Genomic DNA, 72089 nt, shown 5'->3' with positions numbered 1-72089 from the left:
TGTGGATGCACCCTCACCCCCCAATAGGAAAGAAGGGGGCCAGACTTGCCACAGCCTTTTTGGGCAATGGCAGCCCTTCAGCCTGCATGGATTGGACTACTGGATGCCTATGAATCCACCCCCACCCCCAATAGGACAGGAGGGGTCTGGTGTCTCCAAAGTCTCTCTGGACAATAGTGGGCACTTTCAGTCAACAGTGACTGAACTATCAGGTGCCTGTGGATCCAACCCCAAGCCTGTAGAAGGTAGAAGGGGGCTGGTGTTTCCTTAACCTCTCCAGGCAATGGCAGGTATTCTTGGCCTAAAGGGAATGAACTGTTGAAAAACCATAGTACCACCCCTACCACCCAATAAGATATGAGGGGGCTGATGCTTCCTCAGCCTCTCTGGGCAACGGTGGGCACTTTCAGCCCACAGGACTGAACTGTTGAGCATTTGTGGTTCTGTTCTCACCTCCTAAAGGGCAGAAGGGACAGTACTCCCTAAGCCTCTCAGGGCAACTGCAGGCATATTTGACCCACAGTGATTAGATTGTTAGGCACTCCAGAGGGTCCATTCCCACTCCCAACAAGGAGAGGGTCTGGTGAGACATCAGAATATCTGAACAACTGTGGTCCTTTTGGACCCACACAGCATAGATTGCTGACCAAAACTATCACTCCATCCCTACCTATGGTAGGGGAGGAAGGGGTGTGAAGCTTCATCAGTGTCTCTGGGTGACTACAGACAGTCTTGTGCCCAACTGGGATTATTATACATGACTACAGCTCTGTCCCTACCCCTGATAGAGAAGAAAGATGGGAGAAGCTTCATCACTTCCTGGGGCAGCTTCAGCCTCCATAGCTGACAGTACCAACTACATCCTTGGCTCCTACTACACAACCAACAAGGGAGAAAAGATAAGAAATCCGTAAACTAAAGGGAGAAACTGCACCCAGAATAAATACATCTAGCAAGCCAGATGCAGAAACACCAAAAAAAATTTACAAACTATACCAAGAAACAGGAAGAGATGGCCCAATTAAAGGAACAAGATAAGACTGCAGACATAAAGGAGTTGAGACAACTAATCTTAGATGTTCAAGCAAATCTCCTTAATAAATTCAATGAGATGGCTAATGAGATTAAGGATATTAAGGAGACATTGGATGAGCACAAAGAAGAATTTGAAAGCATATGTAGAAAAATAGCAGACCTTATGGAAATGAAAGGTGCAATAAATGAAATTAAAAATACACTAGAGGCATATAACAGCAGATGTGAGGAAGCAGAAGAAATGATGGGTGAGCCCAAAGACATGGCCTCTGAAAGTGAACAAACAAAAGAAGAGATGGAGAAAAGAATGGAAAAAATTGAACAGGGTCTTAGGGAACTAAATGACAGCAAGAGATATGCAAACATACATGTCATGGGTGTCCCAGAAGGAGAAGAGAAGGGAAAATGGGCAAAAGGAATATTTAAAGAAATAATGGTAGGAAATTTCCCCACCCTATTGAAGGACATAGATATCCCTGTCCAAGAAGCACAATGTACTCCCATCTGAAAAAATCCAAATAGACCAACTCCAAGAGTCATCAGAATATCAAAGGCCAAAGACAAAGAGAGAATTCTGAGAGCAGTAAGAGAAAAGCATGGATAACACATAGGGGATACCCAATAAGATTAAGTGACAATTTCTCATCAGAAACTTTGGAGGCAAGAAGGTAGTGTATGATATATTTAAGATACTGTAGGAGAAAAACTGCCAGTCAATGATTTTATACCCAGCAAGATTATCTTTTAAAAATGAGGGTAGATTAGAATATTTACAGATAATCAGAAACTGAGAGAGTTTATAACAAAAAGACCAGCTTTGTAGGAAATACTACAGGGAGTGTTACAGCCTTAAAAGTAAAGACAGGAGAGAGAGGCCTGGAAGAGAGTCTAGAAATGACAACTGTATCAGTAACAGGAACTAAAAGTGTCAAATATAAAATGACAGACAAAACACAAAGATCAAAATGGATGAAATAAAAACTGCCTTTATAGTAATAACATTGAATATTAATAGATTAAACCCTTCAAACAAAAAACACAGACTGGCAGAATGGAAAAAAATATATAAGCCATCTATATGTTGGTTGCAAGAGACTAACCTTAGACCCAGGGATACAAATAAATTGAAAGTGAAAGGTTGGAAAAAGATATTCCACACATGCAGTAACCAAAAAAACAAAAAACAAAAAACAAAAAAAAAAACTAGGGTTGCTATACTTATATCAGATGATACAGACTTTAAAAGAAAAACTGTTATTAGAGACAAGAAGGACATTACATATTAATAAAAGGAATGATTCACCAGGAAGAAATAACAATCATAAATATATGTGCACCTAGCCATGATGGCCCAAGATACATCAGGCAAACACTGGCAAAACTTAAGGGAGAAATAGACATCTCTACAAAAATAGTTGGACACTTCAGTGCATAACTCTCAGCATTGGATAGGACATTTGGGCAGAAGATCAATAAAGAAACAGAGAGCTTAAATAATATGATAAATGGACTAAACCTAATAGACATGTACGGAACATTTCACCCCAAAACAGCAGGATATACAGTCTTTTCAAGTGCACATGGATCTTTCTCCAGGACAGACCATATATTGGGACACAAGGCTGATCTCAATAAATTCAACAAAATTGAAATTATACAAAGGATTTTCTCTGATCATAATGGAGTAAAGCTGGTAATCAACAAGTGGCAAATAAAAGGAAAATTCACACATATATGGAGATTAAACAACACACTCTTACATAATCAGTGGGTCAAGACTTAAATATTCATTGGGTCAGAGAAGAAATTTCAAGAGAAATCAATAAATATCTCCAGATGAATCACAATGAGAATACAACATATCAGAACCTAAGGGATGCTGCAAAGGCAGTGTTGAGAGGAAACTTTATAGCCCTCAATGTTTACATTAAAAAAGAAGAGCTAAAACCAATGACCTAACTACACAGCTGAATGAACTAGAAAAAGAGCAGCAAGCTAATCCTAAAGCAACAGAAGGAATGAAATAACAAAGATCAGGGCAGAAATAAATGAAATTGAGAACAAAAAAACAATAGAGAAAATTAGCAAAACCAAAAGTTGGTTCTTCGAGAAGATTAACAAAATTGACAAACCCTTAGCTAGACTAACTAAGAAAAAAAGAGAGAAGATGCAAATAAATGAAATAAAAAATGAAAAAAGGAACCTTACTACTGACCCCACAGAAATAAGGGAGATTATAAGATGATATTTTGAACAACTTTATGCTAAAAAACTAGACAATGTAGATGAAATGGAAAAATTCCTAGGAATGTACAAACAACCTACACTGACAATAGAAAACCTCAACAAACCAATCACAAGTAAAGAGATTGAAACATTCATCTATAACTCTCCAAAATGAAAAGCCCAGGGCCAGTTTCACAGATGAGTTCTACAAACCATTCAAAGAAGATTTAAGACCAATCTTACTCAAGTTCTTCCAAAAAATTCAACAAGAAGGAATGCTACAAACACATTCTATGAAGCCAAGATCACCCTAATACCAAAGCTAGATAAAGATATTACAAAAAAGAAAAAATTACATACCCATCTCTCTAATGAATACAGATGAAAAAATCCTCAATAAAATACTTGCTAATTGAATCCAACAGCACATTAAAAGAATTATCCATCATGATAAAGTGGGTTTTATACTAGGCATGTAAGGCTGGTTCAACACAAGAAAATCAGTCAGCATAATACACCACATTAATAAATCAAAGAAGAAAAATCACACGATCTTATTAATTGATCAGAAAAGGCATTTGACAAAATACAGCATCCTTTCTTGATAAAAAATAGGAATTGAAGGAAATTTTCTCAACATGATAAAGGCCATATATGAAAAACTCACAAGAGAATCAGCAAGATGGCAGCAGAGAAAGGAGCTCCTAGAGTCAGCTCCTGCTGCAGGGCAGTTAGCAAAAATCCAGAGCTCTCTGGAGCTAGCTGAAGCACCTGTCTGGGGCTTCCAGGAGGCCAGAAGAGCATCCTGCCACATCCTTGAAGGAGTGGAAGGAGGAGACTGCCTGTCCGCAGAGAGGACTTGTAAGTAGAGCCCTCCACGCCACAGAGGCTGCTTTCCTCCACTGGAGGCAAAAGCCGCCTCGAGAGCTATTCCGTGGCTGAAATTGAAAGCTCCACTTCCCCACAAAGGGCGGGGAGGGGGGGGGGGAGAAACGGTTGGGCACCAATTTCAGCTATGATGAGGAAATTCAGTGGGCTACAGTATGATCCTGAGAACAGCTAAGGTTGGAGTCTGTCCACGTTAGAAAGAGGCTGGGAGCTGCCATCTTAACTCCGCACCTGGCACGAGGGGAAGGGGGCAGGCTGAAAATCCCAGTGCTGGTGGGGACCGGCTTCTTCCCATCCAGATCATATTGCAGGTATAGCCTAGGCCCCAGTGCCACCTCCAGCAGGGGGGAAGCCGCAGGGACCTGCACCAGCCTCTCTGGGAAATCACTGGCCAAGCCGTGGAGGCTGGTGATTGTCCTACTCTGGCAGCTCGAGCTGCCACAGGAGCTGTTCTGTGATGGGAATTGGAGGCTCCATTTTCCAGAAACAGGGGAGGAGGAGATGGTTGGCTGCCGATTTCAGCTACAGACTGGGATACTTGGCTGGCTAAGCGATAACTCTGGGAATGGCTGGGGTGAGAACCAGCCCAAGACAGAGAGAGGCCAGTAACCACCATTCTGACTCCACCCCCAGCCTGAGGGGAAGTCGGGCTGACTGAAACTCTCAGAGTTGGCAGGAACCAGTTTCTTTCATGAAGATCAGCCTGTAGCCCTAGCCTAGGCTTCAGTCCCACCTCTGGCAGGGAGGAGGCTGAGGAGCCCTGCACCAGCCTATACAGATAACTGCAGAGAACTTTGGCTGGCATTGACTGAAAATCAGAAGACTACCAGGGCAACTGTGGTCATCTTGGACCCGCACTGCATAGATTGCTGCCCACCCCTGCAACTCCATTCCTGCCCCAGGCAGGGGAGAAAGGGATGTGAAACTTCATCAGTCTCTCTGGGCAACTATAGTCTAGGCCTGCACGTAGATTATTCCACATAGCTGTTACTTTGTCCCTGCCCCTGACAGAGGAGAAAGTTGGAAGAAGCATCATTGGTCCCTAGAGCAATGAGGGCAGCTTGAGACTCCACAGTTTACAACACCAACTACATGCTTGGCTCCTACTGCACAACCAGCAAGGGAGAAACAACAGGAAGCCCTAAACTAAAGAAAAAACTGCACCCAGAATAAATACTAGAGTAAGCCAGATGCAAAAACACCAACAAAAAATTACAATCCACACCACGAAACAGGAAGCTATGGCCCAGTTAAAAGAACAAGATAAAGCCCCCAAATGACATAAAGGAGTTGAGACAACTAATCTTAGATGTTCAAGCAAATCTCCTTAATAAATTCAATGAGATGGCTAAAGAGATTAAGGATATTAAGAAGACATTAGATGAGCACAAAGAAGAATTTGAAAGCACACATAGAAAAATAGCAGATCTTATGGAAATGAAAGGTGCAATAAGGGAAATTTTAAAAACATTGGAATCATATAATAGCAGATTTGAAGAGGCAGAAGAAAGGATTGGTGAGCTTGAAGAAATGGCCTCTGAAAGTGAACATACAAAAGAAGAGATGAAGAAAAGAATGGAAAAAATTGAACAAGGTCTCAGGGAACTAAATGACAGCAAAAAGCATGCAAACATACATGTCATGGGTGTCCCAGAAGGAGAAGAGAAGGGAAAAGGGACTGAAGAAATATTTAAAGAAATAATGGTAGAAAATTTCCCAACCCTATTGAAGGACATAGACATCCCTGTCCAAAAAGCACAATGTACTCCCATCTGAAAAAATCCAAGTACACCAACTCCAAGACTCATCAGAATGTCAAAGGCCAAAGACAAAGAGAATTCTGAGAGCAGCAAGAGAAAAGCAATGCATAACATATAGGGGATACCCACTAAGATTAAGTGCCGATTTCCCATCAGAAACCATGGAGGCAAGAAGACAGTGGTCTGATATATTTAAGATACTCCAAGAGAAAAACTTCCAGCCAAGAATCTTATATACAGCAAGACTGTCTTTTAAAAGGAAGGTGAAATTAGAATATTCACAGATAACCAGAAACTGAGAGATTTCTAAGCAAGAGACCAGAATTTCAGAAAATAATAAAGGGTGTGCTAGAGCCTGAAAAGAAAAGGTAGGAGAGAGAGGCCAGGAAGAGAGTCTAGAAATGAAGATTATATCAATAAAAGTAATTAAAAGTGTCAAAAGAGTGGTGAAAATAAAATATGACAGATAAAACTTAAATAGAAATAAACTTAACCTATGATGTAAAGCACTTGTATTCAGAAAGCTGCAACTCAATGTTAAAACAAATGAAAAAAAGGCCTAAATAACTGGAAGAACATTCTATGCTCATGGATTGGAAGACTAAATATTATTAAGATGTCAATTCTACTCAAATTGATATACAGATTTAATGCAATCCTGATAAAAATTCCACCAGCATTAAAGAAAAAATTGAAAACACGATCATTAAATTTATTTGGAAGGATAAGGAGTCCTGAATAACCAGAACCATCATAACAAGGAAAAGTCAACCCTCATCTCCAGGCTTTAAATCATAATACCTACCTATAGTGGTAAAAACAGCATGGTACTGGCCTAAGGACAGACACAATAGACCAAAGGAACCAAATTTATGGTTCAGAAACAGACCCTCACAGGTATGGTCAAGTGATTTTTGACTAGCCTGTCAAACTCACACAGCTCGGGGAGAACAATCTATTAAACAAATGGTGCTGAAAGAATTGGACATCCACAGCTGAAAGAAGGAAAGAGGACCCCTATGTCACACCTTATCCAAAAATTAACTCAAAATGGATCAAAAACCTAAAACTAAAAGCAAGAACCATAAAGCTTCTAGAAGAAATTATTGGAAAATATCTTCAAGGCCTGGTCACAGGTGGTGGATTCTTAAAGGAGATAAGAGAAGGACTGAGTGGACTACTGATGTTTAATGTATGTAGAAGTTTTAATTAGCTTTATTGTAAAATTGTGGAAATGTATAGAGTGGATGGTAACACATAGTGAATAACAGCTAGTTTATAAATGGGGATGTGACTGAAAATGGTGATCTGGTTATGCAGATGCCAATTGACAGAATGGTTTAGAATAATTTAGGAATTGGATAGCACAGTAGACCAGGAGGTGGGTGAGAGTTGTGGTTTATGGTGCAGATGCAAGAGTGTCCTTTGTGAGCTGGAGCAGATGTGTATTACTACTGCAGGGTGTTGGGAGTATGGAGAAGCATGGGAAAAATACAGCTGGAGAGACTTATGGACTGTGGTTAGTAGTAATAATGTAATATTCTTGCATCCGTGCAAAAGATGTACTGTGTTGATACTGAGGCAGTATGGAAAAAGTGAGCGAAATGTACACTATGGACATGGCAATAATCAAATGATATTATTTTATCTGTAGCAAATGACACACCACATTATGGTTTGTTGATAGAGGGGTGTTGTTTGGGAATTCTGCACATGTGCATGATTGTTTTATAAGTTTACAACTTCTGTCATAAAAATATATTTAAAAAATAATAGGGTGGGTTGGGGGAAAAACACTAAATGTAAGATAAGAGCTATGATTAGTAGTAAGATTTTGACAGTGTTCTTTCATAGTTTGTAACAAACGTCTCATGACAATGCAAGGTCTTGGTGGAGGGTTGATGTATGTGACCCCTGTATGATGTTATGCATGTTTGCTTTGTGAGTTCACAACTTTTACTATACACTTAATTGTTTATGTATGTTCATATATAAATGATATAAAGATAATAATAATTGTATTGGTTAGGGGAAAACTACTTTTTTTAGCAGTAATATTTTGACAATGTTCTTTAACCATTAGTTAAAAAAGTTTAAAAACAATGCAAATTATTGGTGGTAGGGTGAGATGTTATATGTTTGTTTGAGGTTATATGTTTGTTTTGCAAGTTCACAACTATTATACATTTATTGTTTATGTATGTTTATGTATGAGTGATATATTTCAATAAAAAAAGTTAAAAAACAAAAAACAAACAAAAAAACCCCTCACAGCTAACATTGTACTCAATGGTGAAAAACTAAAAGTTTTCCCATTGAGATCAGGGACAAGACAAGGATGTCCACTGTCAACACTGTTGTTCAATATGGTGCTAGCAGTTCTAACTGGAGCAATTAGGCAAGAAAAAGAAATAAAAGGCATCCAAATTGGAAAGGAAGAATTAAAACTTTCACTATTCACAGATGATATGATTGTATATTTAGAAAAGCCTGAAAAATCTATAACAAGGTTGCTAGAGCTAATAAATGATTTCAGTAGTGTCAGGATACCAGATCAATATGCAAAACCAGTGGTGTTTCTATACAGTAATAATGCACAATCTGAGGAGGAAGTCAGGGAATAAATTCCATTTACAATAGCAACTAAAAGAATGAAATATTTAGGAATAAACTTAACCAAGGATACAAAGCACTTGTATTCAGAAAACTATAATGCATTGCTAAAAGAAATTTAAAAAGACCTAAATAATTGGAAGAACATTCCATGCTCATGGATTGGAAAACTAAATATCATTAAGATGTCAATTCTATCCAAATTGATATACAGATTCAATGCAATCTCAATAAAAATTCCACCAGCATTTTTTAAGAAAATGGAAAACACAATTCTCAAATTTATCTGGAAGGGCAAGAGGCCCCAAATTGCCAGAAACATCTTAAAAAGTAAAAGTGAAGCTAGAGGACTCTCACTTCCAGACTTTAAATCATATTACCTAGCTACAGTGGTAAAAACAGCATGGTATTGTCATGAAGATAGACACATAGACCAATGGAACCAAATTGATGGTTCAGAAACACTCTCACATCTATGGCCAAGTGATTTTTGACCAGCCTATCAAGCCCTCCCAGTTAGGGCAAAACAGTTTATTCAACAAATGGTGTTGGGAGAACTGAATATCCATAACCAAAAGTAAGAAAGAAGACCGCTACCTTACACCTTATACAAAAATTAACTCAAAATGGATCAAAGACCTAAATATAAAAGGAAGTACAATAAAACTCCTAGGGAAACATCAAGACCTGGTGGTAGGTGGTGTATTCTTAAACCTTACACCAAAAGCATGAGCAACAAAAGAAAACATGGATAAATGGGACCTCCTCAAACTTAAACATTTTTCTGATTCAAAGGACTTCATCAAGAAGGTGAAAAGGCAGCCCAGCCAATGGGAGAAAATATTTGGAAACCACTTATCTGATAATGGTTTGATTTCCATTCTTTATAAATAGATCATACAACTCAACAATAAAAGATCAAGAAATCCAATTAAAAAATGGGCAAAAGATTTAAACAGACATTTCTCCAAAGAGGAAATACAAATGACCAAAAAGCACATGAAAAAATGTTCCATATCACTAGCTATTAGGGAAATGCAAATTAAAGCAACAATGAGATATCATCTAACACCACATAGAATGGCCATTATTAGAAAAACAGACAACAATAAGTGCTGGAGAGGATGTGGAGAAATAGGAACACTCCTTCACTGTTGATGGGAGTGTAAAATGGTGCATCTTCTGTGGAAGACAGTTTGGTGGTTCTTCAAGAAGCTAAATATAGAACTGCCATATGATCCAACAATTCCTCTACTAGGAATATATCCAGAAGAACTAAAAACAATGACATGAACAGACATCTGCACATCAATGTTCATAGTGGTGTTGCTCACAATTGCTAAAAGTTGGAAACAACCCAAGTGTCCTTCCACCAATGAATGGCTAAACAAAATGTGGTATATACATATGATGGAATACTATGCTGCAATAAGAAGAAATGAAATTGGGATATATGTGATAACATGAATGAGTCTTGAAGACATTATACTAAGCGAAGTAAGCCAGGCACAAAAGGACAAATAGTGCATGGTCTCATTAATATGAACTAAATACAAATAGTAAACACATGGAATTAAAACCTAGAGTATAGGTTATAAGGAGATAAGAGGAGGGTTGAAAAGAACTATGGTTGCTTAATGTTTGTAGAAGTTTTAATTAAGTTGACTATAGAAGTGTGGAGATGGATAGAGTTGATAGTAACACATTATAGTGAGTAGCAACTGGTTTATAAATGGGATTGTGACTGAAAAATGTAGTCTCGGGAAGTAAACATAAATAGAAAGAAAGCTAAAGAATAATCTAGGAACTGAATAACAGTGAACCCAGAGGCTGTTGAGAGTTGTGGTTAAGGGTACAAGTGCAAGAGAGTTCTTCTGTGAGCTAGAGCAGATGTACATCACTGTTGCAGGGTGATGGAAATATCGAGAAACTTGGGAAATCTACCATTGGTGTGACCTATAGAGTGTGGTTAACAGCAATACATAATATTCTTGCATCAATGCCAAGCTGTACTGTGTTGATAAAGAGGATGTATGGAAAAAGTGTGCCAAATGTATGGTATGGACCATGATTGGTGGTAATAGTCTGATGATATTGTCTCATAATCTGTAAAAAATGTTCCACCAGGGTGTGGAGTTGTATGGGAAATCTACACATCTGTATGATTGTTTTGCAAGTTCACAATATCTGCAACAACAAAAAATATATATATAAATAGTATGGTTTGGGGGAAAAATGCACCAAATGTAAGATAAGAGCTAAAGTTGATAGTAATATTTTGATGATGCTCTTGCATAGTTTGTAACAAATGTTTCACAGCAATGCAAAGAGTTGGTGGAGGGGTGATGCAGGAGACCCCTGTGTGATGTTATGTATGCATGTTTTGTAAGTTCACAATCTTTACTATATACTTATTGTTTATGTGTGTTCATGTATGAATGATATACTTCAATAAAAAAATAAATTGAATTTCTGTGTATCAGAAACAAATGAACAGAAAATGAATAATTAAAAATGGATGTAGAGTGAAAACAAGACAGCCTTAAGGCACAATTACAAAATAGAGGAATAGAAAATTGTACAGATTACTCTCTTCACCAAAAACAATGAATAAGGAGGAAAAAGAGATTAAGATTATCTAGTTTATGACTCTGGAACTTGATTGAACACTTAAAACAACAGTAGTGACAAAGGAGGGGAGAGGCTACTGAACTTTCAAGTTTTTGTAAGTAAGGGCATCCAACAAGTCAGCAACCATGACCCCATTCCTCAGCTCCATGGTGGCAGTTGCAAAAAAAGAAGTCTCAATTTTGGTGGGGTCAGGTCCAGCAGAGAAAACTTTGTCTTCCAAAAAGCTGGGGTTGCATGTCAAAGTTAGCCAGCCAGATCCCACTCCTGATGATTTAGTTGAAAAGGGAGAGTGCCTTGAGACCATTTTTGTCATTCCAGTGGCTATGTCTGTGCTTCCCTCCTGAAGCCTCCAAGTGGGCTTTCTAGGTTTATTCTTAGGAACTGGCACAATGCTGATTCTTTTTTTTTTTTTTTTTTAAAGATTTATTTATTTATTTATCTCCCTCCCCCCCCCGCCCCAGTTTTCTGTTCTTTGTGTCTGTTTGCTGCATGTTCTTCTTTGTCCGCTTCCGTTGTTGTCAGCGGCACAGGAATCTGTGTTTCTTTTTGTTGTGTCATCTTGTGTCAGCTCTCTGTGTGTGCAGTGCCATTCCTGGGCAGGCTGCACTTTTTTCACACTGGGCGACTATCCTTACAGGGCACACTCCTTGCGCGTGGGGCTCCCCTACGTGGACACCCCTGCGTGGTGCGGCACTCTTTGCGCACATCAGCACTGCGCATGGGCCAGCTTCACATGGGTCAAGGAGGCCCGGGGTTTGAACCGCGGACCTCCCATGTGGTAGACGGACGCCCTAACCACTGGGCCAAGTCTGCTTCCCTGATTCTTGATTCATAGGAAATTATGCTTTCAATGTGGCTGTAGATGGTATTTGCAATTTGTAATTTTCTCATGTAGCCACCGCTCAGCCACCTTTTGCTCCAGGGTATTGCAGAGGGACTGCAGACAAGAGAGAAGAGCCGGTGGGCAGCTGCCACCTGACACCTAGTTCTTCCAGTCCTACATTCGCCCCAGTCTGGCCAGGATGGGGAGCCAGAGTCATGGAGTGCCAACGCAGATACCATAAAGAGGCAGGCGCTCTGCATTCTGTGCCCTGGAGGCTGTTCCAGCACAGCTTTGGCTTTGGCCAGGCTGGATCTTCCCTCTCTCCTACTGCCCTTGGCCTGGGCCACCAGACCCTCCCTCTGTCCCTCCACCAGGAGACCCCTTCTTCAATTTCTTTTAGCAATGCATTGTAGCTTTCAGAATACAAGTACTTTTAATCCTTGGTTAATTTTATTCCTAAATATTTGATTCTTTTAGTCACTATGGTAAATGGAACTTTTTCCTGACTTCCTCTTCGGATTGTGCATTACTAGTGTAAAGAAACAATATTGGATTTTGCTTATTAATCTTGTATTTTGCCACTCTGATGAAATTGTTTATTAGCTCTAGCATCTTTATTGTAGATTTTTTGAGACTTTCTAGGTATGGGATCATATAACCTGCAAACACAAAAGTTTTATTTCTTCCTGTCCAATTTGGATGCCTTTGTTTGCCTAACTGCTCTAGTTAGAACTTCTAACACTATATTAAAGAACAGTGGTGACAGTGGGCAAATTTGTCTTATTCCTGATCTCAACAGGAAAGTGTTCAGTCTTTCAACATTGAGTGCAAATGTTGGCTGTGGGATTTTCATATATGGTGTTTATCTGGTTGAGGAAGTTCCTTCAATTCCTATCTTTTGTAGTATTTTTATCAAGAAAGGATGCTGTATTTTGTCAAATGCCTATTTTGCATCAGTTGATAGGATCATGAGGCTTTTCTTCTTTTATTTATTAATGTGGCATATTATGCAGATTGAGTTTCTTGTGTTGAATCACTCTTGCATCCCTGGTATAAAATCCACCTGATCATGATGAATAATTCTTTTAATGTGTTGTTGGATTCTTATAGCAAGTATTTTGTTGAGGATTTTGCATCTGTATTCATTAGGGAAATGGGTCTGTAATTTTCTTTTTTCATAATATCTTTATCTGGCTTTGGTATTAGGGTATTGGCTTCATAGAATGAGTTTGGTAGTGTTCCTTCTTGCTTAATTTTTTGGAAGCATTTGAGTAAGATTGGTCTTAAATCTTTGAATGCTTGGTGGAACTCACCTATGAAACTGGTCCTGGGCTTTTCATTTTGGAGAGTTGTTAGATGACTGTTTCAATCTCTTTACTTGTGATTGGTTTGTTGAGGTCTTCTATTTCTTCTACGGTCAGTGTAGGTTGTTCTTAGGTTCCTAGGAATTTTTCCATTTCACCTACATTGTCTAATTTTTGGTGTACAGTTGTTCATAGTATCCACTTATGATCCCTTATTTCTGTGGGGTCAGTAGTAATGTCCCTATTTTCATTTTTTATTATATTTATTTGTGCTTTCTCCTGTTTATTCTTTTTCAGTCTAGGGTTTGTTGAGTTTGTTCAGCTTCTCAAAGAACCAACTTAGGTTTTGTTAATTCCATTGTTTTTTTGTTGTTCTCAATTTCATTTATTTCTGCTCTGATCTTTGTTATTTAATTCCTTCTGCTTGTTTTGGGAATAGTTCACTGTTCTGTTTTTAGTTCCCCCAGGTGTGGAGTTAGGTCATTGATTTTAGCTCTTTCTTCTTTTTTGATGTAAGATTTGAAGGCTATACAATTTTCCTCTCCACATTGCCTTCATTGCATCCCATAGGTTCTGATATTTTGTGTTCTCATTTTCATTCACCTATTTTATTATTTATTAATTAGTATTTATTGAGTTCTCTGGTAATTTCATCTTTGACCCACTGATTATAAGGGTGTGTTGTTTAATCTCCATATATTTGTGAATTTTCCCTTTTCCTGCCTGTTGTTGATTTCCAGCTTTATTCCATTATGATCAGAAAAAGTGCTTTGTATAATTTCAATCATGTTGAATCTATTGGAATCTGTTTTGTTATCCAACACATGGTCTATCCTGGAGAAAGATCCATGAGCACATGAGAAGTATGTATAATCTTTTTTTTTAAAGATTTATTTAAAAAATTTATTTCTCTCCCCTTCCCCCTACCCCAGGTATCTGTTCTCTGTGTCCATTTGCTGTGTGTTCTGTGTCTGCTTCTATTCTTGTCAGCAGCACCAGGAATCTGTGTCTCTTTTTGTTGCATCATCTTGCTGCATCAGCTCTCCATGTGTGTAGTGCCACTCCTGGGCAGGCTGAACTTTCTTTTGCACTGGGCAGCTCTCCTTACGGGGCGCACTCCTTGCACGTGGGGCTCCCCTATGTGGCAGACACCCTGCATGGCACAGCACTCCTTGTGTGCATCAGCACTCCTTGTGTGCATCAGCACTGCATGTGCACCAGTTCCAAATGGGTCAAGGAGGCCCTGGGTTTGAATCACAGACCTCGCATGTGGTAGGCGGATGCTCTAACCATTGAGCCAAGTCTGCTTCCTGTAATCTTCTGTTTTGGGATGCAGTGTTCTGTATATGTCTATTAGATTTAGTCCATTTATCATATTATTCAATCTGTTTCTTTATTGATCCTCTGCCCAGATGTTCTATGCAATGCTGAGAATGGTGTATTGAAGTCTCCAACTATTATTGTAGTGACATCTATATCTCCCTTCAGTTTTGCCAGTGTTTGCCTCATGTAATTTGCGGCACCTTGACTAGGTTCATATACATTTTTAAAAATATTTATTTTATTTAATTTATTCCCTCCCCTTGCCACCTGCACGCACTGTCTGCTCTCTTGTCTATTTGCTGTGCATTCTACTGTGTCTGTTTGTCTTCTCTTCTTATCTTCCCTTTGGGAGGCACCAGCAACTGATCCTGGGACCTCCAATATTGGAGAGAGGCATTCAATCACTTGAGCCACCTCAGCTCCCTGGTTTGTTGTGTCTCTCATTGTCTTTCCTCTTTGTCTCTTTTTTGTTGCATCATCTTGTTGTGTCAGCTAACCTTTACCAGGAGGCCCTGGGAACCAAACCTGGGAATCCCCATATGTTAGACAGGAGCCCAATCTCTTGAGCCACATCCATTTCCCCATATATATTTAAGATTGTTATTTCTTCTGGTGAACTGTCCCTTTTACTAATATATAATGTCCTCCCTTGTCTCTAAGAACAGTTTTGTTTTAAAGTCTATTTCATTCAAGCTTTTTCTTTTTCTTTTTTTTTTTTTGTTACTGCATGCCTGGAATATTTTTTTCTAGCCTTTCACTTTCAGTCTATTGGTATTCTTAGGTCTAATGTGAGTCTCTTGTAGACAGCATATAGATGGCTCATGTTTTCTTATCTATTCCTCCAGTCTATGTCTTTTGATTGGGGAGTTTAATCTTTTTTTTTGAAGAAAAGATGGAATTTAATCATTATTTACAGGACACACTGTAAGATATGAACTTCCACATAGAAATAAGAAACACATTGAAGAGAGGCTTCATACAGTATATACAGTTTGGAACTGTTCAAGTATAGTATTGTTGTAAAAAGTGCTACATAAAAAATCACATTTAAAAAAGAGCAATTAGTAGAGAAACAGCAAGACAAACTTATACCAAACATAGTACATAAACAACTTTATACCTCAGCCGTACAATCTAAAAGTTAAACGTCCCAGGAGTACCATCCTTAACTTGGAAGGTATAGCTTTCAGAGGTAGTTTCTGGCACAACATTTTGGTCATCTTCTTCCTTTACAGAGAAATACTTCTCAATCAAGCTTAATGAAGCCTTGTAAACAGACTCATTTTCATGGTTTTGTAGAGCTTCAATTTTGTCCAAGCCTCCACGTTCTTCAATCATTATACTAAGTTTCTCAGTTTCACCTAGTTTCTCAGCAGCCTGAAAGATATTTGAAATGGCATCCAGAATAACCAGAATAATTTTGGATCCTTTGCAGTTAAAAGGTTCATCAATGGTTCTATTATGCCACAATGGGCAAGGTATACAATCTGTTCAACCACTTGTTCCACCACTTGTTCCACCACTTGTATAGTTGGTCACAGCCCATACAGCTTCCTTTTGTGTCTTAAACTCTGCCAGAGAAAGAACGCTAACAAGGAAAGGGACCAATCCATGATTCACTACTTGCTGTATCTGGTCCTGATGGCCACCTGTGATGTTTGACATTGTCCAGGTAGCTTTCTTCTGAATATTACTTTTGGAGTTAGTTAGCAGGCTGGGAAATACAGTAAGTGCTCCTGCATCTATTACAACCTGAGTCTGTTCATCTGTCCCAGTGACAATATTCCCTATGGCTCTTAGTGCAGAAGTCATAATTGGCAATTGAGTAGCCCTGAGGAGCTTCAAAAGCCGAGGCACAACTCCAGTTTTCACAACCATTTCAATCCATTCACTTGGATCATCAGTAAGATAGGAAATGGCCCAGCATATATCTGTTAATACGTCTGGATCATCATGATGCAGGAGATGAACTAGAGTAGGAAGAATTTGCTCAACAGCATTTAAAGGGGGTGCAGGATTCTTGTTTCAACAAAGGCTTGAAAGTGTCCAGGTAAGATTATATACCTCCAGTGTATTTTTAAATTACATTTATATGCTAAAGATGACATATCAGGAACTGCAAGCAGAGCCAACAGAGGATCAACTGCACCATATTTGATAACCAAGTCTCAGAAAGATGAGCCATCACCTGCAATGTTTCCTAGAGCCCAGACAGCTTGTTCACTGATGTGAGCATGGGGAGATGCTGGGATAGCACCTCCTTCTACCACAGCTTTGGTCTGTTCTGATGTCCCAGAAGCAATGTTAGTGAGTGCCCAAGAAGATTCAAACCCAATGGGAGTACAATCAGTTCTGCCCTAGAAGGACACAAATTTTGGAATCAAATCAGCCTGGATTATGTTATCTATAGGGAGCTGTTTCTCCCTAGAAAGCAGTTTCCTAGCAGCTTGAGTAGCTTGGAGCTGGCTTTCCAAATTGTTGCTATTTATGCCTTTGACAATGTCATCAACAGACCAATTTACAGTGCCCTGGTTGTTATGGTTTTCCTGCAATGGAGAATTATCATCATCAGGAAAAGAGCTGACATTTCTCCTTTTCAGCATCTGGTCATCCTTCTTAGCTTTCTGCAGCTCCACATTAACTTCTATACACCACCGCCTCATTTCTGTACTGTCTTTCCCCTTTTTCTTGAATCTGTTAAGGCAGGCAGCTGGTGAATTAGCATTCTCATTGGTGGACATGGTTGTGAGACAAAGGGAGAAAGCTGTAGAGTGGGGTCAGGCTTCCACAAGAGGTGGTGCAGGGCTCACAGGCTGTGGATCAACTGCCCTGAAAATTGTCCACCATGGCTCAGGCCGAAGACTGTGTGTCGGGGAGTTTAATCATTAAAGTTCAATATTATTACTGTGAAGGCAGTACTTAATGTCATCCATTTTGCTCTTTGGGTTTTATCTGTCATATTTTATTTTCACCACTCTTTTTACACTTTAAGTTACTTTGCCGATAGAATCTTCATTTCTAGACTCTGCTCCAAGCTTCTTTCTCCTGTCTTTTCTTTTCAGGCTGTAGCACTCCCTTTAGTATTTACTGCAAAGCTGGTCTCTTGGTTATGAACTCTCTCAGTTTCTGTTTAACTGTGAATATTTTAAGTTCACTTTCATTTTTGAAAGACAGTCTTGGCAGATATAAGATTCTTGGCTGGCAGTTTTTCTCTAACAGCATCTTATATTATCATATCACTGCCTTCTTGACTCCATGGATTCTGATGAGAATTCATTGCCAGATATTATTGACTATAACTTTTATGTGATGCATCACTTTTCTCTTGCTGCTCTCAGGATTCTCTCTTTGTCTTTGGCATTTGACATTTTGATTAGTATGTGTCTCAGAGTAGGTCTATTTGTATTTATTTGGATGGGAGTGTTGGGCTTCTTGGACAGATATATCTATGTCCTTCAATAGTGAAATTGGGATATTTTCTACCATTATTTCTTCAGATTTTTCTTCTGCCCTTTTCCTCTTTTCTCCTTCTGGGACACCCATGACACACATATTACATGGTTCTTCCTGTCATTTAGTTCCTTGAGACCCTGTTCAATTTTTTTTTCCATTCTTTTCTTTATCTGTTCTTTTGTTTGTTTACTTTCAGGGGTCATTTCTTCATGCTTACTGATCCTTTCATATTCCTCTTCAAATCAGTTGTTATATACCTCCAGTGTATTTTTAAATTACATTTATTGTGACTTTCATCCCCATAAGATCTGCTGTTTTTCCATGTATGCTTTCAAATTCTTCTTTGTGCTCACCTAGTGTCTTCTTGACATATTTAATCTCTTTAGCCATCTCATTAAATTTATTAAGGAGATTTGTTTGAACATCTGTGATTAGTTGTCACAACTCCTTCCTGTCATTTGGAGGCTTGCCTTGTTCCTTTGACTGGGCCATATTTTCCTTTTTTTTTTTGGAATTTTTTTGTTGGTGCTTTACCATATGGCTTACTAGACATATTTATTCTGGGTGCACTTTCTCTCTTTAGTTTAGGGCTGTCTTTCCCTTTCTCCCTTGCTCATTGTATAATAGGAACCAAGGATGTAGTTGGTACTGTAATCTGTGGAGGCTGACATTGCCTGAATTACCCTAGGAACTGCTGAAGCTTCCCCCACCCTTCTCCTCTGGCAGGGATAGGGACAGAGCCACAGCCATGTGCAGTAATCCAAGCCATACAGGCCAAGACCTTCTGTAATTGCCTGGAAAGACTGATGAAGTTTCATGCCACTTCTCCTGCCTCGCTTGGGGATGGAGCTGCAGATGTGGGCAGCAAGCTAAGCTGTGTGGATCAGAACTGACCTCAGTTGCTCAAGTAGACTGATGTAACTCCAGTCCTCCCACTCCTGCCAGAGGTGGGGATAGACACTCCAGAGTCCCGATATCTAGTCTGTGAAAGCACCTGTAGTTGCTGTGATAGGCTGATTGAATACTATCCCTTCTTCCCTTTAAGGGATAGGAATGGAACCACAGGCACCAAACCAACCAGTCTGTGTAGACCAAAAGCATCTGTAGTTGCCCAGAGAGGCTGAGGAAACACAGTTCCCTTCCTAACCTATTGGGGAATGTGGATGGAGCCACAGGCGCCCAACAGTCCAGTCCATGCAAGCTAAAAGTGCCTGCAGTTGTCCAGAGAGCCTAAGGAAACACCAGCCCCTTCCTATCTTATTGGGGGACAGCGATGGAACCCCAGGTGTCTGACTATCCAGTCTGTGCTAGCTGAAAGTGCCTGCAGTTGCCTGGAAAGGCTGGTGCAGGTCTCTTCAGTTTCTTCCCTGCTGGAGGTGGGGTTGGAACCTAGGCTAGGCTATAATCCAATCTGGGGAGAAAGAAACTGCTTCCTGTTATCACTGTGAATTTCAATGAGTCCTGCTTCCCCTCATGCTAGAGGTGGAGTTAAAATTGTGGCTATGGCCTGTTTCTGAATTGGACAGGTTCAGACTTCAGCTGTTCTTAGAATTATACCTTAGCCAGCCGAATTTACTAATCAGTAGCTGAAGTCAGTGCCCAACCATCTCTTCTTCCCCCATTTTTGGGAAACAGAGCTCCAACTCCAGTTACAGAATAGCTCCTGAGGCAGCTTGCACCACCAGTGGAGGATGGGTACTGGCCTCTATGGCTTAGAGTGCTCTATTTATGAATCTTCATTGCAGATGGGCAGTTGTCTCCTTCTACTTTTTCAAGGATGTTGAAGGATGCTCTTTTGGTTTCCTTGGCCTCCCAAACAGGTTCTTTAGATAGCTCTAGTAATTACTAACTACTCTGTAGGATGATTCAACTCTTGGAGCTCCTTACTCTATTGCCATCTTGCCCATCTTTCTAATAATTTTTAAAAAAAGAGTGTTTGATGAAGGGAGTAAGATGGTCTGATTCACACTTTAGATAATTCTTATAGGAAAAGAAAATGAGATGTAGATCAACTTATTTGAATCAGGTACTGTAAAAGATGATGGAAACCCCAAAGTGGGCAGTAAAAGTAGTTAAGAAGAGACTTCAGGAGAAGAACCGCTCATATAGAAATGAGAGTTTTTGATTAGGGATTGATTGGATTGGGAAATTCAACATAATTTATTCAACAAATACTTTTAACATCCATTTTGTATCAGATTCTATGCACAAAAATTGGGGTACAAAGATGAAAACCTTTCATCACTGATTTCAAGGAAACATGCGCACTAATAAATCCAAGAAATAAAAAATAAATATTAGTATGGAAATATATCATAGGGCAATTAAATCATAAAGAAGAAACTTTTAAATATGTCTAGGTGAATAAAGATATGCATCATGAGGAGGTATTTGACTTGACACTGAAGGAATTAACAAAGGGTTGTTTGGGAATGAAAGCAGAGCATTCATTGTCCAGGATCATGTCTTATTCATCTTAATTTTCCCAGAGTCCATCATGGTGTCCAGAACCTAGAAAGTCCAGAAAGGCAGGTGGCCTAGCAGGAGATGGCTATAAAAGGAGGTGAAAGTAAGGTGATGAAGCAATGAAGAAAAGGAAGGAAATGATGATGGCTCAGTGGTCAAACATAAAGACTACTTTTATGTCTTCAACATTCTGAATGGTGCTGTACTAGCTTGAAAGAGTTGATTCTGCCTTTAAAATCTGCAAACCTGCAATTAAGAGAGTTTAACCATCAGGAGAATCTGACTTAATAAACAGAATTACAAATTTCTATTCTGATTACATTCAGAAACTTTGAAAGATTTGGTTATATTTTGGTCTCTAAGGGACATGCCACAGGATTTAAAGGAGTCAGAAGTCTTGATATTTTCTGGAATCTCTTTGCTCATCTTTAATTGAAGGGATATTTACTTTTAAACTTAGTTTTCAGGTCAACTCAATTTTGCTCCTCTGTGACACATAGTCTCATTTCATCTTGGCAGATTGGTTTCATTAGAAATAGTCCATGGGGGGTTGGAGTGGGTAATGTTAACAAAATACTGCTTCTAAATTAGGCAAAGTTTGATGAAAGATTTGGATGTACTTGGTGGGTTGCTGTTCCAATTTCAGACATTTTGCTGGCATTCCTGGAGAGCCTGCCAAATGCAGGGGATGACAGCTAAATGGGCTTTTCATACTCTGAATGTGCAAGTAGAGTTTTAGCCTTGTGACTCTTAAAAGCTTTTAAGAGACCTAATGATGGAGTGGCCTTGAACTACTCTGAGAAATGTTATTTCAAATGAGTAACTGCCAATTCTAAATTCGTTGGTTAAAATGTGAGAGATGAACTAATTCAATTTAATCCAATTTTCTATGCAATATTACATGTATTATCTCATTTTATCTCCATAGAAATCCTGAGATGTAGTCAAGAATGGCATTGCTTTTTCCATTTTTCAGATGAAGACTAGGTTTAAGGACAGTAATTTGATTGTCTATAGTTGGGCAGATAATTAAATATTTTATGAGGTCTGGGAATCCAGTTGGTATACTCCTTGCAATTTAGTGCTTATTATACTTAACCATGAGGTCTTACTTGGTAAAAAAAAAAATTACTTATGATCATTGAATGAATGACAATTCAGTCTATGGAGCAGATAATGTCCATATCACAGATTTAGAGAAACAGACATAATGAAGCTAGAAAATGTGTTAAAGACAATGGCTTTGTCCTTTAAGGCATGAACTTTGGCACACCTTCCTGTCAAATCAATGGTAGCCTTACTGATTCAATAGTGCAAATATGTGCCATCTGAGCATACCTATACAAAGAATTCCTCCCAAGATGTACAGAGGGCTCCATAAAGAACAAGGGGTCACTGTAATGATAACTTTTATGGTTTGAAGGTCTATGTAACTAATATGATCTGACTTGTCAGCCTAATGGTACAAATAAAGCACCATCATTACTTTTCATGATAGTCAAATTAATTGCAATCCCAAGCTGCTTGAGGAGACTGTCACTGTTGGTCCAGCATACTGCTTATGTCATGGCGATTCTTCAAGAGAGGGTGACCTCACTCCCTTATTGTTAAATGGGGCCAAAGGTGGTCCATGGGTGACTTTCCAGTGTTATTAGCTCTCTGGTCCATTCTTATATGCAAATACATTATTCCTAAAGCGTCCACAAGTGCCAGGAGGAACTTCAACATCAGCCACAGTCTCTGCTGGAATCAGTTCTCCTCCCATGAGCAGTAGACCTTGGCTTTGAATCCAGGTTTTCTGTCCAGGCTCTTTCTTTTTTCATTGTTGAGTCCCACTTTGAAGGCCTTTGGTAACTTTAGTTGTAATCACTTTAATCCATTAAGGAGGGTATAATAAAGAATATCAGAATGGAAGCTGTTGAAGCCTCTATATTGTAGAGCTCTAAAAGTTCCTTAACCTCTATGCAAACTTTCTCATCTAATCACAGCAACTTCTTTAGCACAATAAAGAGTATCAAGAGGGGAAGCTTTTGGCAAATGATGGCAATTAATTTCCATTTGCCTTTCCTTTACACATCTAAGAGAGGAAGTATAAATAATTCTTCCTGGAATCAAGAAGTCAAGAAGATTGTCCTCAACATCTTTTACATAACAAAACCAAGAAAGATTAGTGAGTTGCCTTTCAGACAACTTGCTGTACCAAGTGTTCTAAAGTACTAAAAAAGTTGAAACCCTTAATGTGACAAAAATGTTTGGATAAGCCTTCTATATGGAACATATGTTTGTCCGGGCATTTCAATACTGAATATAAATACATCTCTGACAGACCTGGAGCAGTTGAAGCCTGCTGCTAATGTTTCCACTATACGAGAAAAAGAAGGTCCTCATGCTTTCTGTTTGTCTGGTTATGGTAGCCAAGATTGAATGGGGGAGTACAGGAAATTCTAAAAATGGGGAAGGGGACATAATCTTTTCAACTCTCAAATAAACCTAAAAACAGCAAAAACAAAACAAAACAAACACCAAAAAACCAACAACAAAACTGAATGTAAATAAAGAAGATGTCTAAAAATTTATATAGTAAAAATGGATTTTTCAGCATCAACTGTAATTTGATGTATTGTCATAGAAAGGGCACAGGGCATAAGGAAAGTGACGGAGTTCTGAATCCAAGAAGGATAAGATGCTTTGTCTTTCTCCAACTAATCTCTTGCTAGTACAACCCTTACCTGGACCCAACCTGAAGCTAGTAGATTAAGATTCACCTAGTTAATGTGTACATGTAGGTCAGCCTTCTAGGGTCAAGAGCACGTTAGAATAGAATGAAGTGTAGATTAAGATGGGCAAATGCAGATGATCCAGCACAGGGTAGTTACTTCTAATGGCGCTAGATAACTTAAAAATGATTGACTAACTCAAATTCCCAACATTCTTGGCTCAAGGAACAACCTGAAATAATAGGCATTCTAAGGCTATGAAAAAAGATTATCTTATCTCTTTGAACCTTAGGGATTCTGTGATTTGCCAAATTAAAATGTCAGTTGAATTCAAAGTCTCAGGACACTTCCCCTGATGTTGAGACCACATGGATTGGAATGGAAATACATCTAACCTGACAACCCCACTGATTCCTTTTTTTAAAAAATTTATTCTGCCCCCCGTTGTCTGTTCTTGGTGTTCATTTGCTGTGTGTTCTTCTGTGACCTCTTCTGTCCTTATCAGCGGCATCAGAAATCTGTGTTTCTTTTTGTTGTGTCATCTTGTTGCTCTCTGTGTGTGCGGCACCATTCCTGGGCAGGCTGAACTTTCTTTCATGTTGGGCGGCTCTCCTTATGGGGCACACTCCTTGCACGTGGGGCTCCCCTACATGGGGGACACCCCTGCTTGGCACGGCACTCCCTCTGCACATCAGCACTGTGCATGGCCAGCTCCACATAGGTCAAGGAGGCCTGGGGTTTGAACTGCGAACCTCCCATGTCGTAGACGGATGCCCTATCCACTGGGCCAAGTCCGTTCCCAACCCCCCCCACCCCCGCCCCTGATTCCTGATATCCACCTGAAACAGCTCCTTCTCCCTTATCTAATAACTAGTTGCAACTTTGCTGGAAGATCCTGTAACTCCCTTGTCTGAGAGAATTATTCTACAAGACAGAGACAATTCATCCTTTGTCCCACTCCCAACAGCTTCATTGACCTAGTTCTAAGTTTGTACCTGAAATGCCTGAGAGGGGGCATTTAAAAAATTAAATCTGAAGGAAGAAACCTTATACCCCCAAAATATTACAAGACTTTACCAATTCATGGACAAAAATCAAAGGAATACATGCAGGAATAGATTTTGGGGGTATTGGATTAAGGATGGAAGAGCTAAATTGATTTCAAATTGAATTCATTGATGTAGGTCCATTTTTTAATGTTCAATGTACAAAGTTTAACAGTTGGGAGTGGCTTTAATTGTTGGTTTGCTTGGTTGACTGAAATTTAGGCCTACATGAAAAAGATGCCAGATTCTTTAGTAAAATGAAGGAATCCAAATACTTTCAGAGATAGAAACATTGAAGTGGATTAATCATGTGTGACTCACCTACCCATTGCCTTACCACATTCTCCAAAAGGGCTCAGAAGACATTTCCCTAAGGCCTTGAGAAATATATTAACAAGAAGAGTGCCAGTATCTTTAAAAACTTGCTCTTCACTCATTTGGAATATACACCTAAAAAAGGCAGTGATTTCATGTTCACCAATGATTTTCCAGTGTCATGTATGCAGTGAGTGCTAAATAAATATATTTGTTGACTGGATAAGTGACTCAGAAGCTCCAATAGGACTCAAAGTGTATGAGACAAGTTGAGATATTCTATGTAGTCTGTGATATCATAGACATTGATATAGTGGAGGCTATAGGATTTTGAAACGAGAGTATGCCCTCTCCAGCAACTGTTGAGAAAAGCCCTTGGTTTGTCTATAAGCTTTAGTAGGAGATACCAGGTGACAAGTAATCTGAGCTGGTTGTTGTCTGATACATTAAACTATAAATTTGGGAGTAAACAAGAGTAAATCAGGGAAGTGGACTTGGCCCAGTGGTTAGGGCGTCCGTCTACCACATGGGAAGTTCGTGGTTCAAACCCCGGGCTTCCTTGACCCATGTGGAACTGGCCCATGCGCAGTGCTGATGTGTGCAAGGAGTGCTGTGCCAAGCAGGGGTGTCCCCTGCATAGGGGAGCCCCACGCACAAGGAGTACGCTACATAAGGAGAGCTGACCAGCACGAAGGAAAGTGCAGCCTCTTAAGGAAAGCCGCCCAGCATGAAGGAAAGTGCAGCCTGCCTAAGAATGGTGCCGAACACACGGAGAGCTGACACAACAAGATGACACAACAAAAAGAAACACAGATTCCCATGCCGCTGACAACAACAGAAGCAGACAAAGAAGAAGATGCAGCAAATAGACACAGAGAACAGACAACTGGGGCTGGGGGCGCGGGGGAGATAAGTAAATAAATAAATCTTTAAAAAAAAACAAGAGTAAATCACTCTCGAATAAGATTGCATATAAGACCAGATCCATGTAGGTCCTGAAGACACAAGAAATTGCATGAGAAGATTGCTAATGCTTTAGTGTTATACCTTTCCTAAACTAACACTTATGGTTACTCAGGGAGTTATCCACGAGGAGGAAATATTGAGCCTGGAGCATTCTGAATGATAGCATGATAGACTGTCACCATTCCACTATAGAGAACTAATGATAAGCAGACACTGGCTGTGTTACAGTTTCAATCAGTGTGGCCCTGAAGGACTGTGGGAAAGGGAAATCCTCTAAGAGAACAGATCAGTGTATCTCATTATCTGCTACCAAGGTTACCTCACTAATTCACAATTTATGACTAATGATTTGGCCACATGGCCAGGGGCTTGGAAATGGTAGGATTGGATGATTGGTGACAATTGTAATAAAAGTTAATCATGCTAAGCCATTACTATTTTCCAGAAATGTTCTAGGCACTTGACATATTCTGGATTTCCTTAATATTAAGGACACAGTTTTTCACAATTAAACATCTCTGGAAATCACAATACACTTAAAACTAATGCAATTGATGGCATATCAGAGTTTAATTGGAAACTTGTTTTCTTTCTTAAGGGAACATCAGAGTGATGTTGCCAGGGTGTGGATATAGCTCAAGTGATTGAGGACTTGCTTCCCATACACAAGGCCCCAGGTTCAATCCTGGTACCTCCTAACAACAAAATGAACAAACAAACAAATGAAAATATCAACTCAGGGAAGCCAGTGTAGCTCAGTGGTTGAGAACTGGTTTTCCACATAGAGGTCCCAGGTTCAATCTCCAGCCCCAGTTCCTCAAAAAAAAAAGTGATGTTGCCCCTTATAATTGTAGGTAATATTATTATTCTCATTTTACAGATAAGCAAACTGAGGCACAGAAAATTAAGTAACTTGTCCAAAAGTCACATTGCTAGTATATGATAGAGCAAGGAGTCAAACCAGGCAGTTTGGCTTCAAAGGGAAAATTTAGGAAAGAAATACATTACCCCTGTCTCAAAATTGATATAATATATCTAGTAAGAGTTGAATGTCTTCTTTCTATGGATATGGCTTTTGAAAATTCAGGATTTAAGATATTAGAGAGCCTCCGTCCTAATCCATCCTGATGTTTATTGACACATGAGGCTATGATGCCAGGAATGGATGCCACACAGGGCCTTTACAATGCGATCTGTCATTGAGCTGACCACCACTACTAATTATCAAATTTGCCAGCATCTGTGATCATCTTGAGCCTTTGATGACAGGTTGATTAATTTGGACTTTTTTCGTAAGAAAGCATGTCTTATTCTCACTGGATTGTGCCACAGTTACCATTTGTGAACCTACTGAATGCTTTACATGATGTCATGATATATTCAACAATATTGCTTCTGATCAAGAAATCCAATTTATCATGATTAATGTGAGGGAATGGACTGATATCCAAAGTGATTCATGAGCTATCTTACCTCCTGGAATTAGCAGTCCTTGTAGAAGTCTGTAGAAGGGAAAAAATACACTCTGAGTTTGGGCTTAGCATCTTGGGAAAAAAAAAGGTTTGATTCATCTCATTTGATAAGTATCCCAATCAGCTGAAATGTTTGTTGACGGCAAAGGTAATATAGAATGGAGCGACAAAGAAGAAGATCTTAAATACTAGCTCTGATGGACACTGTGAAGCACCATCCAGATTACCCTTTATTGAGGCAGTTATTGGCCCAGCTGATGGGAGACTATCTCAGCTTTCTACCCTTATAGATTGGCTCACCTGCAGAGAGCTATCTTACCAAACTTCATGACCTTTTAGGGGTAGTCATATCATTCCAACTTGGGATGACTTCGAATATTCATTTTAGCTCTCAAGGTCCCCAATGGACTGAGCAAATCTGTTAGGCCTGTATTGCAGCTTGACTCCTCCCATTTTCTACTCCTGCTTCCTTTCCCATTCTTCTACAGGTGTTAATCCTAAATAAATAAATACCCTACAAGATAAATTGTCTTTCAGAATCTGCTTCTCAGGGAATCTAACCTGTCACATCAGCAATTTCTCTTATCTCAGTTATAAAAATGAGTAATATCATTAATTCTTATTATAATATATATGTGTATATGCATATATTCTTTCACACCTTTTTTGCTCCCTCATTCCATCCCATTTTTATATGCATGTACATGTAGTGTGTTGGTTTTTTAAATTATTTTTTTATTTTTATTTTTTGTCTTTTTTTTTTTTTTTTAATATTACATTAAAAAAATATGAGGTCCCCATATACCCCCCACCCCCCTCACCCCACTCCTCCCCCCATAGCAACAATCTCCTCCATCATCATGAGACATTTGTTGCATTTGGTGAGTACATCTCTGAGCACTGCTGTACCTCATGGTCAATGGTCCACATCATAGCCCACACTCTCCCACGTTCCATCCAGTGGGCCATAGGAGGACATACAATGTCTGGTAACTGTCCCTGCAGCATCACCCAGGACAACTCCAAGTCCTGAAAACACCTCCACATCTCATCTCTTCCTCCCATTCCTCACACCCAACAGGCACCATGGCCACTTTCTCCACACCAAAGCCACATTTTCTTCGATTACTAATCACAATAGTTCATGAATAGAATATCAGTAAGTCCACTCTAATCCATACTCTATTCCTCCATCCTGTGGAACTTGGAATGGTTGTGTCCACTCCACATCTATATCAAGAGGGGGCTTAGATTCCACAGGGATGCTGGATGCAATCCTCCTGCTTTCAGTTGTAGGCACTCTTGGCTCCATGGTGTGGTGGTTGACCTTCTTCAACTCCATGTTAGCTGAGTGGGGTAAGTCCAATAAGCCAGAGTGTAGGAGCTGAAGTCTGTTGAGGCTCAGGGCCTGGCTATCATATGGTCAGTCCAGAGGTTCAGATCCCCTGGGTATACATTAAACCCCAGCGTCAACTACAGTTCTGGTAAAAGTAACAGGAGAGGCTTGTGAAAAAAGATCACATCTGAGTCCAGCTCCATCACACAGAAACACAAACTCCAAAGAAGGGTCAAAAGACATGGCACTGAACTCCATCTGCCATGACCACAGAACCTGTGGGTCTCTGTTTATTATTATTTTTTTATGTAGTGTATTGTTAGGGATTGACGTTTAGTTTTGTTGAGGTGGCCAAATGTCAGGTGCAAGAATGGGTATCATCCTGAGATCCTGTTACTGGAATGGCTACAGTATCAGATGAAGCTTTGCTTTGTCTCCCATTTTGGAGATGGTGCATTTTTTGGTTGTACTAATGATAGTTTCATTATGTTAGACAGAAGCGATATTTTTGGAAATGTTAATAAAGAAAGAGGATCTGGGAGAATGCTAATCAGACAAAGTGATGACTGTGATGGGCATTAATCATTTGGCTGCCCAGAATCTAAAAATGTCCTTTGTATTTTGGGGAAAATCTTAAGATAAATGGGAAATTACTCTCTCTACAGAAACTGAAGTGAGTGGGCTCTTCTCTCCTGAGCTCTGCTTTCTAATCTCTGGGACATTGTCACGTGATCCATGAGTAGCCAATCAGATTCTCCAGCATCAAATTCTGATTGTCAAAAGGATGCTAGTAGCATAGTCAGTTAAAAATTTTTCATGGAGCCAATAAGAGTCACAAATCCAGGGTCATTACAGCAAAAAATCTGATAGCTGAGGCGTAGTGGTGGCATTCTAGGCAGGCTATTTGGGGCAGGACATTGGCTGGATTTCCCTTGGTGTCTGCTGAGCTTGGTTGTCATATATTATTACCAGCTCTGTTAAGATATCCAGTACTTGTTCAGTCAATCTCTTTTCTGCTTAAGTTAGCCAGTCTCTGTCTCTGTCATTTGCATCCCATACCCTAGGCCACTCATCTGTCCTAGGTTTCTAGACACCCAATGAAGTTGAGGAGGAGTTCCTGCACTTAACATTAGGGCAAATCAGTGCAAGGTAGATGGAGATAGAGAGGAATGGACATTCCTTCACTACTAAACCCCCAGATGAAGTCACTTCCCTGTTCTTTGTCTTGGGAAGCCTGGGTCCTGGCAATGAGGGAAATGACCCACAGGGTAACTCAGCTGAAGATAAGCTGTGGCGACTTACTGTTCTTCTGTGATCCTGACTCTATTCTTTTTAGACTTTATTCCCTATTTCCATCTTTACCTGTGACACCAGGACATTTTGGATTGGCAGCAGCCAATCTCAGATTTTCCCACTGTCTGAAGATGAACTAAATTTATGAGACATTGCTAATGATTAGTTTAGTGGTATCAAAGACTTGGACTGATCAATAAACAAGTGGCCTGGGGCTCTTGATGGCCTTCTTTCCAGTTCTACAGCAGCTATATATCTCGCAGAAATAAAGAAGCTTGTTTGGATCAACCAGGTCAAGAATGACAGAGCCATCAACCTCTTCCCCATCTGTGCAACCCCCTATTTCATTTACTTTGATGCCCTCTCAAAGCTACATGCCAGACAAGTGAGTACCATAGCAATAGCAAGAAAATAGGTTACTTGGAAATCTCAGACCAATTGCCAAGTCAACTACAAGCTGTTACACATTTGTTTAGGACTCTTATGACATTCTTATTGCAACAAGCAAGCAATGAATACCCTCTTATTTAAATGGAAGATGTTAGACAGTATTATGTTTGTTTAGGCAAACCCATAAAAGGGGAAAAGTAACTCACAGAATCTGGAAGGGAGGGAATAGTTTAAATCCTTAGGAATGAGAGACTGAGAAAGGAAATCTGAGCTATAAAGACTGTCCTAGGAACCATGAATAAAGAGAGAAGAGCTTTCCTTGCAGCCTGGAGTGGGGACACTGTTAGCAAAATACCAATATTCCTTTCCAAACAGGAAGGCAGTAGGTAGCTCTTGGTGAAGTGGGCAATCATTCATCAGAGGAATGTAATTATGATCATGGCTTGGATCTCATATATGAATAGACTGTAGTACTAATGCACCAGAAATTGAGAGAATATTTTGTTTCAAGGGAGTTTTATGGAGAATTTCCATTATATTACTTGTTAAAATTTATTGAGCATCTGCTGTATGCCAGCCTCTGTGCTAAGTACTGCATATATAGTTTCTCATTTTACTCTCTCAGCCATGTGCTGCAGTAGGTTTTATTGTGTCAATTTTACAGAAGAGGCTTGGGGAAGATAAAGTCACTTGTCATAGTCCCTTTGGCTATGCGACAAGATATTTGGAACACAGCTCTGTCTGATTCTAAAGAGGCTGTTTTTGCTGCCTCTAGAGCTGGAGCACGACAGACCCATCAAAGGTCTGCTCACAAGATAGGCGTGTTTTTCTGCTCAGGGCTTGTCCCTGTCCTTTTGAGGTTAACAACCACCAGTGAGTTTACCACATGTCCCTGGGTACTGCTGTCAGATTCAGAACCCCAGGCTGCCCTGAAACTTGATCTGACCCAATGTGGAATCTTACATATTCTTCTCTTCTTGGCCACAGGTTTACATATAGCACTACATCAATCCAGTTTACCCTGGAACGAGTTCTGAAAGAATGCACATTACCTTACATGCATGGGGAAGAGAAGATAAGGGAGACAGGTTTGAAAGAAACTTTGTGAGAAGGCTTTGTTTTGTTACAAGGGCCCCTTGTCATGTGGTGCTTTAAAAGAACCCAAACAACCAAACCACCGAAATGAAGAGTGGTTTTAAAGACATACGGTTTGAATCACCCCTGTTCCATAGAGGAACCGAAATAGGAGCTGAAAATGACCTGCTTGGCCATCTTGCTCTTCCTGAGTCAGTACAGATGGTTCCCATAGATGAGGCTGTGTAAGCCCTATTGGGTTTGATGAGCTAAGTGTCAGGGGGTTCCTCATTTCCCTGCTAGATGAGTCTGTCACCTAACAGTTCTTACTGCTTGGACATTTTCCCAACCCCAAGCCAAAGTTTTCCTCTGCTTCATTTCATCTCTTTATTCCTCCTTTATACTATTGGGCCTCTGCGTCATTCTTTTGTCTCTAGCGGTCTTTCCAATAGCTGGCGATCCAGAGACTTCTCCCATTGGCGTTTCCCCACGATGCTGGCTTTTCTGAACGCCCCTCGGCCCTGACTTTTTTCAAGTCAGGGAACCTCCAGAACGATGCCCCTGAGGCTGGTTTCCCCCGGTGGTGGCCATGGGAGGTGGTGGTGAGCATACCTAAGTTCCCCCCAAGTCATCTCCTCACAATTAACATTTCTTAAAATTTGCGGTTAATATATCCTTAATGATATGAAAGAATGAACATATATTTCAAAGGATCTGCAGTGTAGCCCAAAGTGGGTCTGAGATTTCTTTGACATATCCTAGTTTACCTTAAATATTCATATTCATCTCAAATCTATTTACTTTAATAAAAATATTTTAAACACTAGCCAATTAAATTACATTATTTAACTCTCCACCCTTTCCCAACCAAGCCAGCCTTGCAAAATTCTCAAGTGAAATGGTCATTGCAGGAATATGCTTTATGCTAATCCTGTGATCTTAAATACCACCTGATATATTGCACTGAGAATATAAATTCCAGCTTGAAAAGCATGACTCTAAGAAGTTCAAAGTGCCTATCGCTAGGATAATCTATAATGAAGTAAGGGATAAGAGGGAGAATAAGTAATAGGAAAATGGTGGGCTTTGTCTCTAGGCCAACTAGAATTCAAATCCTGGACCTATGAGACCCTAGGCAAGTTATTTAACATCTATGGTATTCATCTTTTGCATTGGGCAAAAATGAGAAGAACAGACCTCTTTGTGAGGTTTTAAACAGAGAACATTTGCAAAAACACCTAGCATGATGTTTAGTAGATTTGGCACCAGGCAAACATGACTTTTTTTTTTCTTTCATTTGAAGGGAGGGCTTTGGAGGAGATGGAGATAGAAGAAAGCTATTCAAACCTCTTTCTGGGTCATTTATCTTTCTGGCATTGATTTCTCCACTCCCACTCCTTTGCTGGAAGGCAAAACTTTCAACTCAAAGCCTCAGCCCCTATCTAGTGCTTGAGCCAGTCCTGGTCAACTGTGACTGTATTTCAGGGTCCTCCCCTCCCCACTGGCTATAACTTGGAATTAGTCTTGTTGCTTATGTTGTGCTGGGGATGGGCCCTTGGTATCTGCCCACGCAGGCTTAGCTGTTCTCTCTAATCTCCATCTTTTGACTGGGACTCATTTTGAGCTCTTGAGTACATTTCAGTTATTGCTGAGGCTGGAGTCTTCTATCAACATCACATCAATTCAGCTCGACTTATCATTTGTTTAACTACCATTAACCCCATCTCATGGGTGGGGATTCCAAGTGATGGTCCAGTATTTAGTGTTTTTGTCTATTTTGTTTTATCAACCCACTGTCAGGTCTTTACTGGTCATTTATGGGCCACCTTTATTTTTTTAATTTGCCCATTAGCTGAGCCTCTTTCTGATGATATTTGGGGAAGTCTCTTTTCATAAATTGAATTGAACGACAGGACCTTACCTCCTGCTCAGGCCTTAAAGGCTAAATGCTTCCTCTCCCTCAGCCCTGGCAGTTAGAGTGTAGGCACATGCCCATAAGCAGCCAAGGAAATGCTCCTTCCTGGGGCTTTGAATTTGGAGCCAATGATACAGAGGATCAGGGAACAGGTAAGAATTCATTCCAGAGAGGGAGAGGTGATGGTACCCAATGAACCCTGAAATCAGAAGATGCACCCTTTGTAGCCATATAGGACCTTGGTTGAAGTTCTGGATACCCTCCCTCCATTCACTATTCCCACCCATTTTTGAGCTTGCTTCTCAGGCCTGCAATACCAAGTTCCTGAGTTAGTCCATGCCTTTTCATAAATCTGCTTATACTTTAGTTAGTCAAAGTTCATTTTAGTTGTTTGCCTCCAAGAACCCTGACTCCAAGAGTCCTACAGACCAACATGAATCATGATGCTGCCACCTGCTGGATTATTTGTTTAATGCCTGTACCTTGGTCTAGACCATGGCCTCCAGGGAGCTGGAACTATATTGTTCTTTGTAGTGAGCACTGTGATTTGCCACCCAGATCTCCCTTCAGTGAAGGACTCATTGCCCCAAGAGGACTGCTGGCAAAGTCTTTAGTCATCTACCTCTTCAGTGAGAGCCACCTTGCCCAATAGTCAGTGGGGCTACTTCAGTCCAACTGACTCCACAACCCCAAATCCTGCATCTGTCTGTCCCCTCCATAGGTGTTTATTTTTCATCTTTAACTCAAATGCGTATTTTTCTCATGAGAGCCTACTCAAGTGTGGGTCTTCATGAGATGGGTAGTGAGCTCCTGATAGGGAGACTTGGTGAACACAGTGTCTTTCCAGAGGTCAGGGATGAGATATTGTAGGTCTTGGAGATGGGTCAATGGTGGCCTTGGTAAAGTTGTCCAGTGCAGCCTCTGGCCAAGGTGTAGCAATCACTGATATGGGCCATCAGCAGCAACTTCTTGAGGACAAGGTCCAAAATGATGCCAATGCCTCTAGGGATGGGAATGAAATACACAAGCATAGGGCCTCAGCATCTGGTCACCTTGCAAGGGACAGTGTGGGGCTTGCCAATCTTGTTCCCCCAATACCACCATTGCCCAGGGATGCTGGAGAGCTTGGCCAGAGTGATGGCCCTGCCAATAATGGTGGCTACTTCCTTGAAGCAATTCACACCCAGATCCATTTGGCTATTGTAGTCCCTGATGCCTTGAAACTTGTCCACTGGCCAGGGTCTGTTTTCTTACAGGCATAATTTTTAAAACTTTGTTCTTGAGAGATGTCTCCAGGAAAAATTTAATGATCTCAGACTCTTTGATGGTCAGAGAGAAGAGATAGATCTCCTCCAGAGACATGATCTTCATATCCTTGAGTAAACAGCCCAGCTTGATGACATGGAGCCACTCTTTGTCCTTGGCCTTGCCTCCATGAGCTCTGTGGCCTTGGCCCTGTCCCTGATCCCAGCTTAGATTGGGCCCTGGACCCCCCTGCCAAAGCTTCCATGGAAGCCATGACAGGCTCCCATTCTGGGGGACCTATGGCTCCTGTTGTCCCTAGGGCTCCCAGGCCTACCACAGCACCAACATCGTCTGCTATTTGGTGTTTTCTCAAAATGAGGTGTTGATCTTAATAATCCTTCTGCATGCTAATCTCCATCTCAGAGTCTACTTCCAGATAAACCCAATCTGCAGCAAACTTCTTCATAACTGAATTGTCAGGACCTAGCTCAGTTTCTCACAAAGAGTCAGTGTGGAGATATATAGAAGGATAGATATGTAGGTTGATAGATGATAGATAGATAGATGGCAGTAGAGATTGGATTTCCATCTAATTTATATACATATTTATCAGACACATATAATTCCTTCTATAAATGGAGAGGTTACCCTTCTCTTGCCCAAGACAGCTCCCACCTTTGTTCTGGATCCCATCTCTCTTACCTCTTCCTGCTCCACTACAAATTATTCTTCTCTCTCCTCTTCAGGTTTCTTACATCTACCCAATCCTTAAACATGGGAGCCTCTCAATGCTTGGTCTCATGCCTTCTTCTCTTGGTGGTGTCAGTCACTTCCATAGATAGCAAACTCCAAAGACGGGCAAGTCTGTTTCTTTGTTATATTCCCAATACCTATCACAGTGCTCAGCCCTTAATCTCACTATATTTTAAATGGAGAAAGTTTATGTTAAGCCTCCCAGGTGACCTATTTTCCCCTTCTAGATTTTCTTCTTCTTAACACCCTTCTTCAGCCATCTTTTCCCCCATCCTTTCATTCTTCATTCACATTAAAGTGTAAGTGATTGAGAGGGCTAAAGTGCTATTTAACAGGTATGGACAATACAGATAAAAGATATAATGAATAATGATCATAACCATCATGATGTTAGCAATGCTCATTTTGTTTGGCTTTGCAAAGGAGATCTACCTACATCATCTCATTTGATGCATACAGTGTTACAAGACTATTCTCATTGTTTCTATTTTACAGATGATGAAAGAAGCATAACCTTTCTACCCCAAATTAAATAGCTAGTAAGTGGAGGATCAGGAGTCAGATTTGTATTTGTTTAATTCTAAATCCTATGCTCTAACTTTCACATCATGCTATTGAAGGCAGAACCTAGAATTTCAGGCACCATTGGTGGGCAGGTAGAGGAGGATTAGTCAGGTCCTAGCTTATTCCACTTCTCAGTAAGACCTTCTATGCTTACAAAATCTGAAACCTAGTTCCTTTCTGTGATCACTCTTGGAAGTAAAAAGTTCCCTCAGTATTGCTTTACAGCTCTCTAGCCTTTTCTTAAAGAATTCCTGGTCGGAATACAAGTATATCTTCATTTGGAGGGGATAAACTAAATTTTTAGTCTTTAGGGACAACGTTTATAATGGGATTCAAAGTGTCAAATAGGATAGAAAAAGCAAGAAAACCAAATAACACAGGATATAGAAGTACCACCTCTACTGATTTAAATTTGAAAATTTTCTATACTTCCACAAGGCGAATTGCCATAAAGAAGCTTTTTCCTTAAAATGGAAGAAAAAGAGAAAAACAAATCCTTCTTGAAAGAATCAAGTCACACACTGACAAGGGTCTATCCCCAGGCTTAAAAACCAATTTATTTCTCTTTTAATCATGATCTTCCCCACAAAACCCTTTAGAGTAGAATGCCAGTGGTGACTATGCTATACTTTTCATTTGGAAACAAACCTTCCTCTCCAGTTTTCCAGGTTTTTCTGTCTGACCATGTTCTTGGCACACTATTTGATCACAGCTCAGAGATTTTAACCTGCCTGAAAAATGCTGTGGATGGATTTTCCAGGAATGCTAACCTAGAGTTGGAGCAATGTTTAAACCTAGATTTGGAGCAATGTTTGATCCTAAGTAACAGTTTAATTTTTTTCCTTTTTGCCCACTGCCATGCATAAAACATACCTTAATAAGCTACAGTGCATGCGTGTGTGTGGTGTTTGCAGAACTGGAAAAGCAATTTCAACTTATTGTTGGTGGGTGGAGGAAAGTGCCTAAGTCTCTGGATGAAAGGTTTTTCCCTTGGTCTAATTATGCACAGATGTGATGGGCAGACTCGATTGATAATGTGGAAGAATTGGCAAAGTTTTAGCGAGAAAATGCAATAGTCAGTATAGACCCCTTTTGAGGTCTGGATAATACTTTTTAAACATCTGTGCTCCTTGCTTCCTTGTTCATCATGCTAAAATCACTCTTACCCATCTTTTTTATTTTTATTTTTTTATTTTTTATTTTTGTCTTGTTTTAATTAATTTAGAGTTAATATCTACCAAATGTTCACTGCATGCTACACACTTTAAGAAATACATGGATATAATTTTACCAAATCCTTATAACCCTACATGATGGGTATTAGTGCCATCTCCTTTTTACAGATGAGGATACTGAAGCATGTACTGGTCAAAGACATGTCCATTTGGAAAAGAAAATAAAGTAATTTATCCACAGTCCCAGGACAAGTAAGAAGCAAGACTGTGTTCAAATTCAGGAGTATGTGAGTTCAGAGACTCTACTTTTAACCATTAAACCAAACAAGCTCTAAAGGCTTGCTTGCTGAGGAGAACTTTCCAAACTGTCTCCAGATCCATGATTTCTGGTAGTGCTTAGTAGGGGCCTGTGTGCTTTCCAAATGTGGGGTAAAACTTTGTGAACTGGAGAGCCAAAGAGATGGTGAGTTTAACAAACACAGACTTGACATCCCCCAGAATGGTGTTGCTGGCTAAAGGCCATCATGCTTATTAGCAATGGAGACAAGAGACAAGAATCTGCTTTATTGAAAAGAGTTTCATGACATATGATGAACTGTATCTGTCGCCTCTTACTCTTGAGAAAAGCAAATGCCAGGTGACAGAACATGAGTGAATGCAATGCAAAATCTGGTGTGGTGCCTACCACAGCTGTTCTAATACCTTCTGTATGTATCCTTATCAGGAAAAGCCATATTGGTCTTTTGATCAGGCACAGTTTGAGTTTTTATTTCTTCTTTGCTTCCTCTGAGTCAGGCACTTTCTTTAAAGGACTTTAGAATATGCCAGAGTTTTCTCAGCAAAATGTTAAGCAATATAATCTCAACATTTTTAAAAGATCTGTCCTATACACATGGTAGGTACCATTTAGGATGTTTTTGGTTGCACTTGGGAAAATGAACATGAATTAGTGTAATCAATAAAATAAATTTATTGGTTTACATAACTGTTCAGTCCAGTGTTAGCATATAATTCACAAGAGGTTTGATCCAGTGGCTCAATAATGGAATTAAAGCATTTGTTTCTTTTCATTCCTCTTTGCCTTCCAAGGGATTAACAAAATCATTAATAAAATCCCCTCTTGGTTAAGATGGTTGCTGGCAGCAACTGGGGCCAAATGTCTTCTTGTTTATATTCAGGAAGGAAAAGGGAATTTTCTCCCTACTATCAGACTGTCCTGTTTTGTCTTGATCAATTTAGGTCATGAGTTTATCGATGTATAACCACTGTTGTGTATGATTTAGATGAGACTGACCCCACCAGTTCCAAAATGTGTCCAGATTGGATTGGTATAGACCTCTTAGTATAGTCCCATCTCTTTTGCCGAAGTAAGTGGTTCAGAGTTTGGTATGTAACTCAGGTCGAAGCTGAGCTGGAGATGGCATTTTTCTACATTAGTGATTGTTTTGTGGTAGGGTGGGAGCAGGCAGAATGTTTACTGGGTAAGCAACTATACTGTCCACTTCAAGAGGCAAGACAAAAATAGTCATCTAATCCTAATTCCTTAGTTTTTAAAAGGTCCCTCCTATTCAAATTTGATCAATTTAATTTTCTTTACCTTCCCATTAACTCCATAGTCAGTGTTCTCCTGCTACACCTCTCTGTCCTTAATAGTTCCTAATCCTTTTCTACTCTATCAAAACAGTCTTGTTTTGGACCCCATTTTACTACTTTCACTAAGTTGGTTTTTGGTTAATTTAATGGAAGAGCAGCTCCCAAAGAATGTTCTGTAGAGAGCACTAATCTGGAGAGATACTCTTCCTCAGAACGGTGTAATGTTAGATGGTCTGTGACATTTCCCAAGTGGAACTCATAATGCACTTGGTATATTAAAAACTTTGCTGCAATTTAAAACGATAGTCACAAAAGGCATATTTAATTTTGGCATTGAGAGAATTGTTTGTATGAAGAAAATGAAACTACTTTGAACCAATCTAATCTTGTTTGCATGCTGGTTCTGCCCTTACTTGCAACATAGATAAGAATTTCTTAGTGCATGTTCCAAATAGCACTGAGGCAGGTAATGTAAGCCATAGACTCACCGTTTCTGGCTAAAAGGTCCTAGAAGCAGCTCGAGGTTTAGAGATGTGTCTTGTTTCCAAAAAAAGGCCACAACAGGTCCCATCCCATATACCACGTTAACTTTGCCACCCACTCCTCATCAAAGGGAGGAATTAAGTGTCCTACCCCCTTGAATCTAAGCATGTCCTGGGATGGCTTTGACCAAGACAATATAGTGGGAGTAACACTGGCTGTCCCAGATACAGCCCAGTGTGATGGCTGGGAGCTATGTACCCCAGAAAAACACATTTTAAACCATTCCTGTGAGTGTGAACCCTTTGTACTTTTGATGAGATTACTTCAGATAAAGGGGGCCCAACTCAATCAAGTTGGGTCTTAATCCTATTACTAGAATCCTATTACTGGAATGACAGAATGAAATTAAGGAAAGCCATGGAAAGCGAGAAGCTGAACGTCAATGGAACCTGGAAAAGAAGGGGGAGACCATGAGAAGCTGCCATGTGCATTGCCATGCATCAGAAGAACCCAGGACTGAGGATCACCAGCAGCCAGCCCCAGAACACCCATCTTTAGGAAGAAAGCATCTCTTGATGATGCCTTGATTTTGACTTTTCCTAGCCTCAGAACCATGAGCAAATAAATTCCCATTGTTTAAACCAACCCATTACATGGTATTTGTTTGAGCAGCCCAGAAAACTAAAACACTCCGTTTTACCTGGTCCGGCAGCTTTTCTTACTTGCTTCTTGGAACACTAGAATAAATATGGGAGAAATGTTACTTATTGGTGTGGGAGATTGAATTATGTATCCCAATTTAGACATGTTCTTATTCTTAATCTACATTCCTGGGTCTGAACTCATGGTAAATAGTACCTTTTTAAGATGTTATTCTTACTTAAGATATGACCCAGCTGAATGAGTGTGGGTCTTAATGTGAATTATTGGAGTCCTTTACAAGTAGAAAAAATTTAAACATACTGAGTGAAAGTGATGACTGGAAGCTGGAAGTCAATGGAACCTGGAAGAGAAAGGAAGAGATATCACCATGTGACAGGAAAGCCAAGAAACTCAAGGACCATCAGCAGCCACGTTAGAATGTGACAGACTTTGGGGAGAAAGCATTGCCTTGCTGATGCCTTGAATTCCCAGCCTCAAAAACCTTGAGCCTTTTAAGGGAAGGATGTGTGTCTTGGTCCCCTACCTGCCAGTGCCTGGTACATTGTAAATGCTCAGCAAATGAATGAAGTTAGCCCCTTCTGCTCTGCTTAGGTTTACATATTTGCCTAGTTTTACAACTCAATGAAAATTGTTCTAACAGTGTCCAATGTCAGCAAGATTCCAAAGCCATGAACTGAAATCAATGGTATCCCCATAACCAGACTAAAATCCTTTGGCTGCTATTGTTATGGACTGAATTGTGTTCCCCCCAAAACATGTTCAAGTCCTAATCCCCAGTTCTGTGAATACGACCTTTGGAAATAGGGTATTTGAAGTTGTTATTAGTTAAGATGAGGCCAAACTGAATTAGGATAGATCCTTATCTAATATGACTGGTGTCCTTTAAGAAGGGTAGAATTGGACACAGACAGGCAAAAAGGAGAGCAACATGTGATGACTGAGGCACAGATTGAAGCCCACGGATTTCCGGAAAACCACCAGAAGTTAGGAAGAAGCAAGGAAGGATGCTCCCTTACAGATTTCAGACTTCTAGCATCTAGTACTGTGGGATAGTAATTTTCCATTATTTAAACCATCTACTTTATGGAACTTCATTATGGAAACCCTAGGAAACTAAGACAATTATAATTTAAAATGATGGTTCTTTCCCCAAGCCTGGTAAAGGTAAAGTTAATGGCTAGAATTTTCTTTTTTGTAACTTTTTATATCATAATGTTTTCCTAAGTGATTGTTCCACTTATCTATACTGACATCTATAAGAAGTCAAATGCAGACTTTATGAAAGTACATAGTTCATTATTTTAATTGTGATTTATTAATAATTTTAAGGGTCCTAAAAAAAGAACCATGACTTTGGAATGAGCCATTACCTGCTATGAGAGATTGAGTGCCTCTGGGGCAGGAATAAGTTGTTTTTTTCTTGGTAAACTCAGGGCTATTTTGCATTACATGACAAATAGAAGGCAGTTTCAACCTGCTGATTAAATGGTCTTATTTTCAAAAGAGGCAGCCGAGTGGGGTTGGAGTCTTGCCAGAGCAGGCCGTCTTGGGGACTTGCAGGGCAGAGTGTGTACAGACGTCGATTTGGAGAGACTGACGGAGGTGGTGCTTGCTAAAGGTAGAATTGCAGGTTACAAGTACAGAGATTGGAAGCTCTGGGCCGGCGGGACCCTTCCCCCTGGGGCTGGTGGCCTCAGTGTTCCCTGAGAACTGTCAGTTGTGCAGGGGTGTTCTGGGTCCCATGGTCCCTAGATGTGCGGTCCCAGGTCTGTGTCCCCTGAGCCCCCATAGCCCGTGTTCCATGGACCTACATACCCTGGATCTGCAGTGTCCCGGACTTCCCTTTCCTGAGTCCAGTGCTCCCTGAGGGCCGGGATTGCCCTAGCCCTCCGGTTTTGGACTGATTCCGTGGGTGGGAGGGATTCAGTGGGGGGTGCAGCGGGGGGGCCTGGCTAATATGGATTCGATTTTCTGGCGTTTTGCCCCGCCCCTCCTCTTTTTTTCTTTTTTCTTTTCCTTTTTGCTTGGAGGAGCATACCAGCTGGCTTGGGGAGAGCCTGGGAAGAAAGGAAGAACCTGCTGAGAAAGCCCAATTCACCTAAATACCCTGGGATAGGAAACTTGGTCTGGGAGAAGGTGGAGTCAGAAAATCAGCTAGCCCTCTCATAGCACACCTAAAGGAGAGGGAGAAGAGGGACTGTAGGAGGTGCTTTCCAAGCTTTCAATAGCACACTTGGGATTTCTGGTGAGGTGTGGGTGCTTACTCTCTCTGAAAATTAAGAGTCATTGTTTTCTGTGTGGAGCTGGTTCAACAAGTACCCACTTGAATGTCCTATTGGACCTCTCAGGCAGCTTTCCCACTGCCCTGGGAGAGAGAGAAATGAGGAAGGGAGAAAGAGGGAATGCCAGATCCCTAAGCATTTTATTTAACTGCAAAGAGGATTCCTTGCTTGAAACTTTGTCTGGTATTTTGTTGGTTTGTGTTCTTGTTTTTCCTTCCTTTTTATTCTCCCAAGGCCATTTTTTCTTTCTTTTTTCTTTTTCTTTTTCCTGATTGCTTCCCCCTCCCTTTTGTCCCCCCTTTCTCCCCTTTTTCTTTCTTTCTTTCTCTTCTTTTTTGTTCTTTTTATATTAGGTGCAGCAGCGAGTGCTTCACATTTGCTGTATTGCCTCATCCTGCATTTCCTCTTTTCTGTGTGTATTGATTTTGGCCACCAACACTATTCACTTTCCTGTACATCTTTCTATCCTCCATCATTGATTGTTTCTCTTACATTACACCTCCCTTTGTTTGCTCCCCTATTTTTCTGACTTTTTATTTCTAATACTTTTGTTCTGTTTTCTGTCTTATATTCACTCTTTATATTATTGCCCTTTCTTTTCTCTTTCCCTCTCTTCTGAACATGATAGCCTTTTAATTCACTCTATATTCCTCCCCATATTCAGTTTAATGTCTCATTATATGTACACTACTTTTCTTACTGTTACAACTCTACATACCTTATATGAGTCTAATATCCATTCTCCTAGATCTCACATGGTTCCTCTGTTAATATTTACTATCAATACTACTATTATTCATTTTCTTTTCTTACTCCTTTTGCTTTCACTGGCCCTAATATTTTCCTTCAAGTGAACTTAGCCAACAACAAGGAAATAGAATAAGAAGAACAAAGTGACAAAGAGAAAACTTAACACACATGCAAAAACAATAACTAATTAAACCCCAAAGTAGACAAAGAAGCTAAGCAACTGATTAAATCTGTCAAGATAAAATGATGACCAGACAGCAATAAAAAACTACAAACCAAATCAATAATCAGGAAAACATGCCCCAATCCAATGAAAAAACTAAAAACCAGTAAGAGGAGCAGAACATTGAACAAGTAATTAAAGTTCTTAAAACATGTATCAGGGATCTATTCAATGATGTGAAGGAAGAGATTAAGAATATGAAGAGAATACTTGGAGAGAATACAGAAGAAATTGCAATGATACACAAAAAGATAATGGATATGATGGTGATGAACAGCACAAGTCAAGAAATCAAAAATACACTCTCAGCAAATAACAGCAGACTTGAAGAGGGAGAGGAGAGAATTAGTGATGTGGAAGACAGTACATCTGAAATCAAATAGATAGTAGAACTGATCAATAAAAAGATAGATAAAATCCAGCATGGACTTAGTGACCTGAATGACAATGCAAAATGTGCAAACATGTGCATTATAGGCATCCCAGAAGGAGAAGAGAAGGGAAAGGGGACAGAAGGGGTGTTGGAGGAAATAATGACTGAAAACATTCTAAACCTATTGACGGAGATGAAATGTACATGTCCAGGAAGCACAATGCACCCCAAACACCATAAATCCCATCAGGCCCACCCCAAGACATATACTTGTCAAATTATCCATTGCTCAAGACAAAGAGAAAATACTAAAAGCAGCAAGAGAAAAGAGAACCATCATGTACAAAGGGAGCTCCATAAGATTAAGTGCTGATTTATCATCTGAAACCATGGAGGCAAGAAGGCAGTGGTATGACATAGTCAAAGTACTAAAAGAAAAAATTTCCAATGAAGAATACTCTATCCAGCAAAGTTAGCATTTAAAAATGATGGAGAGTTCAAAATATTCACAGATAAACAGAAACTAAGAGAGTATGCCAATAAGAATTCTGCCCTTCAAGAAATACTAAAGGGAGTTCTGCAGGAAGAAAGAAAAAAACAAGAGAGACAGAGTTGGAGGAGAGTGTAAGAGCACCTAAAAAGACAAAAAAACAGGAAAAGAAAATCAAACAAAATATGACGAACACAAATCCAAAGAAAATGTGGCTAATATAAGTAATTCCTTGAAGGTAATAACACCGAATGTCAATGGATTAAACTCACCTGCCAAGAGACTCAGACTGGAGGACTGGATAAGGAAATATGACCTATCCAAATGCTGTCTACAAGAAACACATCCTAGACCTAGGGATTCAAGGAGGTTGCAAGTGAATGGCTGGAAAACAATCTTACAGGCAAACAATAACCAAAAAAGGGCAGGAGTAACCATATTAATATCAGACAAAATAGACTTTAAATTCAAAACAATTGTGAGAGAGAAAGATGGACACTACATATTACTGAAAGGGATAATCTTTCAAGAAGAAAGAACAATCATAAACATTCATGCTCCTAACAAGGGTGCCTCCAAATACATGAGGCAAACACTGGAAAAACTAAATGAAGAAATAGATGCCTCTGCATTTATAGTGGGAAATTTAATACACCACTATCAACTTTGGACAGAACATTTCAAAAGAGAATGAATAAAGAAACAAAGACTTTGAACAATATATTAGAGGAGCTGGACCTAATAGACATATACAGAACATTACACCCAAATACAGCAGGATATACATGGATCATTCTCTAAGATAGACCACATGCTAGGCCACAGAAAAAGTCTCAATGAATTCAGAAAAATCAAAATCATACAAAATAATTTTTCTGACCACAGTGGAATGAAGCTGGAAATCTGCAAGGTCCAGAGACCCAGATTTGGCACCAAGATTTGGAAGTTAAACAACAGACTCTTAGAAAAAAAGTGGCCAAGGAGGAAATCTCAAAAGAAATTAATAACTTCCTTGAAACTAATGAAAATGATAACACAACATGTCCAAACTTATGGGATACAGCAAAAACAGTACTGAGAGGGAAATTTATAGCCATAAATTCATACATCAAAAAAGAAGAAAGAGCTAAAATTGAAGAACTAACTGCACTAAGAACCAACTAACACTTGGAGGAATTAGTAAAAAAAAAAAACAAACTAACCCCAAAGGAAGATGAAAGAAAGAAACAACAAAGATCAGAGCAGAACTAAATGAAATAGAAAATAAGAAAGCACTTGAAAAAATAAATAAAACCAAGAGCTGGTACTTTGAGAAGATCGATAAAATTGACCCTTAGCTGGACCAACAAAGAAAAAAGAGAGAAGATGCAAATACACAAAATAAGAAATGAGAAAGGAGATATCACCACTGACCCCACAGAAAAAAAGACTATTATAAGAGGATAATTTGAAAAACTCTATTCCAACAATAACAACAATTTCGAGGAAATGGACAAATTCCTAGAAACACATAAGCAGCCTACATTGACAAAAGAGGAAATTGACAGTCTCAACAAGTCAATCACAAATAAAGAGATAGAATCAGTCATTAAAAACCTCCCAACTAGGAAAAACCCTGGGCCAGATGGCTTCACAGGTGAATTCTACCGAACATTCCAGAAAGAATTAACACCAATCTTAAACTCTTCCAAAAAATTGAAACAGAAGGAACATTGCCTAACTATGATGCCAACATTACTCTAGTACCAAAGCCAAACAAAGACACCACAAGAAAGGAAAATTACAGACCAAATCTCTCTAATGAACTTAGATGCGAAAATCCTCAACAAAATACTTGCTAATCGTATTCAACAACACATTAAACAAATTATACATCATGACCAAGTGGGATTCATTCCTGGTATGCAAGGATGGTTCAACATAAGAAAATCAATTAATGTAATACACCATATAAACAGATTGAAGGAAAAAAAAAACCACATGATCATATCTATAGATGCTTAAAAAGCATCTGACAAAAATACAGCACCCTTTCTTGATAAAAACACTGCAAAAGATTGGAATAGAAGGAAACTTTCTGAATATGATAAAGAGTATATATGAAAAACCCACAGCTAACATCATTTACAATGGTGAAATCCTAAAATCTTTCCCTCTAAGATCAGGAACAAGACAAAGATGCTCATTATCACCCCTTCTATTTAACATAGTCTTAGAAGTACTTGCTCAAGCACTGAGGCAAGAACCAGACATAAAAGGCATCCAAATTGGAAAGGAAAAAGTCAAAATTTCACTATTTGCAGATGATATGATTCTATACATAGAAAACCCTGAGACATCTACAACAAACCTTCTAGAACTTACAAATGAGTTCAGTAAAGTCACAATTACAAGATCAATGTGCAAAAATCGGTAGCATTTCTGTACACCAATAATGAGCAATCTGAGGAGGAAATCAGGAATCAAATACCATTCACGATAGTAAATTAAAAAATCAAATACCTAGGAATAAAATTAACTAAAAATGTAAAAGACTTATACACTGAAAACTACACAACATTGTTCAAGGAAATCAAAGAAGACCTAAATAAATGGAAGAATATTCCCTGTTCATGGATAGGAAGACTAAATATTATTAAGATGTCTATCCTACCAAAACTGATCTACAGATTCAATGCAATCCCAATAAAAATCAACACAGTATTCTTTAATGAACTAGAGAAACTAACTATGCAGGTTATTTGGAAAGGAAAGAGGTCCCAAACAGCCAAAGACATATTGAAAAAGAAAAATGAAATTGGAGGAATCACACTACCTGACTTCAAAACATACTACAAAGCTACAGTAGTGAAAATGACATGGTATTGGCACAAGGATAGACACACTGATCATTGGAACCAAATTGAGAGTTCTGATATAGATCCTCATATATACAGCCATATGGATCAAAGACCTAAGTGTAAGAGTCAAGACCATAAATACCTTGGAAAACAATATAGGGAAGCATCTACAGGACCTCGTAATAGGAAACAGCTTCATGAACTTCATGCCAAAAGCATGAGCAGCAAAAGAACAAATAGATAAATGGGACTTTCTCAAAATTAAAGTCTTCTGCACCTCAAAGGAGTTTGTCAAGAAAGTAAAAAAAGAGCCTTCCCAATGGGAGAAAATATTTGGTAACCATACATCTGATAGGAGACTTATATCATGTATATATAAAGAACTCCTATATCTTGAAAATAAAAAGACAAACAGCCCATTTAAAAAACGGGAAAAAGCTTTGAATAGACACCTCTCTGAAGAAGATATACAAATGGCTAAAAAACACATGAAAAAATGCTCGAAATCACTAGCTATTAGGGAAAGGCAAATCAAAACAACAATGAGATACCATCTTACTCCCATAAGACGGGCAGCTATCAAAAATCAGAAGACTACAATTGTTGGAGAGGATGTGGACAATGAGAAACTCATCCACTTCTGGTGGGAATGCAGAAGGATTCAGTCACTCTGGAGGACAGTTTGACAGTTTCTCAAAAAACTGGCTATAGATTTGCCATATGACCCAGCAATTCCACTGCTGGGTATACACACCCAGTACAACTGAAAGCAAGGACACAAATTGATATATGCACATCACTGTTCATCACAGCATTATTCACTATTGCCAAAAGTTGGAATCAACCCAAATGCCCATCAACAGATTAATGGATAAATAAAATGTGGTATATACGTACAATGGAATACTACTCAGCTATAAGAACAAATATAGTACAAACACATGTGATAACATGGATGAATCTTGAGAATCTTATGTTGAGTGAAACAACCCAGGCATTGAAGGACAAATACTACATGACCTCTCTGATATGAAACAAGTAAAACAAACTGTCTCAGAGAGCTAGAGACTGGATGATAAACCGAAAGGAAGCTGCAGGATAGTGGAAGGTTGCAAGCTGACACCTACATGGGTGAAATCTATGATAAGTATTTGTACAGAGAAGGGATAAAATGGGGGCATAGGGATAACTTTGGATAGGGCTTTGTGGGCTTGAGGGGGGCTAGGGATGGGAGGATAGGTCAGATGGCCCAAGAAATTGGTGGGAAGGGGGGGGGAACATTTGAACATAGGAGATTGTCAGGTATGTGGTTGAAATTATAATTTAGAGAAAACACTTTAGAAAATATAATACAGAAGGTTACCTGTTTAAGATGCTTAAGGGGGGGGGGCATCTGACACAGGGCAAGCTTCTAAGGAGTGTGTGAGTGCTCATTTTGTCATAGTAGGTTATATCATTGGGTGGAGACCGATACAATGAGAGTGAAGGTATACCCACATCCTGGGGAGGACTAATGATCTCAAATAGAGGGAATTGTATCTCTCAAGAGAATTGGTGGCTCCCAATGGGTTAGGGCAGTCAAGTATGTCAAGCCCTGAACATTGTTGCAAGTATCTCTGAATATGGTCCTTCAAGTAATGAAGATTAACTGTTGTGGTGGACCCTGAGGGGAGGGGGAATGAGGTGTTGAATAGATGGAATCAATGAAACTGTGGAGCAATAGAGGTGTTCCGCAAGATAATGCAATGATGGATATAGGACATGTTAAATTATACCAAAAATGTATAAAAGTGTATATCTAAAATGCAAACCATAATGTAAAACATACGATAACTAAAAATTTAGAAAATTGTATAGTCGAAAATATAAACCATAATGTAAACTGAAATGGAACCATGTTTGAAAGCTATTGTTTCAATATCTGTACATCAGCTGCAGCAAATATAATATGAACATGTAAAAAGATCATTGCTGGGGAAGGGACAAAGTATTTGATGTTGGATATGTGGGAGTACTGTATATTATATATGTGAATTACTGTGATCTAAAACTTATATGAAGACATTATATTGGGCTTCAAATTTCGGGGAGTTCTGGATCACAGAGTGTTTCAACAATGGCAATGGAGGGATACTGGTATGGGATACCAGTGACAGGTGATATATGGCTGACAGGGAGCTGTACAGAACATATGTCCAGGGTGCATGGTAATGATTGGATATACTCATAGTGGCAACAATTAAAAACCACAGCAGGGGGGGTACTGGGTTCCTGGCCAGTGGTGCTCTGTCGTGGTCCCTAGGGGAGCAGCGACAGTCTCCCAGGTACAGCGGCGGGGACCAGGAGGGAGTGAGGGTTCAACAGTGAGCCCCTGATGCTAATGACTATGTTTGTGAGCTGATAAACCTAAAATAAGAACAAGGCCTAGAGCAACATTGTGCCTGGGAATTTCCTCCTGTCAGCCTTCATGTTACTCAAATGTGGCCAGTCTCGAAGCCAAACTCAGCATGTAAATGCAATGCCTTCCCTCCAGCATGGGACATGACGCCCGGGGATGAGCCTCCCTGGCAAAGAGGGACCACTATCAACTACCAACTGATGATGCAACTGGAAAATGACCTTATACGGAAGGTTCAATGCGGATCAGCAGAATATCCATGTCTACATAAAATAACATGACTTTAAAATGCTGTTTGACCTAAAGTAAGGGGGAAATGGAAAGGAGAAATGAGTTTATATGGCTACGAGTTTCTAAAAAAGAGTCTGGAGGCTGGCAGAAGGTTTGCCCTCATGCACAACTGAGCAGAGTCAGAGAGACAGATAAAGCAGATACAACCCCCAGATATTGGTTCCTTTGAGGGCTAAAGAGACCCACGGGAGTTATGGTCATGGCCGATGGGGTTAACTACCAGGGCAGATGGCCCCTCTTTGGAAATGGTGTTTATGTGTGATGAATCTGGACTCAGATGGGATCTCCCTTCATAAGACTTTCATGCTAATGTGCTGGAGGTGCAGTTAATGTTGGGGTTTAAGATATATTTAGGGGATTTGAATCTCTGGACTGACAATGTGATAGCCAGGTCCTGAGCCTCAACAGACTCCAGCACCTACAATCTGATTTATTGGACTTACCACACTCAGCTAAGATGGAGTTGAAGAAGGACAATCACCACACCATGGAGCCTAGAGTGATTACAACTGAAAATGGGAGGATTGCATCCAGCATCCATGTGGAATCTGAGCCTCCTCTTGACATAGAGGTGCAATGGACACAACCAATCCAATGTCCACATAGAAGAGGTGGCATTGGATTGGGAAAAGTGGACATGGTGGACGATGGGTATGGGGAAAGGCAGGAAGAGATGAGAGGTGGAGGCGTCTTTGGGACATGGAGCTGCCCTGGATGGTGCCTCAGAGGTAATCACCGGACATTGTAAATCCTCACAGGGCCCACTGGATGGAATGGAGGAGAGTATGGGCCATGATGTGGACCATTGGCTATGAGGTGCAGAGGTGCCCAAAGATGTACTTACCAAATCCAATGGATGTGTCATGATGATGGGAATGAGTGTTGTTGGGGGGGGAGAGGAGGGGTGGGGGGGTGGGGTTGAATGGGACCTCACATATATATATATTTTTAATGTAATATTATTACAAAGTCAATAAAAAAAACTGTAAAAAAAATAAATAAAACTTATATGAAGACAAACTTAATAATTAGAAAAAAAAGGATGTAGACACTAAGGAAGAAATGGAAGAAATTGCCTTTCCACTGTACATACAGGGCAACACCTATAGCAGTGATGAAAGGCAAAATGTCAAAAACAAAGCTTTTTTCATTCTTTTCATTTTTTGATACCTCAATTTATTTTTCCTTTATTTAATTTTTCTAAATTACTATGTATTGTAAATCTAACCTTTAAACTCATCACTATATTCCATTTTACTAGTAATGGAACATGGCAATATATTAGGCTTCCTTTTTAAAGAAATTTTGGACTACAGAGAGGTTCAACTATGGCAGGGAGGAACACTAATGTGGGGTGTTATTGACAGTGGGCACATGGTTGGGAGAGAGTTCTCCAGGGCATGTATATAGGGTAAATAAAAATGTTTTCATAGTGGTTTCTGTTAAAAACGACAACTGAGAGAGTGCTGAGTTCCTAGCCAGGGGAGCTCTATCACATTCCCCAATGGAACAGCAACAATCCCCCAAGTGCAATGTCAAAGATCAATAAAGATGGATGGTTTAACAATGAGCCCTTGATACTGATGGCTCCAATTATGAGCCTGCATGCCTGAAATATGAACTATGCCTAGAGATGTAGGGTGCCTAAGTGTTACCTCCTGAGAGCCTCCATATTGTTCAAATGTGGCCATTCTCTAAGCCAAACTCAGCATGTAAATGCATTACCTTCCCCCCAGCATGGGACTTGACTCCCAGGGATGAGCCTCCCTGGTGCCAAGGGATCACTACCAAGCATGAGCTGATGATGTAACTAGAAAGAGACCTTGAATAAAAGGGTCATCTCAGACCAGCAGAATATCTCAGCCTACATGTAATATCAGGTGTTAAAAATGCTTTTTGACCTTGAATAAAAGGGGGAAATGGAAAGGACAAATGAGCTTATATGGCTATGAGTCTCCAAAAAAGAGTTGGGAGGTCATCAGAGGGGTAATGCTTATGGATGCCTCAGTAGGGTACCAGAGACAGCCAAAGTAGATAGAAACCCAGGTACTGGTTCTCCTGAGGGCTATGGAGACCCACAGGTCTTAGCAGATGGCTCTGGACTTCAGGGCCATGTCAGTTGGCCCTACTTTGGAATTTGTGTTCCTGAGTGTGATGGAGTTGGACTCAGATATGACTTTTCTACACATGCCTCTTCTGTTACTTTTACTGGACCTGTGGTTGGTGTTTGGGTTGGTGTATACTCAGGAGACCTGAATCTCTGGACTGTCCATGTGACAACCAGGTCCTGAGCCTAAGCAGACTTGCAACTTCTACCCTCTGGTTTATTGGACTTAACCTGACCAACTAACAGGGAAGTGAAGAAGATCAACCACCACACCAGGGAGCCAAGAGTGCCTACAACTGCAAGCAGGAGAATTGCATCCATCATCCATGTGACATCTAAGCCCCCTCTTGATGTAGAAGGGAACGGGACTTAACCATCCCAGGGTCCACAGGATGGAGGAATAGCGTACAGATTAGAGTGGACTTACTGGTGTTCTGCTAGGGAACTATTGTGATTAGTAAGGAAAGAAACTGTAATATTGATGTGGAGAAAGTGGCCACGGTAGCTGCTGAGGGTAGGAAGAGGGAAGAAGAGATATGATGTGGGTGCATTTTCAGGATTTGGAGTTGTCCTGGGTGGTGCTACAGGGAAGATTCTGGACATTGTGTGTCCTGCCATGGCCCACTGGGTGGAATGGGGGAGAGTGTAGCTTACAATGTAGACCACTGTCCATGTGGTGCAGCAGTGCTCCAAAATGTATTCACCAGGTGCAGGGAGTGTGCCATGATGATGGAAGAGGTTGTTGATGTGGGAGGAGTGGGGTGGGGGGTAGGGGATATATGGGCACCTCATAATTTTTGAATGTAACGTTTAAAAGAAAAGAAAAAAGAAAAAAAAAAGAAGCTATTAGAATATCAGAGTATCAGTAGAATACTGATATTCTACTATAGAACTATTGTGACTAGTAATGGAAGAAATTGCAGCATTGATGTGGAGAAAGTGGCCACGGTAGTTGCTGAGAGCAGTGAAAGGGAAGAAGAGATGTGATGTGGGGGCATTTGTCCTAAATGATATTGCAGGGATAGATGCTGGACATTATGTATCCTGCCATAACCCACTGAATGGATTGGGGGAGAGTATAAACTACAATGTAAACTATTATCCATGTGATGCAGCAGTGTTCCAAAATATATTCACCAAATGCAACGAATGTGTCACAATGATGAAAGAGGTTGTTGATGTGGAGGGTTGGGGGGGGTATGTGGGAACCTCTTATGTATTTTTTTTTATCCCTCCCTCCCCCCCCCCCCCCCCGTTGTCTGCTCTCTGTGTCCATTCACTGTGTGTTCTTCTGTGACCGCTTCTGTCCTTATCAGCGGCACTGGGAATCTGTGTTTCTTTTTGTTGCGTCATCTTGTTTTGTCAGCTCTCCGTGTGTGCAGCACCATTCTTGGGCAGGCTGCACTTTCTTTCGTGCTGGGCAGCTCTACTTACAGGGTGCACTCCTTGTGCATGGGGCTCCCCTACACAAGGGACACCCCAGTGTGGCACGGTACTCCTTGCACTCCTTGCGCGCATCAGCGCAGTGCGTGCGCCAGGTCCACATGGGTCAAGGAGGCCCGGGGGTTTGAACTGCGGACCTCCCATGTGGTAGGCGGACGCCCTATCCATTGGGCCAAGTCTGTTTCCCTCTTATGTTTTTTAATGTAACGTTTTGTGTGATCTATTAACTTTTTAAAAAGATAACTAAAAAAAAAATTAAACAAGAAAATAAAAAATAAAATGGTCACATTTTCAAGTAAATCTAGAATGATTCCTTGGAAAGAAATTGTTTTTAAATATGCTACAACTGTAATTACATATGTATTAGTAGATTGGGTAATATTAATTACAGTCCCATCTGTATTTCTTTCAAGATGTTTTGGATGATGAGGAATCACAAACATCCCACGAGAAAAGAGAATTCTTTTCCCTTGTATTAGGACTTTAAAAATATCAAGCATTTGCATGTGTATTTTCTAATTTGATCTGTAAAATCCTATTAGACAAGCATTATCATCCACATTCTTTCAATAAGAAAATTAACACTAGGAAAGGCCAAGTCGTTAAAGACAGGCTTGTTGGGCTTGGAGTTAAGACCATTGGAGCCTGATGACCTGGCTTAGAATCCTGGCTGCTTCCATCCGTGCAAGCTTCATCAGGCCACTTAGCTTCTCTGCAGCACAGAGAAGCCTCATCTACAAGTGGGGATAGTAATAGTACTCCATAGGAAACATATGTTAAACCTCTTTAAACTGGGCCAGGCACTTTAAGCCCCTTAGCAAAATGTTAACTAACTGTATTATTGCCCAAAGTCCCCCTGCTAGGCGACAGAATAGGACTCCAGCCCATTTCTTCTGATTCCAAATAAGTGTTTCCCACTACAACACAAACCTCCCAGCAATTCTCTATTGCATATCTACAACCCTATACAATTTTCTTGTGATTGCACATATGAAATGCTTGATGCCAGTTTTAATGTGAATTTTGATCTTTATCCTATAACCATGAGGGGTAGATCGAGTATGTGTGATCATCTCCATTTTTCAGAAGAGAAATTATGGTTCAGACGAGTAGAAGGATTTGATCAAAGCAACTCCAACACAGCTCTTTTCTCACCATGTCACCTGCTTCCTCACCCCTTTCTTTTTACAAGATTTTTGTTTTTGAGTTGTAAATTACCTTACCATCTGTTTTGGTGAGTTTTGCTGCAAATATGATGGTGGCAGGTTACTAGCAAGACAGGTTAATTTATTTGAAGGAAGACTCCTGTGGAGGAGCTTGGGAAAGAATCCTTTGAAAGCCAAAGGAGCTGCCATGTTATCTAATTAAATTTCAGATTTTAAAATACAGATATAGCTTTAATGATACTTTAGGGACATTTTGTTCTCACTGTATTGACTTTGTTTCTGACACAAATGACCTGAAACCCAGAGAAAGATGGAAGAATATGAATTTGAGTCATGGACATCAATGTCAGAGTGTAGGATGAATGTGAAAAATTCATGTTAAACCATTTACCTACCCTTAGTAGAGTCTAGAGCTATAAAAGACATAAGCTAGGCAAGGCCATTAGTAGAGGGCAGGCATAGAACTGTAAGAATTGAAGGCTTTAGGATTTGATAGTTTCACCACACCATGTCTCAGAGTAGCAAACAAAGGTGCTGGCTTCTAAATGCTTGGTGGCAAATGTGACATGAGTCTCTGCTCAGATCTGGGATAAGTAGACAGGGCTAGGATTTCTGAGGTGGTTGCAATTTCAGTTCATTGGCTGTTGCTATTGTTAATTGACATTCCCACAATTTTGTGTGTGTGACTGTAGGCAAGTCACATAACCTCTCTGGGCTTCAATATCCTCACTGTAAAATTTAGGTAATGTTGGTAACTATCTCATCGGATTATTGTGAGGATTACTGAAACATTGTAGTGGTAGGCTTAGCCTGGTGCTTGGTGGGTGGAAATCAATCAATGGAGCATTGCCAATGAAAGTATTACACGGTTATTGTTTACAGGGTGTTAGGACAATGCTCCTCTCCAGGTGGAGTCAGGTTCTTCTAGTTTAAAGGTTTTGGTGAGAAAGTATTCATTCAGGAGAACTTCCACCTGTTGTTGGAAATGTGGCACTTCTACCTGTTGTTGGGAATGTGAAGCTCCTCCTGTGGTTAGAAATATAGAGGTCCCATCTGTTTTGGGGAACTAGGAACTCATGCCTCTTCATTGCAGGAAATTATAGTTACCTTTGAGATATAATTAAAATAAAAGTGGTTCCAAAGAAATTGTTCCAGATTTGTCTACTAGGGGTCTGCCAATGTTTGGATTGGGCTCTAAAATCTAGAGAGATTGATTTTTAAATTCTCCAGAAGGTCAACTAAGTTAGCCTTACTGTTTAAATAACCTTAGAAAATTTACCTAATCTTTCTGAGTCTCAATTTACTTATCTATAAAATGGGGGTACGGTGCCTTCCACATAGATGTAGGCAGATTATATGGGATCACATATTCAAAGCACCTAGTGTAGTACCTGGTAGAAGGTGCTCAATAAACATTAGTTTCCTTTTTCCCCTGTACCTATCTCCAGACGCTGTGAAAGTTCATCTTTAATGACTCACAGTGGCCTGTCCCCTTCTCAGGTACCACTGGAGCCAATGACTAACTGCTATGTATGTATAATGGCTCTAATGTGTGATACTTTGAGGTGAAATTTATGTCCCAGAGGCCCTCTGTTTGTCAGGCTAAGACTAGACCTTACCTAGGCATTCATGCTTGGCCCCTTCCTGCATCCTTCACTTCCTTACAGGTTCTTCCTGAAGAGCATTCCCTCTATGAATCACATGCACCCTCAATTCCTCCTTCTAGGGAAGCAGACCCAAGACACATATCAAAGGACCCAAGCTAAAATAATTCTCATCAAAGTTTCTGGACAATAATTCCTACAGAAACTGGTTAAATGCCTCTTGCTATTTTGGGTCAACTCAGACCTCTTCCATTCTGACATGGTCCCCAAAACTTGCCTGATTACCAGGGACCCTCTCCTCAAAGAAAGCCAATTATATTTATTTAGAGGATGGGCCTCTGCAGGGTTGATCTTCCTGTGCCCCTCAGATGATATCTTATCTCTACCTTTCTACAGACTGTTAGGAAAATGAAAGTTCTTTAGGGCTCAAAAAGGTTGTATGAGATTTCTCAAGGTGGAATAGTCTGGTTTTGAAATTGGTAGGCAGCTAGAAGCAAAAATTGTTCAAAATACAACTGATTGATACATTTAAAACAGATTTTTCTTTCTTTTTTCCTTGGTTTCTCCTAAAGCTACATCGGAAGAATGGTAACTTGAAGGGGAATGAAGTCCTCTGTAAGAAAATATCGGATTTAGAAGCTGTTTCCTGTCATTTGAAATGTGTTTTACAGATTCAGAAGGAAAAAGTTTGGACTTAATCATAATTGTGTGATTTGTCAGCAGAAATCTCTAGGGAGTAGCTGGGGATGGTGAAGCATAACCTTAAATGATTATGTGCAAAGACTGTTCTCATCAGGTAGCTTCAAAAGAGAGAACAAGCTGACTAAAAGGGTGGTCATGGTAAGAAAACGGTATTGGGTATGAGTGGTGTGTAAAGATTTGGAACAGTTATTGTGGAAATTTAATAAAGAATTGGCCATGTATGATGCTGGTTTCCTAGGGTTGCTGTAAAAAAGCACTGCAAACTGGGTGGCTTACAAGAACAGAAATTTATACTCTCACAGTTCTCTACACTGGAAGTCCAATATCAAGATGTCATCAGGGTCATGCTCCCTCTTCCTTCCCTGCCATCTCCTAGCTTCTGGTGGCTTCCAGCTACCCTCGGCAATCTTTGGCTAGAAGCTGCATCTCTCCAATCTCTGCCTCCATTTTCACACAGCTTTCTTTCCTGTGCTTATCTCTGTGTGTCTGTCCTTTTCACTAGTTGTTGGAATTAAGTTTCACCCTAATCCAGCATAACCTCATTTTACCTTAACTAACCACATCTGCAAATTCCTATTTCCAAATAATGAGGTTCCCAATGGATATGAATTGGGAAGAGGGCATTATTCAACAGAAGAATATAAGGATTGGCAACATGCAGTCAAGGACAAGTAGTGATCTGGTGGTAGGAATGTGGGATGAGCCAAATGCGTTCATTCTCTCATATGCACATTCAACAATATTAGGTGTTAGGTGCCTTGTAGGTACTGGATACACAGAGATTGGTAAGACCCCTCAGAGAGGTTTCCACCTTCCTCTACAGTCAAAGACTGACTTTGAGCAATGGAGCCCAGGAACACCTTGGCCTCAGATTTAATAAGAAAGAGAAGTGGAAAGTTAAGGGAATAGGGATTCCAGGATTTCAGTGAGAGGCAAGGTTAGGAGACCAAGGGGATGCAAAAGGACAGGGATGTAGCCGCTGAGGGCTATAGAGTGAGTATAGAAAAGAAAGATGACAAGATAGGAAGTTAAAGAGAGAGAGGATGGCTTCACAATTTACTACACTGCATGTAGATAATTAAAGTTTAGGTGGTCCCTCTTATTGCCGTATTTAAGTTTTTCTAAACTTTTTAACTCCTCATCCCATTCATACCTAATTTTGTTAATGCTCATCAACTTCACCCCCTTCCCTGCCCAATGAAGATTACTTTATCCAGTCAATCTGGTTCCTAAGCTTTTTTTATTTTTTAAAGCATAGTTAGGAAAATAAAAAGAGAGGGAGACAGGACAGAAGGGGAGGGAGGAAATGGAAAAGAGTCATTCTCCAGGCTCTCCTTTATTGTGGAGACTCTAAGAAATAGACAAGGCAGAGAACAAAACCAAAAAGAAAATATAAGTGAAGCCAGACCAACCTACATATTAAAGAACTGAGAAAGACACATGAAAGAGAAAATCTGGCAAAATAGCAGAGAGAATGAGAGAGAAAGAGACATCTGGAACTACCAGGAGCATTCTATATAGTTAAAGGATAGGAAAATACCAAAGAAGAAGAAAAAAAGGGGATTTTAAAAAGTTTTCCCTTGTATTATTGGTTAAATTTTCTCTGGCAGATGAAAGTGACACATTGAACTATTGTGGGAATGATTTTGATAACTATTGCTTTAACTGCTACATTTTGTTTATACTGGGTCATACTAAACTTTGAGATTTATTCAGGTTACAAAAATTCCATCATTGACTATAACTTCAAATTGATCCACTGAGGTAAATATTGGTTATAATCATCCCTCAATTTATATAAGATGAAAGTCTGGATTGGAGCTAGTAATTGATTTGTCTCGTGTCACAATATTAGTGAGTGATTACTAATTAGACTCATGGGTTGAACTCAAATTCGTTAGATTCACAGACTGAGTTTTCTGCTGCCTGAAAATGTAACACCTCCAAATGAGAATTTAGTTCAAGGGACAGGCTTGTATATGGGTGACTACAATGGGCTGGCATGCAGCTCATAGAAGTTAGGAAAAATTGACAACTGTTAAGCCTGCAATGTGTAGATAGTGATATCTTGGCAATGATGGCAGATACTGGGGCAAAAAAGAAAATCATGAACCATCTTCATAGGGCAATTATGCATTTATATCACATTTTCATCACTTACAAAAAATATTTATTCTTTAATGGAAATAAGGTCCTGGGGTCCTCTAGATGCTCAAAAGGAAGAGAATGGTTCAGGAAGTTGGCATGATTTACCAACTGTGAGAATGTTAGGCAATGGTGGGAAAATAGCAGGGGGACATTTTTCTACTCCATGATAAAAGATAGGGAGGGTAGGGAAGTGAATGGGAGAAAGAGACATTTGCTGTTTTTCTACAGGGCAGGACTTGGGATAATTTCTATGAATTTTCTTAACTTTCTGTGATGGGATTACATTACTTTTTACATTTAAAAATATATTTAAAATGAAAGCTACTACATGGTTCCAGAGGAAGTTTAAGTCTTGACTCTATTTACTAACTTTAAGACCCTTGGCAAGTTACCTAACTGTTGACAGCCTTGATCTCTAAGACTTATGACACTATCACTCTATGAAGTTCATTGTGAGGAGTTATTATCCTATTTAGATAATAGATGTAAAAAGGACTTTGAGCTGTAAAACAAGACTTATGATGATATCTCCTTACTAAGGTCATTATAAGAAGTTTTTGATTATCTTATTTATATAGGTGATGAGGACTTTAAGAACTAAAAACCAATCTACACATATTAGTTTTTACTGACAATGAGATAAATTTTGGGTTCATATTTTTTAAATATATATTATAAATATACAAAACATTTTTAAATACACATTTTTATAAACTTTAGTTTTAGAGCAGTTTTAAATTCACAGAAAAATTGTACAGAATGCACAAGAGGTCCCCTAGACACCCCCCATTGTTTTCCCTATTATTTACATCTTGCATTAGTGTGATACATTTGTTAAAATTGATAAACCAATATTCATACATTATTAGTAACTGAAATCCATAGTTTACAACAAGGTTCACTCTTTGTATATACAGTTCTGTGGGTTTTGACAAAGCCATAATGCAATGTATCCATGATTACAGTATCATATAGAATATTTTATTGACCTAAAATGCCCTGATCTTCATCTATTCATCCGTTTCCACTACCCCATCCCATCCCAACCTGCGGCAACCATCCATGTTTTTATTTTGCTGTTCCACAATATCATATAGTTGGAATCATACACTATATAGCCTTTTTAGACAGGCTACTTTCACTTAGAAATATGTATTTAAGTTTCCCCTAACTTTTTGTGTGTGTGGCTGGACAACTCATTCTTTTTACTGCTGAACTATCCATTTTATGGATGTACCACTGTTTGTTTATCCATCCACCTATGGGAGGACATCTTTGTTGCTTCCAATTTCTCAAAATTATGAATAAGCTGCTAACAACATTCATATGCAGGTTTTTGTGTGGACATGAGTTTTCAATTCCTTTGGGTAAATATCCAGGAGTGTAATTGCTGGATCATACAGTAAGCCTATGTTTAGCTTTGTAAGAAATTTATAAACTGTCTTCCAAAGGGGCTGTACCATATTGCATGCCATATTTTTCATAATTCATAATTCTCATATTCTGTTAAATATACAATATTCTCCTAAATTGATATATCCTAGTTTATTTATGATGTGAAATTAAGTGACTGGCCCTATGTCACCCAGGAAATATTGGCACCAGGTTATGAGCATAGTTCACTCTGACTCCAAAGTTTATGATAATTAATACAATATTGATTAGAAATGGAAATAACCCTGTTATGGTTATTCAAAGTCTCTGTCTCTGAACCATAAACAAAAATAATGAATGAAAGGTAACTCTGTGAGGATAGCATATAAATCTAAAATTGTGAGAGTTCTCAGTGAAAGAAGGAAATTATGTGTGTGTGTGTATGAGTTGGGTGTGGGGAAGAATAAAAAATATAAAAATAACTTCTGCCTGGAGCAGCTGACTAAGGACAGATGAAAAGGAGAAGTACTCATTTTGAAGTCAAGGCTTCAGTGCAGTTGTGGCTCAAGGTTTAGAGAGTCTCGCCTTAGGCAAATAAGGGAGATGCTGGCTTGCTAACACCAGAACTGGTCCAGAGAGCCAAGTGCTCACCTGGACCATACCGCCAGTGGGGAGCAACGCCTTTGCAATAACATTTGCTCCCCTGCAGCTGTTACTCTGTTATTCTTAGGAGTTTTTTCCTCTCAGAAAGCCACAGCTTTCAGTATTATTCTTCAGTAATACAGACTAACTTGGCAATGGAATAAGACAGACTCCTGTTACAGATTCAATATGAAACAGTTATATAAAATTTTGGCACTTTAAGGAAACTGATCATCAGACTTGGTCTTTTCTGAAAGAAAAAGAAAACTACCATCTCCTGAGAAGGGTCTTGCTCTTTCATGGAGCAGCGGTCGAAGCCTTCAATGGCATTTGAATAGTTAGTAACCACTGACTGCAGAGGACTCTGTTGGGTTCCCCATGGTAAGAGAGCGAAAGCTTTGAAATTATTAAGCTAGGTACTAAGGATACAAAAATAAATAAAATATTAGCTCTGTCTTTAGGGAGCACACAGTCTGCTAAAAAGCCAAATGTCTACTCAGGGACCAAGTGGGTAAGGTCAGTGAGGAAAGAGGGTCATGTAGTGACTGAGGTATTTTGGAGAGCAATCCCTCTATCTAAAGGGCTTCCACACCTGAAATCCAGATAATTGCTACTATTCAGGAGGATGGAACAGGAGGGCCTGATGTGTTTAAGACATACTGGAAGTCCAGATATTTTTAATGGAAAATCTCCAGATTTTTAACATGGGTAACAAATTAAGGTGGTATTTTAAAGCATTGTTTGGTTAAAAAGTAAAGATATTTACAGGTCAGTTACAGCCTGTAGGAAATCATTCGGTGACATCTAAGAGGAGACAGACAAGAAGAATGGCAATCATAAGGCAGATTGATGGGAATTGTGATATTGAGAAGACCTGGGTGCAGGGCGAGCACAGAGGCAAAGCTCCCAGGCCCTAGGAGGGAGGTCCATGTAGTCTGGAGCAGGTGATGCCGGAGCCATGTTTCTACAGACTGGGGAGTCAGAGCAGAGAGAGGTGCAGTAGGGGTGTGAGTTCTTGGCTAAGGATACAGCATATCCAAAGACAGGGGCATTTATAAACCATGGTTCCCCATGGTAACTGGAAGTGGTTTAGAGGATCTGAACCATTGCATGCAAGTAGGGAGTCTTGAGGGATGAAGATTGAGAGCCAGATCATGAATGTCTTTGAACATCCTGCTAAGGAGTTTGGATTTTATTCTGCAGACAATAGGAAGTTTAAGCAAGAATTAGCATAATCATATTTAGAAAGGCCACGTTGATGGCAAAAGGACAAAAACAAGGCAAGTTTGGAGTTTGTTTGGAGGTTGTTTCAGTGATTTAAGCTATAGATGATGAGTGTTTGAACTATACCAGTGGCATCAGAAATACAGAAGAGTGATTGAAAGATATTTAGGATGTAGTCTCAGTGAGACTTGATGTGAAAGGTAAGGGAGAGTGATGTGTTCAGAAAGACTACCCAGCTTTTTGGCTTGGGGAACTGAGTTGAGGGTGCCTGAAAAGGAAAAGTGTGCAGAAGGAGTAGGTTTTGTGTTAGAAAGGAGTGCAGGGGGAGTAAGTTTTGTGTTTGAAGCTAATGAGTTCACTTTTAGACATGTTGAGTTTGAGATGAACAGCAGAGATGCTCATTGGTGGTTTTATGTGGAGAACAGGGTTTCAGAAAAGAGTTCTACACAGAAGATGTAGATTTAACAGCGTTTCTTAAAGAAAAAGGAGTGTGTAAGACTGAACAGTTGTTAGAGGCTTGAACCCAGGTGACTATCTCAATTGGTGGTGGGCAGTAATGGTGGAGGCAAGTAAAAAGTAGCTGTCTTAGAGGCAGCATGGTAGGAAAAACAGGAGGAAAGATGGTCTGTAAGCCAAACTCAGAGAGAATCTTAAGGAGGAGGAAGTGGCATACAGACACAAGTGCTGTTGAAAAAACTAACATGTAAAGATTAACAAATATTTGTCTATAGGATTTAGTAGCAGGATGATCATAGTTGATCTTGGCAATGACAATTTTAGGGGAAGGTGGGGAGAAAAGCTGGCTCAAAATTGAGAAAAGAGTGAATGAAGGTAAGGAAGTGGAAATAGTAAGACTTTTAAAAGTTTGGCTGTGAAAGAGATGAAATATAAAGGGTGATAGTGAAAGGACTGTACAAGGTAAAAGGAGGTATTTTTAAAGCTAGAAGAAGCTTACAAATGCATGTGTGCTGAAGGGAAAGAGCCATCATGAATGGTGTGGCTAAGTCGCTGATGAGAAAACGATTATTGATAGAGTGAGTGGCCCAAGGTGGGTGACCAGATGGCCCTCTCGCATGCCTTATCCAGTCTCTTTCTCTGCTGCATCGGTCATGTAGTTTTGTGCTCATCTCTCAATCTGTTTCTTATCCTTCTTGGTTTTTATGGCATCTTTAAACAATATCTGTGGTCGTGATGGTGCCTAGGAGTGGCTTCAAGGACAAGAGGCAGGCAGGTACCACTTGTATATTTTCGTACACAGGACTAGTACTTATCAATCAAGAAAAATCAGAATCAATATAAACTTGATCTTTCGACCAGTTTAAAAAAGAATACTGAGAACTTTGTATTTCTCTCAGAGACCCAAAGTCAATAAATACAGTGGGAGACCTGGCCCAGGATACTGAAAACCTGGCAAGGATAGCAGCTAATGTTCCTTTTGGCTGCGATTATTACTTTAATTAAAATGCAAATTGAAAAATGCATTTTGTGACCCTTTTTTTCAGAGTGACTAGAATTTTCTAAAGGAAGAAGAAATCAGAAAAACTCACAACTTATTCTGTGATTGGGAGCTGATTCACCAAATCATTCTATTTCGGTTGATTTTAGGCTGAAAAGTTTCAGCTGCTACAAATGCCAACACTCCTCTCAGTCCCCATCCCCTGCCCTGAGACACTGAGGTCTTAAAGTGGCAAGGTAAAAGAGACCATCCATGCAGAAAAGCAGAGTGTTGGACTGAGTGGGTCCCCGAGGGTGTCCATGAATGGGCAGGGTGAGGAGGGTATTCCCAGGTTCTCCTGGGAGGTATGCAGGGGAAGCAGGGAAGTTAGTAAATGAGAGTTGCTTGGGGTGGGAAGTCAGAACCCAAGTGGGATGCTGAGGGCATTCACCATAGGGGCATAGGGGTTTCAGAGTCCAAACAAGTGAGGAAGGAATTCAAATGATGTGCAGGGAGCCAAGTCAGGGTGGGGCAAAGTCCATCTGGGAGATGTTCCATCCAGGACAGTATGTCAGAGCCAGAGGAGGGTAAGAGAATTCACACATGGGGAAGCCACGGGCTGGAGAATCAAAGCCCTAGTGAGATAAGGAGGGTATCCCTACAGAGAGATAGTACAGCATGGGAAGGCAGTGACCATGTGGACTGAAAAGGGTGTCCCCACTGAAGACTATCCAAAACTGGGGAGCCTGAGTAGGGAGTGAATGGTGTCTAACTTCAGGAAGGACCTGGTGTGGGATACCAGAGACTGACTAGGTGAGGAGGATATTCACCCTTGTGTTTGCCCAGTGTAGGGTATCAGAACTTGAGAATAGTGAAGAGTCCATTCATGCCACCTGTGGATCAGCCTAGGGCATCAGAGCCCAAGGGGGTAGAGGAAGGAACCCTGCCACAGTGGCCTTGTGTTGGGGTCAGAGCCAAGCAAGTAAGGAGGACATTTCTACCAGTGAGGGGGGAATAGGGTGTCTACTTGGGGGTGTAGCCTTGTATGCAGCCACAATGCCTAAGTAGATGGTGTATTAGTCAGTCAAAGGGGTGCTGATGTTAAATACCAGAAACAGGTTGGTTTTTATGAAGGGTATTTATTTGGGGTAGGAACTTCCAGATACCAGGCCATAAAGCATAAGTTTCTTTCCTCACCAAAGTCTATTTTCATGTGTTGGAGCAAGATGGCTCCTGACGGCTGCAAGTGTTCAGGCTTTCTGGGTTCCTCCTTTCCAGGGTCTTGCTTCTCTCTGGGTTCAAGGTTCCTTTCTTCCCAGGGCTTGCTTCTTCCTGGGCTCAGGGCTCCTCTCTTCCTGGGGTTGACTTCTCTTCTGTTTTCTCCACAAGGTCAGCTGTAGACGATGAGGATTTCTAGGCTTTGTGTCTCTCTACATGGTCTATCAGGCGAACGACTCTGTCTCTTTCCCCAGGGCTCCAGCTTTAGACTTCAATATCAAACTCCAGTGTCAAAACTCCAACATTAAGAACCCTCAGCTCTGTCCTTTGCCATGTCTTTTATCTGTGCATCCCCACCCACCAAGGGGCGGGGACTCAACGCCCTAATGAGTGGCCCAATCAAAGCCCTAATCATAACTCAGTCATGCCCAGGTACAGACTGGATTACAGACATAATCCAATATCTATTTTTGGAATTCATAACCATATCAAACTGCTACAGATGCAGATGGGGAGGGCATTTGTATGGGGGAAGGTAGGGCAGAGAAGATGGGGAGATTGATTACATAAAGAGGATTCATTATATAAGTAAATATATTCAAGATAATGGAAGCCAGAAAGGAGTTACAAATGTGGAAAGAGAGAATACTTGAATTGACTTTGTGGTGCTGAATTAGAAATAGAAGTATAATTGTGACCCCATGGTTTTCAATATAGAGAGATAAAGAAATAAATATAGGTATACATGTGTGTTTTATGTGTGTGTATACATACAGGTGTACATATGAACATACATACATACATACATACATTCCCCATCTCTGTTCGCTGAGAGAGCCTGGGAACTGGGACTCCCAATGGAACAGGGAGCACACCTAGCACCTGGGTCTTGGCTTCTCAACACCATCCTTCACTAAAAGGAATCAGAGCAACTTAAAGAATTTCGAGGCAGGGGTTGGGGAACTGCAACAGGAGCCTAGAACACCTTCTGCAAGAAAGCAAGGCAGGGCTCAAACATGGATGGAGACATGCCAAAAAAGCCAGTTTGCCTTGGTTCCTCCTGGAAAAATGAGGCAAATAGTAATAAGTGATAATGCATTAAATCAAATAAAAACTAGATCTCATGCAAATAAAAATAAATATATGAATAAATTGAAAGTTCGGTGAGGAACAAGATATTTATTAATGCATCGTTTCAAACCATTTCCTCATAAAATACTTAGTAATTTCAAAGGAAACAGAATAACTCCATAATGAAGAAGGCTGGCAGCATACCCCGAGAGATACAATGAACATCATCAGTAATGGAACAAATCGAAATCATGAACCAGCTGATAAAATACAATGGGAAGAGCTCAACATCACTGCTGTCAGATTCCTGCCAAAGGTGGATTGCCTGAATCTGATCACGAGGAAACATGCTTAGACCATCCCAAACAGAAGGTATTCTACAAAATAAGTTTGTCTGTATTTCTCAAAAGGAATTGAGACCATGAAAGTCAAGGAGAAAAGAAAACAGAGGAAATGTTTCAGATGGAAGAAATTTGATACATAAATGTAACACGTGGTTCCTTTTCATAAAAAGGACATTATTGGGACAATCTGTGAAAGTTGAATGAAACCTGAGGATTAGATGGTAGGAAGGGGTCAATATTAACTTCCTGACTTTGATATGACTATGGTTTATAGGAGCACAATCTTATTTGTAGGATATGTACATTTGTAGGTTGGAATACCATATTAAATGGTTCATAAAAAACAATTCTTTGTACTGCATTTGCAACTTTTCTGTAAGTTTATTATTTTTCCAAAATAAAAACAACATGTTTTTAAAGGGCACATTTCCATTTCTCATCCCCAGAGATTCTTCAGGGTGTCAATAGGTGACTTCTAAGAACTATCATTTTTAATACGTTCCTGGGCAAGTTCAATACAGGGATGAAGTTCAGGGTTCATGCTTTAATAAATGGTGGGTAAAAAATACAAACAGAAAAGGAATTTGCCAGTGAGAGAAGGACAAGGAAGAGCCATGCAGATCAAACTTATTAAAACCTGACCAAGTAGATTAAGAGGTTCCCCTGCTTGGATTTATCATACTCTGAGCCCTCTAGGTATGCCTTCTAAAGCAATGAGGGCTCACCTGATGGTGTGAATATGTTCATTTTTCCAGATGAGAACACTAAAGCCCAGAAGGTTTAAACAAGTTTCGCAAGAATGCATTTCCCAGGTTTCTGGCCTCACTGACCCTTAAGTCCAGGCTCCTTTTTCCATGTTAGAGTCATCTCTGCCCCATCCTTCCCCTCCTATACCACTCCTATAGCATTGCTAATGGCCCAAGAAAAGAGTGTTAAGGTCAACTTTTTTCCATATTCTCTTTCCTTTTCTCCCTCTTTCAAATTTTCCCTGTCAATGACTTACTGGAATTGGCAGCCCCCTAGGGATCCTTGTTTAGGGCTGTAGGTGTGGGTGGTGGCGACACTGGGCTGTGTTTGGATTAACTCTTTGGATGTGCTGCCCAGTTTCATTTCAGGTCAGTTTAACAGGCTCTTTGGATAACACAACAGTGTTTCGCCTCAGGGGCTTCAGAGCAGAGGAAGCAAATGGCATGAACTTCAAGGCGTGACTTTACGTGGTGCCATGGTTCTGATCATTTATTAGTGCCTCAATAGCTGTAAATTAATCTCAAATATACACAGAGGCCAGAACTAGCTGGACGTGTGGGAGCAGGCTGCTTTCTCCCCTTGCTTCCTGGAAATTTAGAGCATTTCCCAGTTTCAGTGCTCAGAAGGTTAAGGTCAATTTGGGGGTTATGGTTGTTATTTTCAAAGCTTTAAACAGACCCAAGCCTGTTCTTGGGTCCTTTCCCTGATCAAGTTAGTGTTATTTTATTTGTGTTTCATAAGTTTTAGAAAGTATCACAACCGCTTCTTTTTAATTCTATAAACTTTCTGAAACTTAACTTTACTGAAGTATAATTTACATATAATAAATAGAACTTTTAAAGTAAACAGTTCAATGAGCGTCTACAAATACAAGCACCCATGAGGCATCACTCCAGTGAAGATAAGTATTTACATTACCTCAGAAATTTTCCTCATAGCTATTGCCGCCATCCCTCCCTGCCTTGGGGCACTCGCTGAGCAGACTTCTATCACGGTTGCCTTTGCCTGCCCTAGATCTGCATAGAAATCATACAACATGTATGCATTTGTGTCTGGCTTCTTTTGCTTAGTATAATCTTTATGAGGTTTGTCTGTATTTTTACATCGATCAGTAGATAATTATTATTCTTCCTGTTTTTAATATAATTTATTTAATCGTAGGTTTAAATAACTTACTTTTGTAATTTTAAAATTTTGAAATAATTTCAGACTTATAGAAAAGAGGCAAAAATAGTACAAAGAGCTCTCATATTAATTTCATCTACCTTTCCCTTTTGTTAATATCTTAATACTTATGATACAATGACAAAAATGAGAATTAAATATTAATAACATTATTAACCAAACTTCAGACTTTATTTACATTTCTTTCCTATTAACGTCCTTTTTTATGTTCTAGGATCCAAGCCCCAAGACTCCATGTTACATTTAGTTGTCATCTCTCCTTATTCTCCTCCAACTGATGACACTTCCTCAGTTTTTCCTTGTCTTTCATGATCTTGAGATTTTTGAAGAGTATTGGTTTCTGATTTAGTAAAATGTCCCTTAGTTTAACATTTTATGTTCTTCTTTTTTATGACTGAACTGAGGTTATGGATTTTCGGCAAGAGTAGCACAGAGATGATGTGGCATTTTTATCAGGGAGTACCTGTCATCAATGTCTTATTGTGGGTTATGTTACTTTTGAGCACTTGTTTAAAGTGGTGCCTGCCACTTTAAACAAGTGCTCAGAAATAAAGTTATTATTTTTTCCTTTTTCATGTTCTGTTTTTGAGAAGCAAGTCATTAAATCCAGCCCACACTCAAGGGGATGGGAACTAAACTCTACATCCTAGAGCAAGGGGTATTAAAGAATTTATGGACATATAGTAAAACTACTACAGTAATTAAGAAATATTTCAAGGGAGTGTCCACGTTGCAAGTGAGGGTGGGTAGAAGAGGGGAGCCCCAGACTTCTCTGCCACTGTTGACTGGAATAGAATTTCTGTAACACAGGGCGGGGGGAGATGAGAAATGCTGATTGGCCGTGTGCTCCCACCCCAGGGACTTAGATCAAAAGATGAGAAACAGGGAGAGAGGGACACTAGGGTAGAGCTTTGTCATGCGACTATGAGGGGAGGAGGAAAGGGACTGGCCATGACTGAACATCTTAGATTCTCACTGTTTTTTACCAAGATTTAGTAGTTTTCCTAGATTAAATGATCCTTCTTTCGCGTATGTGCTAGGACAATTTTCAAAGAGTATAAGTGTTTTGGTGTTTATTTTTAAACAAACATCAAATGAGTTCCTCATTTCACCATTCCAGAAGCTAATTTGCATTGATTAATATTTGAATGCTGATCCATACTTGAATTTCTGAATTTCACGCCACATGGTCCTTGTGATTATAATATTAATTATGATCTTACTATCATTGTTAAATATTATTGGAATTGATTTTCTAATATTTTCTTGAGAACTGTTGCATATATATTCATGAGTGATATCAGTCCATAATTTTCTTTTCCCATAATATCCTTCTTTAGGTTTTGGTATTAATAGTATCTTGGCCATATAGAACAATTTGGGAAGCAAAAATTTTGTGTAATATTGTTATTATTTATTTCCTTAAATGACAAATAGTCTTCAACAGTGAAGTTGTCTCATCTGGCATGCTATTTGTGGAAAGATTTGCAATTACAAATTCAATTTCCTTATTTGATATTTGGTTATATAGATTGTTTCTTCTAGTGTCAATTTTGTTAAGTTTTGCTTTTCAAGGAATTTGTGCAATTCATCTAAATTCTTAAATTTATTAGTAGAAAGTTGTTCATTAGAACCCCTTATCCTTTTAATATCTGTAGAATCTGTAATGAGTCACACATTTTATTCCAAATGTTGGTAATTTCTGTTTGTTCTACCCTCTAGATTTATCAATGTTATCAACCTTTTACATATGAACTTTTGATTTTGTTTATTTTCTCTTTTTCCTATTTCTTGCTCTCACCTTCATTATTTCTTTTCTCCTACTTATTTTCAGAATAAATTAAACTTTTTCTCATTTTTCATGGTGAAAGCTTAGATCAAAAATTTTGTACATCTATTCTTGTTCCAGTTACTAATGCTACACAACAGAGTAACTCCAAAACTTAGTGAAATAAAACAACCATTTTTTATGTTCATGGATTCTATGGGTATGGACTTTGGAAAGATTCAGCACGGTAGTTCTAAATTGAAGATTCTTATGAGGCTATAAGATAGCAGGTAGTCATCTGTAGGTTTGACTGGAAGATTCACTTCCAATATGCCACATTCATATGTGGGCAAATTGCTGTTGGCTGTTGACCAGCAGCATCAGTTTCTTGCCATGTGTGCCTTTCCAATGAACTGTTTGAGTGTTTTCATGACCATTTAGCTGGCTTTCCTTGCAGTAAATAATCCAAGAGGCCAACCTGGAAGCTACAATGCCTTTTATGGCCTAGCTTTGGAAGTCACACAACATCTCTTATGCTATTTTTTATTAGCCATCTCCAGTGCAGTGTTGGAAGGGATAATATAAAAGCATGGCTACTGGGAAGCATGGGTCTTTGGGAGGCATCTTGAAGGGTGAGTACTGCACTAATTTTCTAATTTAGGCATTTAATTCTACACATTTTCTTTCAAGTAAGGTTTTGTGTCCCACAAATTTTAACATGTGTGTCTTATTATTATCATTCTGCATGAACTATTTTCTAGTTTTCCTTATGATTCATTCTTTGATCTATGGGTTATGTAGAAATGTTTTACTAATTTTCCTATTACATTGTTGTTACTAATTTAATTTTTAATCTAATAGTATCCAGGTTAAAAATACTCCAAAAGATACCAATCTTTGGATATTTATTGAGCTTGATTTTATGGCCTTACCATATAACATAACTTAGTTATTTTTCCATGTGCACTTGAAAGAAGGTATATTCTGAAGCTATTTATTGTCTTTTTCTGTAATCTAAATTAGGTTAAGTTGGTTGATAGTATCTTTCAAACCTTCTCTATCCTTGTTGATTTGTTATCTGCTTTTTATATCAAATACAGAGATATACTAAAACTCCAACTGTAATTGTGGACTTATCTATTTCTGTTTTAATCTGTCAACTCTTGCTTCATGTATTTTTGAATATCTAATATTAAAGCTATACGTATTTTGAAGTATTATGTTTTCCTAAAGAATTAATGATTGTATTATTATGAAATGACCTTCTTTATGATCACAACTTTCTAGTGAAATATACTTTATTTTATTTTAATATAACCATGCCTTTATTCTTATGCTTAGTGTTTTCACATGTTTTTCTGTTTACATTCTACTTGTCTTTATATTTAAAGTGTGTTTCATATAAATAACATGTAATTGTTTTTCCCCCTCAAAGGGACTGCACTGTCATCTTTTTGGCAGCTCTGATGTGGGCCTAATCAGTACCAAATGGGACTTGAGCTGGTTTGGGACATTTTTTTTAAAAAATTTGGTCTCCATCAGGACCTTGGAATTCAAAAGTCAAGAGTCTAAAGTGATTGTTCTTTTCACCCCAGTCCCCATCCTCCTTGCTTGTATAGAGCCAATAATGGGTCTTGTATTTTGTGGTGTTTTGGTTGCAGCTTTGGTGAAATTCAGTTCAATTCTGCCTTTAAAGGATTTTAAAGAGACTTCAGGCATCTCTTTTTAGTGAAATATTGGGACCAAACACTGAGAGACTGTTTTGAACTTGAAACTAAATTACAAAACTTTGGTTGCTAGACTTTAGGTTTGCCAGATCATAAACCTGCTAGGCTGTGATACCACGAGAACTCAAACTGAAAGACTGAAATTGGGAAAACTCTTTGGCTTTCCAGCCCCACCCTAGTTTTTGCCTATTCAGCAAAATTCTCAGGTGAGAAAATTACTCATTTATCTTTGCATTCAGAGCTATTCCATTTTCAAATCTGACATACCAGTCCAAAAAGTTGTCAAAAGTCTGGCTGGTTTTTTCCTGAAGTGCTGTGTGTAATATCTGTGTTGTATCCTTAAAAAGAAGACTTGTAGACTTCCTCTTCCTCTTCCCCCTTTCTACTGGTTGGGAAGTAGTGGCAACTACACCTGTCTTGGACTTGGAATGGAAGTCAGGTTTAAGGCTGGCAAAACTTCATCCCTTAGTCCCTTTGAGGAACAGAGCTGCCTAAACACCTGGACTATTTTGTGAGAAAGTATAAAATTTCATCTTCCTGAACCTACCGTAACCTGGGATCTTTTTGTTATAGCACCTTAACCTGAATCCTATATTATACAAGGTGGGGTTTATTTTGTGTGTCCTGCTTGAAACATTGTACTTTCTGATATCTGTAGATTTATACTTTTAACCAGTCCTGGAATGTTCTCAGACATTATCACTACACATATTGTCTTTTTTTTTTTAAAGGGTAGAATTAATATTTTATTGTCATTAATAATCAGATAGCAGTTGGGTATATTCATATGTGATCTTTCTTTTTGTAAATAAAAAAATTACAAGTTAAGTTTTAAACAGCTGACAGCTGGTTATATGTTCAGAAAACATGATTAGCTTAATTCATTAATGGTGGCTTCAAGCTTTTCCTTATCAGTGCCAGGAAATTCATCCACCTTTTGTCCCTTTTTATAAAACTGAAATGTTGGCATGCATTTGACTTCATAGTCTGCAGCAACATCCTGACAGTCATCCAC

General features: G+C 39.5%; 3 pseudogenes; all 3 read right to left on the bottom strand.

The window, feature by feature from the left end:
• Positions 1–15737: 15737 nt before the first annotated feature.
• On the bottom strand, positions 15738–17344 carry LOC101429223 (importin subunit alpha-1-like; annotated as a pseudogene).
• Positions 17345–33820: 16476 nt separating this feature from the next.
• On the bottom strand, positions 33821–60373 carry LOC101428769 (small ribosomal subunit protein uS5 pseudogene; annotated as a pseudogene).
• An 11572-nt stretch (positions 60374–71945) lies between these two features.
• Positions 71946–72089, bottom strand: part of LOC101440899 (thioredoxin pseudogene) — a 354-nt pseudogene continuing 210 nt past the window's right edge.

The sequence above is a fragment of the Dasypus novemcinctus genome, chromosome 14 (genome assembly GCF_030445035.2).
Source record: "Dasypus novemcinctus isolate mDasNov1 chromosome 14, mDasNov1.1.hap2, whole genome shotgun sequence".
NCBI lineage: Eukaryota > Metazoa > Chordata > Mammalia > Cingulata > Dasypodidae > Dasypus > Dasypus novemcinctus.
This window is presented reverse-complemented; position numbering and strand designations above follow the sequence as displayed.